Source organism: Phascolarctos cinereus, unplaced genomic scaffold (assembly GCF_003287225.1).
Source record: "Phascolarctos cinereus isolate Bilbo 61053 unplaced genomic scaffold, phaCin_HiC Scaffold_726;HRSCAF=1367, whole genome shotgun sequence".
Classification (NCBI taxonomy): Eukaryota; Metazoa; Chordata; class Mammalia; order Diprotodontia; family Phascolarctidae; genus Phascolarctos; species Phascolarctos cinereus.
In genome coordinates, this window is record NW_027556098.1 from 241,481,401 (window position 1) to 241,553,489 (window position 72,089).

The window sequence follows — 72,089 nt, forward strand, 5'->3', positions numbered from 1 at the left end:
AATAAGATATTTTCATGATAAATTGTACATGATCTTAGAGCAAAGGCACTAGCAATAAGAATTTTTGGGAAAGGCTTATTTTCTTGAAGAAGTCGGAATTTTAGCTGGAACCTGAAGGAAACCAGAGAAGCCAGGAGGCACAGATGAGGAGGGTGGGGATTCTGGGAATGGGGACATCCAGTGAGTGGAACGTCATATAAAGAATCTGGCAATGGAATGTCTTATTTGAGGAACAGAAAAGAATTCATTAGATTTCAGAAGAACAAAAAAGAATCCTGGAAAGGGAGAAATTGGGCTAGATGAAAATAGCCAGAATATAGATAGATTCAGAGTGAAATTTTATTCTTTTTAAATGAATCTCAGTGAAAACCAGATGCAAGAAAACTTGGGTATTATTCCTGCTCTAATACATGTCCTGTCTCCTCTATCCTTCCAGAAAATTCATGGAACTTTTCCCAACATTTCTTGGACTACAGTGGCTTCTTTGTGTTCATTGTTATATTACTCTGTTTTTCTGCCAAAAAAGCAGAGCTTGATTCCAATTCTAAATGGGACCTGATATATTATTTTTACTATATTATTTTCTTTCAGATGTCCTTTTTGTGTCCATTTACCTTGTTATTTCTTTGTGGTAGCATGTTTCCAAAAGAAATTCGCAAACATCTTAAGTAGTACAAAGACCATTATGATACTGAAGAGTTACAACTTTTGTTTTTTCCAAAGAAGTGAAGTAAATTCATACTGACTCATGAAAAATGATTAATTCAAAACTATGGGTGGAAAACTGTAGCTTTCTACCCTTTCCTGTCTTCCCCATAGCTGATATGTTCAAACAAAAAGTAATCTCTCTCAGACTGTTTTATTAGACTAAGACTTCTTAGTAAGTGAGAAAAGCTGTATCCCTTGGACTCATGCCAAATAACATGTTGTGAATCAGTATTACATCGAGTTCTGGAGATGATGGTCTAATAGGGCTTTTCCATCTCAAGTGAATAATTCAGTTTACATCTAGGGGACAAATTTATTCATGACGAGAGAACTGTCTAGGTCAAAGTAATTCATATATTTTAATATTCTCTTTTTACTCTATGATAGACATGAATCATGCTTCTAATCTAGATGCTTACCAAATCGAAAATTAGTGGCAAGTGGGACCTAATAGGTCATCTAGTCTACCTTGGCAGCAATGGAAGTTTTCTTGATCTACATCATAATTACTTGAGTTTTTTTTTTTATTGTAATGGTACAATGTTAGAGCAGGCAGGATCTTGGAATTATGCTAGTTCTACCCTCATATTTTATAGTTTAGGAAATGAAGACACAGAAATTTTAAGTGATTTACCCAATGTCACACAGGGAGTCAGAGGCAGAGTTGGTAATAAAATCCAAGTCTGGCCTGGTAGATTTTTCCAATATGTCCTACTAGTGAACAATAATTGAGCCGACAATAACTGAACTAAACTTGAGCCCTCATTCAGAAATATGGAATGCAAAAATGAAGACTGGATATTTCCTCCTCTGCAGATTCCCAAGCAATTAACAATCATTTCCTAAACATTCATGATGTTTGGGGGCACTGTGGAAGTGCTGTGGATACAAGTACAAACAAAAAGAAAGGCAGCTCTCATCTTCAAGGAGCTTCCATTCTAATCAGTGACAGTACACGAAAGGGATCTGAAAATTGTATGTGGAAGGTGAAGGTACTCAAGCATGGGTATGATGCTGAAGTGTAGAAAGTTAAAAGCAGAGCCAAAAGGGGAATGAAATTCGACTGGCTTACTCACCTCCCCAAAATGGAGGCCTCAGGGAGGAGCTCACCAATAGGAGAGGAGAATTGGCATGGCAAAGGGATGCTGTAGGATCAGAAGGCTAGAAGAAGATGGATGTTCTGGAAAGAATGTAGGATAGAGTAATGGAGGATCACAAAAGCCACTCTAGACCATTTATGTGCTGTAATTTCTTTCTTTCTTTTTTTTTTTTGGCTAGGCAATGGGGTTAAGTGATTTGCCCAAAGTCATACAGCTAGTATGTGTTAAGTGTCTGAGGTTGGATTTGAACTCAGGTCTTCCTGACTCCAGGGCCTAGCTTCCCCATGTGCTATAATTTCAAGAGCATCAAAACAACCACTTGATTCAATTTTCTCTTTTGTTTTCCTCTTGCAGTGATTGAAATGTCTACAGTTAAAATTGTTTCTTTGGGTTAAGGTACCATCTCTAAAAAGCTCTTGTTAATGGGCAAATTGCTACCAAGAAGGGATAAAATTCAATATACAGATATTTGTTAAATAATTGCTACATATTAGATATTGTGCTATGTGTTCTAAAAGTAGATTTTCTGGCTGAAAATCAGAATAAATGTTCCCTGCCCTTGAGGAGTTAACAAGTTGGAGAGAAAACATATGCTACATTACAAGAGGGAGGATGGTTCAATGGAAAGAACAATGGACTTGGTGTCAAGAAAGACCTACATAGGCATCCTGTCTCTGATACTATATGACCAAGGACTAGTTATTTAACTACTTACAGATACTTAACTCTTACAGTTTCTTCATCTGTAAAATGCATATAACAATATGAAACCTGGAGAACCTGCCTCACAAAGATTGCTGTGAGAATCAAATAAGATAAAAAATGTAAAGAAATATATGTTAGATATTATTAATTACATTATTATTATTATATACAAGAATATAATCCATATTAGGTCAAGTAAATGGTTTAAACAAAACAGGAGTTCAGGGATACAGAAGTTCAGAAGAGGTAAAAATCATTGTGGAATTGGGATTTAGAAGTTTCATGTGGAAGTGGGATTTAACCTACTTCTTAAAAAAAAGTATTGTTGGTATAGACAGAGGGAGGTCACTGTAAAGGTATTTTGTAGCTATAAGTTCTAGGCCGAATGGACATTGGAAAAACTATGGCCTCAAGTCTCTTCCCACTTCAGCCCATGAACATGACACTGTATACCAGAATGTGAAACTTATTTCATTTTGGTTTCAAAGATACGTCGTTGGGAGAAAATAAGAAGCTTAACCATTTAAATGGTGTATTGGAGTTCTTGAAACCAAGGCCATGTATGGAAACCAGTAACGTCATGTTCCTTGACCTTCAGGGCTTATAATTTTAGAGACTGCTGAAAGTGGACCTTCCCTGGATGAGATCATTCTTTCTCTCCTGGTTTGAACTGAGATTTTATCTTGCACCTAGTGGAAGAGTTCATTTACTCTTGTGTATTCTTTGGTATATTCTAATCTGTAGTACATCTCCATTTTCTGTTGTTATTTTACCTGAAAAAAAAACCAGGTTTATTCCCTATTTGTGATGGTCTTGTGTAATCAGCATTTGTCAGGAAGAGGCTAAGCCAGTGAATATAGGCTAAGACCTACCCTTACTTTTCAAGAATAATCAGGTCAGCAACTTTTGTTTTGAACTTGGACTTATTCACAGACTAGAGATATTTGAGGGTAGAAGATAAATATAATTTTATCTTGATTTTCCCTTGGAGATAGAGGAAATATCATGCAGCTTTAACACTCCAAGATCCTACATGTCTTCCCCCCAGCAAGGCTGTTAGTGGTGAAGACATATTCTTCTTACCTTTTGAAAAGGTCTCCAGTCCTTGGATCATATATGACCAAATCACAGGTAGACATCTTTTATACATTAGATAGCCACCTTCCCTCCACCCCGTATTTTATAAAGATCTAACCCTAAATACTCTACTTAATCTACTCAGGTGGCCTTCCTATTGCCTCTAGAATAAAATGGAAATTCTCCTGTTAAAGCCCTACACAATCTAGTTCCAACCACAACCTATCTCTTCAGCCTCAGATATTACTCCTCATTTTGAACACTGTGATCTAGACAAACTAGCCTTCTCTCTGTTCCTCATGTGATACTCCTATCCATCTCTATATATTTGAATTGGCTGTCCCCCCAAACTGGAATATATACCCTCCTTATCCTCAACTTACGGAGGGCAAGGTCATTACCTTCCCTCACTCTTGCCATGCTTGTTTTCCACAGTCTCACCTTTCATGTGGGACAGCCAAGCCCATTCAGGCTGTAATGTCACCCTTTACTACAGGACAAAAAAAAAATTATGCCTATATTTAATATTTCTATCTTTGGAAAAGGAAAAGAGGGTTTCTTCCAAATCTCTGAAATGCACTCTTTCTATCATTTCTACTACTTACTTGCCTCTTTGCCCCCTAAGAGATTTTGACCAGTCCTTTTGATTTTCCCCTTTTCCATTTGCCTCACCTTACGTGATGATGATGATGATTATAGGCAGCATTTAGGTAGCATTTTAAGATGTGCGAAGTCTTTCATCTCATTTGATCTGTAAGGTAGATATTAGTATTATTATCCAATTTTACAGTTGTGGAAACTGAGGTTGAGAAACCTTAAATGACTTGAACAGAGTCACACAGCTAATAAGAGAATGAGGCAAAATTTGAAACAGTGGGCGAAGAAACAGTGGTGTTTTATCCCTAGACATGGAAAAGTCCAGGAGGCTTCTTTGAAAAGAGGATTACTATTGTCCTCTCCTAGATAGCCTTCTCTACAACTTCTCTGTTCATCACAGATATTAGGCTGGGAGACTGATTAAGTTGATTTAGTTAGGGGAGAGAGGGCCAGCAAAGAGAGGAGTTAATTATCATGGGCAGCCTATCATGTTGGCTTTAGGATACTAATTAATTCTCCACCTCAGTATTATGATCTGTTGAAACACACTGGAATAGAAGACTAGGGTCAAACTTCAGTTCTGCCACTAACTAGCCATGTGAACTCGGAGGGGATCACTTGACTCTCCCCCCCCCCCCCCGTTTACTGAACCATAAAAAATGGAGATCATAGTAGCTATATTACTTAACCTCACAGGAATGTTTGTAAGTAGTAAGGCACTAAATAAATTTGGGCATTGACTATATAAAAGAGGCAGCTAGATGGTGCAGTACTTAGATCACTGGGCTGGGAGTCAGGAAGACTCTGGTCTCAGTCACTTACTAGCTGTGTAATCCAGGGCAAATCACTTAACCTCTATCTGCCTCAGTTTCCTCATCTGTAAAATGAGGATAATAGCACCTAACTTACAGGGCTACTGTGAAGATCAAATAAGATATTATTTCTTTGTTTTATGAGCATTTATTAAGAGCCCCCTATACTTATCATTTATAAATTTAGTATAAAAAACAAAACAAAACAAAAATGAAACAGTCTTGCCCTCAAAGAACTTATATTAAATGAGATAATATTTGTAAATAGCACAGTGCCTAGCATATTTTGTTGTTATTGTTCAGTTGTGTCTAATTCTTCATGACCCTGTGTGGGACAGAGCAAAATCAAAACAAAGACTTAGACACCTTGAAAGCAGAAAAGAGTTTATTGCTTTCTCATGAGAAAGGGTACCGCCCCTTATCACACTAATGGCACTGGCAGGGAGTATGAATTGGTTACAGAAAGCATGGCTTGTTTATACTCTAATTCGAGCTCCCCCTCCCTAACCCCCTTCCCCTTATCCCATTGGCTGGGCTTCAGGGGGCACAATCTATTCACAGAAATCTTCCCCAGCAACAGAGACAAGAAAAGGAGGGAAGTTTTGAAATGAGTCAGCAGTTTAGGTTGGGGGTAGGGCTATTCTGTCTGCTACATGCTTAAAAACAGGGTGTGAGCAGGGGAGGGTTTTGAAAGCATGCTTTTACAAGGTCAACAATACAAGAACTATTGACCTTTTGAAGAGGCTTCACTTTTGAAAGATCATCTCTCACACAGAGAACAAAGATTATATACAGTTTTGAGACCCCAAACCTCTTCCCTTACCTACACTCCCCCTACTCCTGATTGGCCGGTAGGTAGGGTGCATAATCTATTCTAAAGAATCTGTCTAGGACAGAGTTTTACAACATTCTTTTAACAGCTGTTTACAAAGTCAGGGTGCATGCAAAAGGGGAAAAAGGTCAAGCAGAGCAGGATATGCTGGGGCGCCACCCAGGGTGAACTTGCATTTCAAGTTGTTTGTTCCCCCCATTCCTTAACCCTTGAGTAGACTTCACTCATCCCTCACAACCCCATTTTGAGTTTTCTTGGCAAAGATACTGAAGTGGTTTGCCATTTTCTTCTCAGCTCATTCTACAGATGAGGAAACTGAGGCAAATAGAGTGAAGTGACTTGCCCAGGGCCACACAACTAATAAATGTCCGAGGTCAGATTTGAACTCAGGAAGATGCACCTTCCTGATTACAGGGCCAACATGCTATCCGCTGAGCCACCTAGTATGCGTGGCACATAGTAAGTGCTTAATAAATGTTTGTTCTCCCTCCCCCTGCAATATAAAATCCTCCAGTAGTAAGTTCACTGAGGGCAGGGCTGATGTTTCATTTTTCTCTTTGTACCCCAAGTGCCTAACCTAGTGCCTTTTATATAGTAGGTGCTGATAAATTCAAACATCCTGTTGCCCTTTGAAACATTTCTATTCTTTGACAATGGTAGAACATATGGGTAGTGATGCTGACAGAAATTATGGGCACCACTGAGATATTCTGCCAAAGGGAACTCTATATTGCTGTGTATTTTTAGAATTACTAGAAGGAATCAACAATGAAAACCGCCCATTTTTGAAAGCAAAAAATCAACAGTATCCTTTTGCCTGAATTTTTGCTTTTGTAATATTCAGGCTTTTTCTCATACACAGTTCCTCCAGGCTTTGATTTGATGGTGTCCCTGGAATGCCATTCATGTTAAAGGAGCATTGAGAAACAACTTTTTTTTACTTCTCTGAAGCACAACTTGCTTCCCCTTAGCCCCCAGAACCCCCATATGGTTGTGAAATAAAGAAAAACAACCACAACAACACTTTCTAAAGTCTCTTAGCTTTTGTACACACCCTTTCTTATCTGAGGTGATTGGAAAGCTCTCTGTGATTTCTTTAGAAATCTTCCATTTCTTTCATTTAAAATATATCATATATGAGTGGTTGTACTATCCAAATATAAAGACGACTTGGCTCTTGTGTGACATGGATACGTATCTGATCTGGGATCTGGCCTACCTCTGCAAGGAAGACTGCAGTTTTTGCCTTTGTGGGGAGCAAGAGGACTGAGTGTTTACTCCCAATAAGGATAATAACATGCTTTAACATAGTGTTTTAATATTTGCAGAATGCTTCACAAATAGTAATTCTTATTGTATCCTATAACAACCTGGGGAGATAGGTGCTATTACTATACCCATTTTACAGGTGAGGAAACTGGAACAGATAAGAGTTAAGAGACTTGCCCAGGGTAGCATAGATAGTAAGTATTTAAGGACAGATTTGAGTTCAGGTCTTCCTGACTCCAGATATAATATTCTATCCACTGTTCCACATAGCTGCTTATAAGCAGCTTGTTCCTTCCACTAACTACCTTGAAAAGGGGTATTGACTAGAATTATAGATATGTAACACTTCTCAAATATTGGTAGGGAATATAACCTTTGGGGCCCAAGATTGATGCCAGTTTCACTGATCATGACCAAGGGGGAGAATAATACTTAGCTTACTATTACCAGCTTAGCTGTGAATAGATTTTTGTGGTTGTTTAGTCATTTTCAGTCATGTCTGACTCTTCATGACTCCTTTTGGGGTATTCTTGGCAAAGATACTGGAGTGGTTTGTCATTTCCTTCTCCAGCTCATTTTACAGATGAGGAAACTGAGACAAACAGGGTTAAGTGACATGCCCAGTGTCACACAGCTAGTGTCTGAGGCTGCATTTGCATTCAGGTTTTCCTGACTCTAAGCCTTGAGGCTGTTATCCCCTGTGCCACCTAGATGTCCCTATTGTGAAAAACCAGTTTACATTTTTAGCAAAATGAACAGGAAACAAAAGTTAGGGAAGTCATGCAGATCGGAATAAATCAAAGAATACACAACAGGAAAAGGAGTTCTTGGCTGGGAGCAGGATAAAGTCTCAGCTCAAGAACGAGAGATCTCACTGAGGGAAGTCTGCTCTTAGCAGTCTCTAGGGTTGCAAATGCTGAAAGCCAAGGGACTTGTTTGGGGCTGGCTCTCTGCATTGCTGTGGCTCCAGGGAGATCTTTTTTCACTGCCACTCAAAGCCCTAGGCCTGACTCTCTTAAAGTCCTCAAAGCACCTTAAGAATTCCTTTCTACCCCATGCAGCACTGCAGTCCAGCATTTTCTCAATCAGTTAATATTGGGGTTAGAAACAGAAAATAATTCAAAGTTTCACTGAAATCAAGAATTCCCTCTTGTGTTGACTCTTGCCTGGGCCAATGAGTCAGTGAACATTTATAGCAATCACCAAACCCTGTCTTAGGGAGCATAACTAGTATTTGCCAGCCAGGTCGTCCTCTGTGTATGCAGGAAAATTGCCCAACTTAGTGGACAGAGGTGTTATGTAACAATTTTTTTTATTATGAACTTAAATATCAACAAATGTGAACATTTTAATATACAAAGAACACAACAGTAAACTGTATATAAAACTGTGAGCTATTATATGTAGTTCTGGGTTTTTTGTTTTTTCAGTGGGTTTTTTTTTGGTGGGTATGAAATTTAACTTGATAACATCAAACCTTATCTGTGTCCTCTTGTGAATTCTTTTCTTTCCTCTTCTGTGTCTTTAAAATTTTTTTTTTCTGTTCTATTGTTGCCATCCACCCACTCTCCCCTCCAACTCTTTTGTTGTTCAGTCATTTCAGTTACATCTGGCTCTTCCTGACCCTTTTTGGGGTTTTCATGGCAAAGATATTGGAGTGGTTGGCCATGTCCTTCTCCAGCTCATTTTACAGACAAGGAAACTGAGGCAAACAAGGTTAAGTGACTTGACCAGGGTCCCATAGCTAGTACGTGCCTGAGGCTGGATTTGAATTCAGGGCTTTCTAACTCTAGGCATAGAGCTCTATCCACTGAACCATAAAAGCCCTCTTTGTAACGAATAACTGTAGTTAAGCAAATGAATTTGTGTTGCATTGATGATATCTGAAAACATTTATATGATTCTGTACTTCTATTCCATTATCTGTTTGCCAAGAGATGGGATTCATGCTTCATCATCAGTCTACTGGACTTACCCATTTATCTATTTTTTTATTATATGGTCTGAACCTAATTAAAAAACAAAACAAATCCTATTTTACAACCTACAAAGATTCAAACAAAGAAGCCAGAGCACACAAACATCTATATATTCAAAATATCCCAATACAACCCACTATGGTTGATTTTTGGAGCCCTATTAGGTTTGTTTTTGATCAGTAACAGGAGCTAATGCTCATTTTCGTGACTGTCATAAAATGTAACTTTCAAGAACCTTAATTTCAGTATTTTAAAATGCTGTTATTTCATTATCATTAGGCAATCCATTCAATGACCCTTTTTTAATAGCTTGGTCTAAAGTACTTGCTTTGCTCCTTGGTACAGGATTTGTTGACTATTATACACGTTATTTTACATATATATATATATATATATGTGTATATATATATATACACATATATATACACACATACATATATACATACATATATATTATATATACATATATAATATATATGTATGTATATAGTCATTGGCTCAGACAAGAGTCAACACAAGAGAAAACTCTTCATTCCAATGAGACTTTTATTGGAATTATTTTCTGTTTCTAGATCTGTACAATATTTCCTAACCCCAATTGTAACTTGTTTTTTTTAACTCATACACTCACATCGTATTCTAATAATTGTTCACATTGCTACAGTGCTTTATAATTTACAAAGCCCTTTATCTGTCATTTCATTGACCCTCATAACAATCCTGTGAAGGAGATGGTGATTAAGCTTGTGTTTACAATTTACAAAGTGTTTGATTAAACTTGGAGTCAGAGAACCTGGCTTTAAATTCTGGCTCTGAACTTACTACCATAATATACTACTTAATATGACCTGGGGAAATTACTTAGCTTGTCTTAAGCCCTAGCTTTCTCATATACAAAATGACAGGGTTGGATTAGATAACTTTTACCAACTCTAAATTTGTGATCCTATGAATTCTATGATAGTATATTATTATTCCCATTTTACAGAAGAGAAAACTGAGGCTGTCATTAAGCTAAGTGACTTGCTTAGAGTCACTAGACGTGTGTGTGTGTGTGTGTGTGTGTGTGTGTGTGTTTTCTGTTGAGCATGGAGGAGTCCAAGCCAACATGGATGCCAACCATGTTCCTTCTCTTTTTCCTACTGTCTGACCAGCTGCTCCCTCTGCAAAAATCTTTTCAAGGTCAAAAGCCACAGGAAGTTGGGGAACTTTTGAGTAATGTGCAGTCCTCTGCATACAGACACTTCCAGCCCACCAAGTTTCCAAGGTAATTCTCTAGAGGACAGGCAATTTGCTTTCAGAACAAGAACTACATTTAACACCAACCACAACAATAGTAATAAGAATTAATTGTTGTTCAGTTGTGTTCAGCCCCAAAGATACTGGAATAGTTTGCCATTTGCTTCTCTAGTAGATTAAGGCAAACAGAAGTTAAGTGATTTATCTAGGGTGTCTGAAGCAGATTTTGAACTCAGGTCTTCTTGATTCCAAGCCCAGGGCTCTATTAGCAATAATTAGTGCTTTGCAAAGTGCTTACCTCACAACAACCCTGGAAAGTAAATGCTACTATTATCCTGATTTTACAGATGAAGAAACTGAGGCAAAATGGCTTGCTCAAGATTACGTATCTGAGGTTGGATTCCTAACACCAGGTTCAGATCTCTATCTACTTTGCCACCTAGTAGCCAGTAATAAGAGGTATGGTCCCCAATTTTAAAGAGTTTGTAATCTAGCTAGGGAGAATAAACATGCCCATTAAGTGAGAAGAGCATAGTTACAAAGAACATAGCAAAAATTAAGATGATAGCGTAATATAGATTGAATATAGCAGTGCCAAAAGTAAAAAGAGTGTTCAGATTGTGAATTCTCTGGGGACTAGAACCACATCTTTTTATACTTTTGTATCCCAGAGCACTGAGATATATGGTACTGAGTTTGCAATAAGTACTACCTCTGGGATAAAATACAAAATCCTCCCTCTGGAATTTAAAGCCCTTCTCAGTACTGTTTTCATCTACACTTCTTGTCTTATTTCATAGTACTACCCTTTAGGCACATTTTGTTGCAGTCAGATTGACCTATTGGGTACTTTCCGTGCATGACATTTGGTCTCTGGATTCTGTGTCTTTGTGCAGAGGTCCCTTATGTCTGGAATTAATTTCCTCTTCAATCCTAGTTCTTAGTACCCCTAGATTCCTTCAGAGCATAGCTCATGGAGCACCTCCTTTTCCTGATACCTCCAGTTGTTACTATTGCACCTCTCTTGGAATGACTTTAAGCAGCAGAATGTGGGTAGGGGGAGGGGAGGGAAGCTGGTATCTTTAGCAGAGTTTTTCAGTCACTTCTATTTGCTTTAAAGTCTATTCTCTACTTTCCCTTCCAAATCCCCCCTCCCTCCAACCCTCTACTGACTCTGACTCATTGAGTATTTGGGGTTTACAAACTCTTCCCTGGAAAGTTGGACCAAAAAGATGTATCATATTCATTCTCTCCCTCTCTCTCCTTCTCTTCTCTTCCCCGCCCCCCTTTTTTTTTTGTCTCTCTTGAATTCTGAGCCCCAACCAAGAGAGTTTCCTTCAGCAAATAACCTCAATGTTAGAACTCCTCTTATCTTTGAGGATGCTTCTCCCTGAATTGTCCCCTCCCAATTGCATTTTCAGTAAGTCCAAATGCCTGTGGCAAATATAGTTTATAAAGAAAAAGTCAATATTTAAAACAAGGAAAGGTAAAGAATTTACCTGTGGCCTAAGGGAAAGGCTTCAAGTTTCCATAAAAGAGTTCTAGGGGGAAGAAGGAAATATAAAATCACTGCCTTGAGGTATGTAGTTGGAGGGGTGGGGTTGAGAAAGGGTTTCAGCATTTAGGAACAGTGATGATCTAGGTTTCTCAAGACCAATCACCACACAGCCTCACTCCCGTGATGAGGATGGGATCTAGACCCCAGAAAGAAAAAACCCTGGGCTTTCCCACATCTCCAAATCTTTGGCATGAAATAGTCCCATCAACTGGCTTTTCACTGTAGCTACACCCAATCTCCCTTCCTTTGTTTTACCTCCCTATGGCCCCGGGCCACTTCCCACCCTTAATCCTGTCTAGGCTCCATTCTCCTTTGGCCACCCCTGGAGTTCTACTACCTCATAGACTACTTGGCCACTCCTAGATCCCTCCCATAGTCTTTCTGTATATAAGGTCCATCTTGTCTCCATTAAGATGCTGGGATTCTTATAATCTAGCCACTGGTCAGATTTTCACAATCTAGCCAAAAGCTCACAGCCACTTAGATTCCTTAAGACTTTAGCTAACATGGCTAATCTTCAATAAAACTTGTCTTTGGCTGAAAGAAGGCTTGGGTCAAATTCTTTTGGGCAGGACCTGAGTGTCGTGATTTTGGGATTCCGGGACCCCTAACCTCTAGACCTCATCACCTTGATCTCTGGTTCTATTCTTTGTGACAGTTCCTTCTGTCCTAGCTCCTACTCTTCCAGTTCCATGCAGCTTCTTGTAGCCTCTTCTTCTCTAGTTACATGTGACTTCTCTGCATTTTCCTTTTCCTCTTGGATTTACTCAGCTGAGTCACCTGGGGTCTTGGCCAATCATTGTTCATCCTATAGTATTCCTCCCTTTCTAATTCACTCAAGGGACCTGTTTACACCTCTTAGGGCAGGGTTGGGGAACCTTTGGCCTTGAGGCCACATATGGCCCTCTAGGTCCTCAAGTGTAGCCCTTTGATTGAATCCAAACTTCACAGAACAAAGCCCCTTAAAAATCATTTGTTCTATAAAATTCAGACTCAGTCAAAAGGCCACACTCAAGGGCCTAGAAGGCCACATGTGAGGCCAAAGGTTCTCTATCCCTGTCATAGGGGATGGCTGGCTACATAGGTGGCCACATTTTAAAGACCAATTCCCTTTCACGCACACATACACACACACACACACACACACACACACACACACACACAAAATATGCTTGATGCAAATGAAGAACAGATTTACCATTTTGTATGCTTACTAAGGCTGATGGTATGCTAATAACACTTAGTCTCATCAATGCATACAAAGTTTATTGATTATTCAACAATATGAGTTAGGAACAAACCACCAACCTGATTCCTAAAGGTCCTAGAAATGTCCTTTTTCTCTTCCAGCTGTAGGCCATTTGTCCCCCTCCAAGGTGGTGATAAAATGGTAAGACTCCTTCCATCAGCATTGCTCTCTGTCAAACAAAAAATCCTAGAATTTTCCTTTGTGCAGGGAACAGGGGATTCTGTCCTAGTCTGATATCTGGGGCATCTCATGGACTTTTATAGTTTTGGCTTAGGTTATTACAAGTTACATCTAAGTTGTAATTGGTGATAGATTACCTAAGGTTAATGATGAAAAAACAAAACAAAACGATCAATCTAAGCTTTAGCTTCTTAATGGAGACAAGATGGACCTTATATACAGAAAGACTATGGGAGGGATCTAGGAGTGGCCAAGTAGTCTATGAGGTAGTAGAACTCTAGGGGTGGCCAAAGGAGAATGGAGCCTAGACAGGATTAAGGGTGGGAAGTCGCCCAGGGCCATAGGGAGGTAAGACAAAGGAAGGGAGATTGGGTGTAGCCACAGTGAAAGGCCAGTTGATGGGATTATTTCATGCCAAAGATTTGGCCATGTGGTTAGCTAATGTTATTAGCAAGTGTTTATCAGTTGTTTACCAGATTTGAGAAATACACACATCATTAGCAGGTGCTTATCAGTTTTGGAACACACACACCTTACTAGTAGCTGTTTACCCTGTCTTCCCCTCTCAGATTTGTTTTGGGGGATAGGGGGTAGGTAAAAGAGGCCATTTGCCCCCTCATTTCTTACCTAGCCTTAATCACTGAATGGATGTTGCCTCAGTCAAACTAAGACCTGGGAAAGACCTTAGATTTAAAAGGCGAAGGTCTCCCACTGCATCCAGGACCATCTCCAGTGATCCTGATCTATATCTTGCTACTGGACCCAGATGGCTCTGGAAGAGAGTGGGGTCCTCCCTCACTTAAATCCAACTCATTTGCAAGTGATGACATCACCTTCCTGATGTCATTGGTTCTCTTCAAGAACAATGGACAAAGAATTACAACAACAAGCTCTTTACAGGATTGGGGGACACACAGTGTCACTGCCAAACCATACCACTCCGGCTTATCTTATTACAGAAAACCAGCTTATATAACTACTACTTAGTCGCAAAATGGAGACTTAAAACAAAATGGAGTTGCTCATACTAAACTCAACCTAAAGAATGTTGCTAGGCAAGTAAGAAAGACAATGATCTTGCTCCCTGGGTTTTGCTTTGTATTTGTGCCTTCCTTACTTCTCCCTCTAACTCCACTCATTTCATCTTCAAAAGAGATCATAAGGGGTTTGGGATTGAAAAAGCAGGGTAATGCCAGTATATTTTGGCATTGCTGGCAATTAATTCTTATGTAGATAATGACTAAATATATTCTAGCTTGCAGATGTTAATGTTATGAAGCACAGGTGTGGTAGAAACAATATCCTAGTTCTTCCCCTCATGGAAGTTAAGCAAGATTTTTTTTTATTTTCTCAAAAATTGATTGGCTCAGAGAACTAATGGCTCACACAGTTGATACTAAGTCCTGGATGCAAAGCAGTCACAAGGAGCACCGGGGCTGGTAGATCAACACTGGTAACTTGGGGAAGGGAGTTTTGCTCCACTTAATTAGCTCAAGATGTCTCAATGCCTATCCTTGCTAAATATCCTTTTTTTTTTGATATGGCTAAGTGAATTTTTTTTTGGTTAACTGTTAAATGGCATACCAGTGAACCTAAACTTGCCTGAATTAGGCACAGCCCAGAACAAGAAGGAATAGCTATCAAAAGTTAGAACAAGACAGAGAGAGAAATGGTGAAATACCGAGATAGAGAGGACAGAAAGAGACAAAGAGAGGAGACAGAGACAGAGAGACAAAGAGAAAGACACAAGAGACGAAGAGACAGAGACACAAAGAGGGACAGAGATATATAGAGAAGAAACAGAGAGACAGAGAGATACAGAGACAGGAACAGAGTTGGATACAAATAGAAAAACAGAGATAGAGACACATAAAGAGTGGCAGAAACAGGGAGAAACAGAAACAGAACTAGAGAGAGGCAGAGAGATAGAGAGAAACAGAGAAAGAGAGAGACAAAGACAGAGACCTAGGCCCCTAGACCAGGAAATTGAGTCCAAAGAAAAGATCAAGTCTAAAAGGGCATTTCCTATCAAGAGACACCCTTCTGTAACCCAATGAGTTTGACCCTTGGGGAAAAGAAAAATCTTCTATTGGGGAAAAGGCCTTTTAAGGAAGATTCTAGAAAGGAACAGAAATACCATTCCACAAAGGAAAAAAACTAAGAAGGATTGTTTTTACCTAAAGGGGGCTATTGGTTTCAAGACTGGATGAGTAAGGGCAGCTGTTCTTCTGGATGACCTATACACAAGCCTTTGATTTTCCAAGTAAAAGAGAATGGTAGAGCCCATTCCTCCAGAAGCAGAGGGAAGCTCTACAGCCACATGCCTAGTGGGGCTGTGCCCGCAGCAGGCAACAGACTGCATATGGAGCAGTTTCCATCAGAGAAACTGGTCCAGCAGAGACTTTGCATCTACTGTCCAAAAGAGCAGTGACTAATGGAGAATATGTGTAGAGTGCAGTCTGTGGGGTAGTTAGCAGGACCAGAATGAGAAACTTGCAATGAATATGGCAAAGACTTTTAGTTTTTTTAACATCATAGAATTCCTATGGTAGAAAACCTCTTCAAATGTAGTAAGGTAAAACCTCTAGCTAGAGTACACACCCTTAATGGTTCCCTATTAGGTTACAGAGTCAAGGATTAAGCTGGAGAGGATCTTAGAGGCCATCAAGACCAATCCCTTCATTTTACAGATGAGGAAACTGAGGCTAAGAGAGGTTAAATGACTTGTCCAGGGACCCTCAGCTAGTAAGTGGTAGAACTGGCATTTGACTTCTAAGTCTTTCTGACTCTAGGCTCAGCATTCTATCTGCTGCACCACTTAGGTGAATTACTTTGCCAAGTTTACACAGGTAATAAGCATAAAAAGCAAGATTTGAATCAACTGTCCTGCCTCAAATCCAAAGCTGGTGCTCCTTCCATCATGTCTCACTACTTCCTTAACCTAATTTGATGTGAGGTAATTCATACTGGAGAGAAATCTTCCATATGTAATGAATATGATAAAACTCTGAGTCAAAACACCAGGGAAAACATCAGATAATCCATATTGGTGAGAAACACTTTGAATGTAATGAAATATGGGAAAAACCTTTATTCATAGCTCTAAAGTGATTCACTGTTAGAAAATCCACATTATAGGGAAGAATGAAATCACTATTGGAAAGCCTTCAGTCAAAGCTCAAGTTTGTGGGAACATTAGATAATTGAGACTGGAGAAAAATTTTATGAAAGTAATCAATAATTGTCACACAAATCTTATTTGACACCAAATAATTTGCAATACAGTACATTAATGAGTATAGTGAATGTGAGAAGTCTTGCCCAGAGTATGCACCATTTTTGAATGTCTGAAAATTTATCCTGAATGTATTGAATGTAACAAATGTAGAAAATCTTTAGAGGAAACTCCAATCTTATTACAAAGTTTGTACTAGAGAGAAGCCCTATGAATGCAATCAATGTGGGAAAACCATTGTTCACAGTTCAAGTTTTAGAAAATATTAAGTGATTCACACCAGATAATTACCTAGTCATTGTCATGAATATAGGAGAAGTTCAAGTCAGATTTGTAGCTTAGGTTATAACTGGATAGTTCATGTAAGGGGTATGACTACTTCAGAGACTCAAAGGGTGTAGCCAGTATCTCACTTACTGGCACTATTAGCCAGTTGCATGTACAAGAAGCAGCTGCAGATTGTGGGGAAAGCACAAGAACTGGAATCAGAGGAAGTGGGGTTGAATCCCAGAATCTTGTGTGACCATAGCAAAGTACTTCATCTCTCCACACCCAATTTTCTTATCTGTAAAATGAGAGAGTTGGAGTAGATAGGACTTAGGGTTAGGTACTAGGGGTCCTTCCAGCCCTAAATCCTATGATGTGCTTAGACTTGAGTGTGAATGTTAAGTAGGCTCAACAGGACAAAACCTTACCTTAGCACTCATGCCTTTTTACCTCCAGAGAATTTGAGCTCACTGAACCTCTTCAGGTCTCAGCTTTCTTATTGATAAATTTAGGAGGAATATCAATTGGACAGCAGGAAGACTAACCAACAGGCTATTGCAATAGTTTAGGTGCAGAGTGATGAGGGCCTTCACTAGGGTGGTGGCAGTGTCAGCAGAAAAGGGGGCATACAGGAAAATTGTTAGGAAAGTAAAAGCCACAGGACTTGGCAACAGATTGGATGTGGCGAGTGAGCCTGAGAAATCAAATATGACACTTAGCTCTTGTGTCTGGATGACTTGGAAGTACCTTTAACATTAATCAGGGAGTTTGGAAGAAGGGAGGATTTGGGAGAAAAGACAATGAGGTCTGTTTTGGACATGTTGAGTTTAAGATGTCTATGGGACATCCAGTTTGAGATATCCAATAGGCAGTTGGAGATGTGAGACTGGAAGTCAGGAGAGAGGTTTGAGCTTGATAACAGTTGATAATCATCAGCATAGAGATTGACCACTGAATCTCAGCATTGATGAAATCACTTGGTGACACAGTATACAAGGAGAAGAGAGGGTGGCCCAAGACACCCAAGTGTTGGTAGGTATGCAAGATCCATCCTGGCAGACTAAGGAGTGGTCATATAGGAAGAACAAGAGAAGGAGGATGATCAATTGTGTCAGAGGCTTCAAAAAGGTTAGGAAAATTAAGGATTGAAAAAAGGGCATTAAATTTGGGAATTAAGAGATCATTGATAACTTTGGAGAAAGCATTTTTGGTTGAATGATGAGGTCAGAAGACAGACTCTAGAGGGTTAAGAGGAAAGTGAGGTGAAAGGAAATAGAAGCTTCTACACTGGAGAATAACCTTGGGGAAATTTCCATAATAAAGTTTTGGTGTGGCTCATGTTTAGACTCTCCCTGAAAGGAAATAAAACGGTCTCTTCTAGAAAGATACCCAAAATACAAAGTAGATATCAGGTGTAAGACAGCTATTTATTTCTTCTACCATAAAAGAATTGCTTAAGATACAAAAAACTCATAAGTGCATATTAAAAAATACTTAAAACATGAAACAATAACCCCTTCACCTATTATTCTCCACCCCCCCCGAAAAACGATTTTGTACAAATGCTAAACAGATATTTTACTTTCATCTCAGATATACCTGCATGAGCAACTCTACATCTCTTGGCCAGAGAGGACAACACTTCAGTTTTGTTAGTCCTTTTAGTATCGTCTTCCTGGAATCATCTTATGCTCTGAAAAGTGTTGTATGTGTAGGAATCACCTGTTCTAGAGAAGCTGGCACTGACTCAGGAACCCAGGGACTCTAAAATTCATGAGGTAGTGGCTGCAGCTGGAAACATTTATCTCCCAGTTTTGCTGTTTGGTCACTGGTGCTCAGGAAAAGGAAAACAAAAGAGTAGAGTCAACAGAGACTTGAAGCCCAGTCTTATGATCATGTAGGCAAACTCATTCTTGCTGCTATATGTGCTTGTATTTGTCATGGCTGATGGGGGACAGGAGGAGAGAAAAATTCTCTCCCTCTACCCCCTTCTGGAAATCCAAGTGATAATTGATACTGTGTCTGTACCAATGAGAATTGTGCAACAGAGGGAGAATCTTGTTTCTTCTCTCCCTTATGCAGCTTCTAGAGAGGACAGGTCTTCCTAGTTCAGGTGACAATTATTTTTGACACAGTCACTCAGTCAAGGGGATATATAGACACAAATAGGGAGTTTCTGCTTCATCTTAGGAAAATGAAATGCCTGTCGCTCACCAAGAGGCCAGCCAATATACATGTCCATCCCTGCAGACTCAGAGTAAATCTCCATGGCCCAATGCTGCTCTCTTAGAACAATTCAATCTAAAATACTTGTTACCTTAAAGCACACAAACACAATCTTGCCCCTCCATACTCAGATTTTACAATATAAACTCCTAGAAAACAACCACCATTTTTGTGTCTACTCTTTGTCTACCCATCTATCCCCTGCCTCGGAACTTATAGGGTGCAGGTTGGGTCTCCAAGGGTGACTGATTCCTGGGGTTCAGAATCCTCTGTCAATCTGAATGGTTAAAACTATGGTTCATTTAAGTCCCTACTTCTGTGCTTACCTTTAATAGTAAACATAGTTATTGTCAAAGCAAAGGCATTTACTAAGATAGCAGAGTAAAACAGCAGCTACAAAACATTTGTCCCCATGAACCTGGAGAGCACTCTCCCACAAATACACAAAATCCCCACGGGAAGCGTGATCACAAACTGAGGGTACACGGTAATGAGGTACACAGGAAGGGAACATGCATGTTGAAGGCACCTTGTGCTTCCTTCTGGTCCCTGCTGTCCTTTCTATTCTCATGGTACCCTCACAATTCTTCTTGCTGGTCACAATTTCTCTGTTGAGCAGGTCACTCAAGTGGACCTAGGTCTGCTCCTTTCTGAAGTTCTGCTCCCAACTGCAGGGCTAATCCTTCCTTCAATCCCTGCTTGGATCTCCAGTTGCCAGGGGTCATGGTCTTTTCAGCTGTTGCCCCCAGTGTCTATCTGTCTTTCTATTTATCTTAGCTGCTTCGGGCTGGATGTGATACATATTATTGAATGAGTACCTCTGCTACAAGATGTGGGGAGAGTGGGAAGAGAAATCCTTCTGTTGCCCTCTAGTAGGGTCTTAGGGGTCTCATTCAATAAAACTGTTTCCTCCCTTAACTGTGCCTTTGATCATCTGCAGGATTAGCACTCTTAGCTTTTAAAAGTCATCAGATATGTAGCCAATCTTTGGCCATCCATTGGCAAGTTGTCCTTCCAATTCCATCAAAGAAACTCCTTCACACTTCCTAAAGGGATAACAGGGCATTGATGCATGTCAGGTTTTAATGCCCCCTTACTTTATGAGATTATATCAACTGGATTGGAATTGGTTTCCCCTTCCTCCCTACTTTCTTTACTGCCTGCCCCCTCTCCACCTCCCCCACCCTCATTTGCCACTCTACCGCACAAAATTTAAGTTTTGTCTGTTCAGTTTCTTCTATATAGAAACTCAATCAGTATAAGAGCCCTGGCCTGGGTAGCAAATCACCAGGGGTTATAATTCCAGTTCTCCCCCTAGCTAGCCAATGACTTAGGCAAATCAGTTCACCTTTTTTGAGGCCTGAGGTTGCTTATCCGTAAAATAAGGAGATTAGAATTGAACTAATGCTTCCCAACCCTATTTGGCAAGAGAATTTTTCTGGGACTTGAAATTGATAAAATTAATATATAATAGAAGGAAAGTAAGGAAAATTTCAGCACAGTATGGAGATAATGAAACCTATTTTATATATAGAAATTGTTGTGTCTACTAAATACTTTTGGGATGTGCATAATTTCATATTTAATAAATTAAAGGGGAAAATATTGCCAGTATTGACATTTTCCTCACAGAATGCTAATTCATAGCACATGGAATATACCAGCATTCCATTGTTGGAGGGACTCATTACTACATATGGGCCAAAGTTGCTTCCAGCTGGAAAACTGATTCTCTGTCCTGCCACAAGTATAGTTTGAATGAGAAGTACTATCAAAAGTTTTTAACTGTGGTAGTGAGATTGTAGAGAGAGAATTCCTCATAGATGTGAATTTTATCCTTAAAAATATGAGAAATAAAATGAGAAGTGAATCAGTTTCCCCAAATCTTATAAATAACATTCTACCTCCACTGACTTATTATTCTCTCAAGTACTACAAAATGGAGTTTGTGCTTTTAAAGTCTTAATGACAATTCCCCCTCAGTGTAGCTGTTGAACAATCACTTTTGCAACTTGGTTTTATTGAGTATTATTAAGGGAAGTGGGAGTTCTTGAAATAGACCAGCTGTTTTTATAAGCAGTAAATGTTCACACCTAGTGAAGTATTTATTTACTTTCTTCACAACAAAACAAAATTAGTTTAACAAGAAGAGCTTATGCTGTTGTGGGACTTTGTACATAGAAACAAACAAAACATTACAGCTTTCTCATCTCTACAATTCCTTAGGGAAATTGCAAAAGACATACAATAAAGTTAGCTGTTTTGCTTCCAAATTTCTCCCTCCCCCTTGATGGATGAGGATTATCCAATCACAGAGATTTTCCAAAATCTCTAATGTTGAGATTCTTTCTTATTTGGAGTTTCCACTCTACCATTGTTTGACAGACAATCTGCTCTCTCCAGACACACTTAAAAAAAAATACACAAGGTGGATTAGAATCCCATGGCCGTTTTCAATTGGCACACATCTCAATCCTGCTCCAAAATATTATAAAACATTTTCACTTTTAAAAATTATAGGAATTTGGTTTTCTTGCATTGTTTTAGGGAGGGTGGCAGATTTCCTGACATTGTGTTAGCTGGAACAAAAGATATAATAGAATTTCCTAGGCTTGGAAGATTCTGGGCTAGTCTGAAAGATTTTGAATGAATGAGTGGATGAGTCAATATATAAATATCCTAGGCTTATCTCCTCCTCAGCTTTATTTTTTTTAAGGCAGTTGGGCTTCAGTGACTTGCCCAGAGTCACACAGCTAGTAAATGTCAAGTGTTTGGTCTCAGGCCGGATTTGAACTCAGGTCCTCCTGACTTCAGGGCCGGTGCCCTACCCACTGCACCACCTAGCTGCCCAACTTTTGCCTTTGTATGAGGGGACTTTACTGTTCATGTGGATGGTCCCTCAAATACCTTAAACTTCAATTCTTTAATCTCCTCAAATCTCATGACCTACTTCTCCAGTCTACCTCAGTCAGACGCAGGAATAGTCCCATGCTGGATCTTACCATTACCAATAAGTGTTCTACTTCCATGAGCAAAAATTCTGACATGGAGCTCAAGATGCTGCCCAGGGTAACCTACTCTGCAAATCTGAGCTTTAGCCATATGTGACAAAAGATAGAAGTTCAATAATAAAGAATTAACTACATATGAAGAAAAGATGGACATTCAATAATAAAAGTTTGAAACATTTTTAGAAAGAAAACCAGAACTGGGGCAGCTAGGTGGTGCAGTGGATAGAGCACCAGCCCTGGATTCAGGAGGATCTGAGTTCAAATTTGGCCTCAGATGCGTAACACTTACTGTGTGGTTCTGGGCAAGTCACTTAATCCCATTGCCTATCCAAAACTCTCCCCCCAAAAAACAACCTCCAACCCCCCCAAAAAACAAAGAAAACCAGAACTGAAAAGATTGTTTGCCTCTCAAACACTCCAAACAACAGAAATGCAAGAGGAATGAATTAAATGAATCTGGCAAAGACAGTAACTTTAACAGAGTGACAACAAAAAGCAGTAAGAGACTTCTTTCTGAATGTACAGGACACAGGAATGAAGGTAGAAAACTGGCAGAGCTAACAGTGAAGAAGTTATTGCTGTTGCTGTTCAATTATGTCCAACTCTTTGTGACCCCCTTTGGGATTTTCTTGGCAAAGACACTGGAGTGATCGGCCATTTCCTTCTCCAGATCATTTGACAGATGAGGAAACTGAGGCAAACAGAGTGAAGTGACTTGCCCAGGGTCACTCAGCTAGTAAGTGTTTCAAGTCAGATTTGAACTGAAGAAAATGAGAATTCCCAACTTCAGCACATCACTTTATCCACTGTGCCACCCTACCAGCCCAGCAGTGAAGAGGAAAACTGAGGAATTATGGATAGAACCAAATAACACTCTTCAGGTGAATCTTTTTTTTTTGGTGGGACTATGTTACTACATGAAATAGGAGGAGGGGAGCAGGGGATAGAGAGGAGTGTGTGATAAGCCAGTGTCAAATCAAGGGCTAGCAATGAAGGCAAAGTGACCTCTATGATCTCAGAAAGAGAAGAGCCTACAAGGGAGTGGGTAAGAGGCCTTACTCTTGAGGTAAGAGGAAGTTCTACTAAGGAATGCTTCTATGAGTGAACAGAGATGGTCTATGAAGGGAGATGAGGACCTTATCCTGGGGGATTTAGTACTTGAAAAGTACTTCCAAAATGGGGGTGGGGGTCAGGGAGGAGATTGGAACTCCTGGGGCCAACCACCACCTCGGGGAGTAGGAGGACATGGATGTAGGGATGAGACTTTGAGGCAAAAATGGGGAAAAAAAAGGTAACCAAGGGAGGTTATAAATTAGGGATGGTGGTGGAGGTGCCCTCCCATGTTCTCTCTGACACCTGAATAATTGCCATTATTCTGGGAGTGTGGAACAGTGGAAAAGAGAAATCTATGGGGCAAGCCCTACAAGGCAGTGATAGAGAGTGTGTAGAGGGGACAGCCTAAAATTGATACCTTGGAAGCCCTGATTGCTGAGGAATCCAGAGAAAAGAGAGAAACCAGATAACTATAGGGGTCATGGATCAGAGAATGGGAGTCTAGAGTAGTGAGAAAGAGAGGATGAATAATGATAAAAGTGAGAGAAATTCTTTTTTGGAAATGTACAAAAAAAATGAAATTTAAAAAAAAACCCTAGTGAATGGGATTAGCTGAAGGGGAGGAGAGGAAGGGGGTATCGACTAACTGGGAGGAAAAAAATGAGGAAGGAATATAACCATAAAAACACAAGAGAGAAAAAAGAACTAATAAAATCCCAATGGGAAAGAGGTAACAAATGAGAAAAGGGGGCTAAGGGAAAGGGGAAAGGGGGAGAGAAGCAGTAGGAACAGGATCACCTTTGAAAAAAAAAGATTACAGTAGCTGAAGGAATATAATATCTTTCATTATAACAAAAGACCAAAAAAAAAAAACCCATACCAATGTTTCTATCCTTGTATAAATTGCTTACCTGGTTCTACTCTCTTTACTCTGTCAATTTATACTGCTTAGGAGTCTCTTTGGTCATTTTTTTTAACCCCACAATAACATTCTATTTCATTCATACGGCATCATTTTTAAAGGATTCCTCAACTGTCTAAGAGGCAATTTGACAACCTCATTATAGATTACTTCCCATCTTGCACTTTACAGTCCAGTCAAATTGCCCTTTTCTCCATTCCATGTACTCAGCACTCCATTTGCAATCTTCCTGCCTTGGCAGCAGGCATCATCTGTGCATGCAGTCCTCATTCTTCCTCATTTCTACTTCATAAAATCCTTTATTTTCTTCAAAATTCAGCGTAAGCATCATTTTGTTTTGGAAGCCTTTCCTGATTCCCCCCCAATTGTCAGTGCCCCCCCCAATGTGCACATACACACACAGTATGCATATATGATATACACATATGCAGACATGTATGTATTTAATATATATTATATACACATACAATATTGTTTCTGCTAATAGAATAGAAGTTCCTTGAGAGCAACGCATATTTCATTTTTTATTTTTATACACAGTGTCATTCACCAAGTAGGTGCTTAATAAATGCATGTTGACTGATTATTCTTTTTATAATTTCTTTTGCTCTCTATAATTTTTTATTTTTATTGGTATCTTTTGTTTCTATATTATCTTTATTTCTGAATATATTCTTTCCCTATCCCTTATATAGGGAGTCATTCCTTCTCAACAAGATGAAAAAAAAGAAGAGAAAAAAAGACATTTTAGCACAACCAAACAGCATATCAGTGCTGTCTGTCTATACATCAGTGGTTCTTAAAGAGTGTGTGTGGGGATGGGAGAACACACTAATGTGCCACTAATTTTGGCTAAGTTTGTCACAAACTGTATGGAATTTACATTTGCAATCAGATGCATATGCTTGATTCCTCCCAGCAAAGAATAATGCTACTGTCTTGTATCATGAGGAATAAAATTTTGAGAAACACTGGTTTGTGTTTTTAAATAAACCAAAGTTTAATCAGAAATATATTGGCAGTGCTGATGGAGCTGCAATCTGGTTCAACCATTCAGGAAAAGTCTATAATTGCACAAGAAATGTTACTAAACTTTTCGTCTCTTTTGACCTAGCAATCCTACCATTATAACCCCACAGTGGTTACTAACAGCAAGAAAAGATCCACATGTGTGAGAATACCCACAGAAGTAACACTATTTATCATATGAAAAAATGGAAAGAATTTTTCCAGTGACAAGGGAATGGCTAAATAAATTGTGGCATGTGAATGTAATGGAATATTATTGCAAAGTAAAGAGAAGCAAATATGAACAATTCAAAGAAACATGGGTAGACTTCCCTGAAGTGACACCAAGTGAAGAAAGAGCCAAAGAAACATTGTATACACTGGCTATAACTATTTAAATAAAGACACATTAGATGGCAGCAAAACTCTAGTCAAATAAAATGTATAATAATGGTACCAAATTATTAAAGTAGGAGCATCCTTCCTGTTCACAAACAGTAAACTGCTATGGTGACTTATACCATCTGCTGCAATAATGCTACAGAACATTTTACTTAGCAGTTGTTTGGGAATGTAATTCAGTTATCCCTATTCTCTCACTAATCTTTAATTGCTTCCTGTTAACTGGCATTTTCCAGTTGGCATATGCCAACAAATATGCCCATATCTCCCTTATTCTCAAAACCCCTCACTTGATCTGTCCATCTCTGATAGCTATTGTCCTATATAGCTCTCTTCCCTTTCATGGCTAAACTTCTTGAGATAGTCATCTACATTCAGTGCCTCCACTTCCTTTTCTCTAACTCTTCCAAACTCTCTACACTTTGACTTCCCATCTCATCATTCAACCAAAAAGGCTCTCTTCCAAGTTACCAATAACCTATTAATTGTCAAATCCAATGGTCTTTGTCTTTCTTGACTGTTCTGCAGCCTTTGACACTGTCGATCACTCCTCTTTGATGCTCTCTTCTTTCCACATTTTCTCAATACTGCTCTCTCCTGGTTCTCCTCCTACCTGTAGGCCTGCTCATTCTTCTTTTCTTTTGCTGAATCTTCATTCAGTTGATGCCTGAAAATAATGGATGTCCCCCAAGGCTTTTTCCTGGGTTCTTTTTTCTTTTTGCTCTATGCTATTTTGCTTGGTGATCCATCAGTTCCCATGGATTTAATTATCATATCTGTACAGAGGATTCTCAGATTTATCTTGCCCTAATCTCTTCTGAACAATATTTTAGTATCTCCAACTGCCTATTTGCTGTCTCAAACTGGATGTCCCATAGACATCCTACTTACTGATCTTCATATCTAGTTCCCTGACTTCCTTCAAGTTATCAGCTAAAAATCTCACCTTCAGCAAGTTTTTCCTGATCCACCATTATATATGTGCTGTCTTCTCTATTAGAATGTGAATTCCCTGAAGGCAGGAACTGTTTTTGCCTTTCCATCCCTAGTGTTTAGTACAGTGTCTAGCACACAGTATATGTTTAATAAATGCTTGTTGACTGAATGCTTTGGGATTCGGAAAGATCACTGTCTTGAGGACCTAGCTGCAAATCCTGACTGTAATGCTTACTGCCTATTTGACCTTGGGCACATCATTTAACCACCATGGGTCTTGGTTTCCTCATCAGTAAAATGAAAGTTGAATGAATGAATGAGCCATCACTCTTCTGGGTGCAGGGGTGGATAGCTGGATGGGATGTAAAGCATGGTCTGGTTTGGTGGCCTGGGATCAATTAACTATAGTGAGAACTGGACTAGATGACCTTTAGGGTTTCTTCCAGCTCTAAATCTATGGTTCCACTTTGAGGTTTCTTTCTATGTTTGCTGACATAAAAGGTATCTTTTCTTTTTTTAAAGGAAATACTTGGGTAGCATATAGTCTATCCTAAGAACTTTGATAAACTACCATTCCAGAAGACTAATGATGAATAATGCTGTTCACATCTGACAAAGAGGTGATGGATTCAATGTACAGCAGGAGAGGCACATATCTGACATGGCTAAATGGGGAATTTATTTTGGTTGACTATGTATCTTTGTTACAAAAATTTTTTTTTCTTTTTCAATGGGAAGGGGAAGAGAAAAAATAAATACTAATTGAAAAATATTTAATTTAAAAAAAAGATGAAGTTCAGTCATTAAAGTAACAATGGCCTCAGGCCAACATTCCGTACACTAATTAAAACAAACTAACAAAAAACCAAAACCAAACCTGTTTTGAAACAAAGTCATGCTTTTTGTAAAGTGGAAGCCCAATAATAGTCTTAGGTGCAATTCGAATGCAAAAAAAAAAACCCAAACAAACAAAAAACCCCAAACCTTGATTACTCCCCTTCCCTCTCACCACTTGCTTCTCAACCTGGGCACTTTCTTTAGGGAAATGAGAAACCCCATAGGGGAGTTACGGAACTACAAACTTTTTGGGAAGTTGGGAAACTCCATTTCCACATAACGGCCCTTTGGGAAGGAGCTGGCTCAGACGGGACACAGAAGACTACCAACTACTGGGTGTTTCTCTTCTTTTCCCTCCCACCGATCTTCACGTGATTTCCAGGAAAAGGAGAGAGCCTGTTTGGTGCCAACGGCCCCGCCTGGGCTTCGAGGTAAGTCCCACCTCCTCAGTGTGATCGCTTCTAGTCTAGAGGGACTATTTGTGTGGTCGGAGCTGTTGCTGCTGCTGTTGTCGCCCTGCCTTTGCCGGTCCATTCTCGAGGTACAGGAGCTCAGATTAGGAGGTATGAGGCAGGCAGGAGGTATGAGGCAGGCAGGTAATGGGGGAGTCTTTTGGGAACCACCTAGAAGCCTGAGGTTTCTGAGCTGCCAGAAGTGGAGGGGAAATCCTTTGCTCACTGCAAGGACTGCCGAGCGAAGGTACAGCTTTGGCACAATTAACTGCCGGGTAGTGGCGCTCTGGCAGGTGTGAGATGTCCAGCCCCTTGCAGCTGGGCACTAAATGACAGTAGGGATACGGAGAACAAATCTGCCTGAGAGTCACTTTATTAAATGCTCTCTTTGCTGAACTGCCCTTTGTCAAAGCACCCCCTCCCCCATCATGGCTCTGAGACTGCTTAAACATCCTGTTTTGTTTCACTTCTGAAAGTGAAACCAAAAAAAATCCCCTCCATAATTCTTCTGTCTCTCAAAATTTGTTATCTTGGTAGAGAATTACATAAATCTTTTTATTGGTGAAGTCCTAGTAGAAACCTAGAACAAGTGGTCATTTCTTCTTAACAGGCTGAACATTTGCTGGCCTGTTAAAATCACAAGAACTAGTTTCAAAGGCAGCTTGTGACACATACTGGTGTGTGACCCTGGCCAAGTCACTTAACCTTTCAAGCCCCAAGGAAACTTTCTAAGGTCAAAATTCTTAACCTTTTAAAAATGCCATATGACCCCCTTTCACAGTTTGGTGAAGTGCATGGGCCTCTTCTTAGAAAAAGATTTTTGAATGCATAAAACAAAATATACAGGATTGCAAAGGAAATGAAATAGTGAAATGTAGTCATCAAAATATTTTTTAAAAAGTTCATGTATCCCAGATTAAGAATTCCCTATCTAAGACCATAAACTTCAAAGAAGATGCCAATCTATATGAGTAAAGAAATTCCTCAATGGAAACTTTCTAGATCAATGAAATGAAATTACAGTTTCCATCAAAAAAAGTGGAAGGGGAGGATGCTAATAACAGATACTATGGGGCCTTAATTTCACTGACTGGATTGGGGCAATTCCATTAAGTGGGATGGGGGGGCTCCTGATCAATAACTCAGCCATGATATATCTGTACAACTCATTGGACCTCTTAAAATATATTTTTTAAAATTGCATTTCTTAAAGATGGGAACAGCCAAAGTAGGCCCTGTTTAATTCTTGGATCTTTTTATTTTATTACATTTACAATAACTATTTATTGCACAGGTATTTGAAAAGAAAAGTTTATAAAAATAAACTGGCCTTTCTCCAATACATTTTTTAATCAAAATGCCTTTTTAATTGTTCAGTTAGCATTAGGGTCAATTTGAATCTCAGTAATTGGTGATACAGTTGTGTAGTTATTATTGAAGGATAAAATAGGATTTGGAGATTGGAAGGGACCTTAGAAATTATTTTTATAGATAGGAAACTGAGATCCACAGAGGAAAAGTGACATGCAAAATCATAAGGTAGTAGGAACACAGGGTTTTGTGAGGAAGTACTTTAATTTTGTAAATTAAAAAATTTTAATTTAACAAACATCAAATAGGATGGCCATTTGCATTATATATAGTAGAAAAGAAAAAGAAGATTGTATGTGAAATGCTTTATTATATCCAGCTTGCTTTTACCTTTTAAGTATATAGTAGTTCAATTTGTAGCTTTCAAAGCTGTCATATAAATTCTCCATACTTCTCTCTGGTCTTCCTTCAATTCCTTTCTTGCCATTAAAAAATACCTTAATAATCTTGCTTCCCCCCCATCCTGTCCTTTTCCCCCATCTTCACTTCCACCACTGAAAAGAAAAAAGAAAAAAACATCAAAGCCCTTATAACAAATAAATAAAGCCAGGTAAAACAAGTTCCCGCATTGGTTGTGTCCAAAAAAATGCAGGCCTTATTAGCATCTTGAATCTGTCACCTTTCTGTCAAGAGGTAAGTAGCAAGTTTCATCTTTAGTTTTCTGGAATTATTGTTGGCCCATTGTATCACTCAGTTCTCAAGTCTTTCAAAGTTGTTTTCTTTATAATGTTGTTACTGTATACATTGTTCTCTTTGCTCTTCTCAGTTCATAGAAGTCTTCCTAGGTTTCTCTAAAACCAACCCTTTAATCATTTCTTATGATACAATATTGTTCCATTATAGTCATATGCCCGAAGAAGAATAATCTTCCCAAAGTGCCATTTTCATCATGTCAGTCCCAAGTTCAAAAACCTGTAATGGATTTCTCTTGCCTACGGAAAAACCTCTACTCTTGACCTTAGAGGCTCTATGACCTGCCTATTCATCCTTATTTCCTGTCATTCTAAGAAGGACACCCTTCTAGCCTGATTGACTGACTTACGCTTTGCACAATCTTGTGTCTCTAGCTTCTCTCATGTATTTCATAAGTACTACTTATTGTAGGACCATAAATTTAGAGTTGGTAGGAGTATTAGAAGCCATCTTGTCCAAAACTGTCATTTTATATACAGATGAGGAAACTGGGGGTTTTGAGAGGTTGCCCAAGGTTACAAAAGTAGTGTGTGACAGAGCCAGGATTGGTACTGAGGCCCTCTGAGTACAAATTGATCAGCCTCTAATTATTTATTAAGTACCTGCTTACTTAATACCAGGCCTTGTTAAGTACTGGAGTTCAAGTACAAAGAATGAAACAATCCTGTTTATAATGAATGAGACGAGTCCATATATAAAAATATACGGCATAAATATAAGGTGAATAAGTATAAGTATAGGTTAAAGTAGTGGGAGAAGGATCATGAAAGACAGCACATATAATGTGGTATTTGAGCTGCCACTTGGAAAAGAGGGACTCTATGAGGTGAGGTATGGAGGGAATGCATCCCAGGTGTGAGGGACAGTCCGGTACTGTGAACTCTGTCTTGGAAGCTCTTAAGTAGAAAATTATTGCTATAATCATGGAATTTAGAGCTAGACTGGACTTTAGCAATAACCTGGTCTAGTGGCTCTTAACCTTTTTTGTGTCATGGATCCTTTTGGCAATCTGATGAAGCCTATGGAACCCTTGTCAGAAGACTGGTTTTTAATCCATGAATAAAATACATAGCATTACCAAGAAAATAGTGAAATACAGTTATCAAAATATTTAAAAAACAATTTCATTGACCTCAGGTTAACTCCTAATCTATTCATTCTATTGTTGTTTAGTAGTTTTTAGTCACGTCCAACTCTTTGTGGCCCCATTGAGTTTTCTTGGCAAAGAGACTGGAGGGGTTTGCCATTTCCTTGTCTAACTCATTTTACAAATTAGGAAACTGAGGCAAACAGGGTTAAGTGACTTACCCAGGGTCATACAGCTAGTAAGTGTCTGAGGCCAGCTTTGAACTCAGAAAGAGGAGTCTAATTGACTCCAGGGGCTGGTGTTCTATCCACTAAGCCACCTAGCTGCCCCTTCATTCTATAAATGAGGAAACTGAAGTCCAGAGAGATTGTGACTCTGCTGCCCAAGTAATCTTCCTAATTTACCATTTACCATGCAACCTTCTCCTAAAGAATTTTCAGTGGCTCCCTACTACCTTTAGGATGAAATACAAACCTTCTTGTGGCATCATTGTCATTATAAAACAGCTAACATTTATATAGTGATTTAAAATTTTCAAAGTACTTTACATATATTACCTAGGTTGAGTCTGACAACACCCCAGTGAAGTAGATGTTATTATCTTCATTTTATAAATGAAAAAAGGGGTAGCTAGGTGGCTGAGTAGATAGAGCACTGGCCCTGGAGTCAGGAGGACCTGAGTTCAAATCCAGCCTTAGACCAGGTACTTGGCACTAGCTGTGTGACCCTGGTCGAGTTAATTAACCCCAATTGCCTAAAAAAAAAAGGGGGGGGGAAAGGGTTTAAAGGGGAAGCTAGGTGGTGCAGTGGACAGAGCTCCAGCCTTGGAGTCAGGAGGACCTGAGTTTAAATCCAGCCTCAGCCACTTGACACTGCTGTGTGACCCTGGGCAATCCACTTAACCCCACTGCCTGAAAAAACAGAAGAAATAAACAAATAAATGAAAAAAAATGAGTCTGAGAGTAGTTAGTATCTGAATCAAGAATCAAACTCAAGTCTTCGTGACTCCAAGTCTATCATTCTACCAACTTAGAATATAAAGTCCTTCACACTATGGCTCCAACCTATCTTTCCAGACATACTTAACATTATTCCTTTTTACATATTTTTTTATTCTGGCCAAACTGGCCTGCAGACTGTTCCCAGAACTCAGCATTCCATCTCCTATCTTTCCAGGCTTCTTCAAATTGTCCCTAATGCCTTCAAAATTCACCTCAGGCATCACTTCCTTCCTTTGGCTTCCTGATTCTCCTACTTGTTATTGGTCTTTCCTTCCCTTACATTATTTTGTATTTATTTGTCTAATTAACTGTTGTTACCTCCCCTCAGTAGAATGTCAAGTCCTCGAAAACAAGGACTAAAAACTAGTCTTCGTTTTGTCTGAATTCTCAGCACTTATCACAATATCTTACATACAGTAGGAGTTTACTAAATGCTTCTTGAAAGGATGAATAGATGAAATTTTAATTTCCTCCTTGACCAATTAGTACATGAATCTTTCTCCTTATGATCTTCCTGTCTTTGTGCAGCCTCCAAAATAATAAATGTGTGCTGAATCAAATTATCTAACCTTTACTCTGCCCAATCTAGACATTAAACAGTCATGTGACATTGGGTAAATGACTTTATTTCTCTGGTCCTCAGTTTCTTCATCTGCAAAATAGGAAGGAATGGACTAGATGATCTTTAAGGTTACTTCCAACTCTAAATATATGTTGCTGGGATCATTCCCTCCCTCTTCTAACTTTGTGCTCTAAACTATACTCATTCTTAATCTGCATTTGAGATATATCTTAATATTCATGTCTTGATTTAATGCCTTTATTCTTCTAATGGAATACCTTATACAGGTGCCATCATCTTAACAGATTGTAAATTCCCAGTAGGAATTCTCTGCTGAGGCCTAGAGCAGAGTGGGATAGTAGAAATCTGGTTTATAGTCCTGGCTCAGAGCTGTGTTTGGGTTAATTCAGGGGAAATGGTTCTGGACTTAGAATAAGAAACCTTAGATTTGAATCCTAGCTCTCCTGTTGACTACCTTTGTTTATCCCTTTTCTCTTCTGTTTTTTTTTTTTTGCACTCCAGTTCCAACTTTCTACTTCATCTCTAACCCTTGAATCCCCTCCCTTGACAGGGAGCCCAATGGAGGTGTCCTAAAGCCATCTCTGACCCATACCTGCAAGTTCTCTCTCCTTCATATTTCTCACGGTACTCAACCTAGATAATGTATGTAAAGTGCTTTGAGAATTTTAAATCACTGTATAAATGTTAGCTGTTTTATAATGATGATGATTTCACAAGAAGGTTTGTATTTCATCCTAAAGTAGGGAGCCACTGAAAATTCTTTAGAAGAGTTGCATGTTCTGACCACATCACATTTATAGTTTAGGAAAGTTATTTTGGCAGCTGTCTGGAGGGTAGATTTGAGAGAGGAGAGACTAGAAGTGGGGAGTCCAGTTAAATTAGGAGGCTCTGGTAATAAATAGTCCAGTCAGATAGTGATAAAGCCCTGGACCAGTAGAGTGGCCATATGAAGACGGAGAAGGCGATGGATGCAAGATATTTTGTGAAATTGAATTGACATAACTGTTCCTATATTGCTAATAAATACAAATAAATATGAAAGGAAAGCCTGTGACTGTCTGGTCCAACTCCCCTCATTTTTGCCAGTCTCAGAGAGATGGTATGACTTTTCCATTGCCACACAGCCACTGAATGGTAATGTTGAGACTAATAATGACTACTCCTATTTGTTTAGTTCTTTAGGGTCAGAAAGCTTTTATCAAACTGGTACCTAGTTGACTGTTCTTTCCAAAACATGAGCAGGAGTGGTTAAACCACATGTATCTATAGTACCAAATAGCTGGTTTTTAGCATTCACTTTTTGCTTTGGCTTTTGTTGTAGCTTTTAAAAAAAGTTGATAGTAAATAATGAAACAATCACAGCATCATAGATCTAGATCTTCAAAGAACCTTAGAGAGACCTGGTCCTCAGTCACATCTGGTCTAATCTCTTTGTTTTGTAGATAAGGGAGCTGAGGACAAACTTTAGTCCCTGAAACATCCTAGTCACTTGCCTCTGGATGTTCTCTAGTTTATTCTTTTCTTTATTTTGGAAGGCAATTGGGGTTAAATGACTTGCCTAGGGTCACACAGCTAGTAAGTGTCAAGTGGTGGGTCTGAGACCGGGTTTGAACTCAGGTCCTCCTGACTTCAGGGCCAGTGCTCTATCCACTGAGCCACCTAGCTGCCCCCTACATAATGCTTTTCTTAATGCAGTCTAAGATTGCGTTAACTTCCAGTAGAATGGAAGCTCTTTAAGACTGGACTTACTTTTCATCTTGTCTGTGTTTCCTTGGTGCCTAGTACAGTACTTTGCACATGCTTAACAAATAATTATTGAGGGGCAACTAGGTGGCATAGTAGACAGAGCACCGGCCCTGGAGTCAGGAGGACTTGAGTTCAAATCTGGCCTCAGACATTTGACACTTACTAGTTGTGTGACCCTGGGCAAGTCACTTAACCCCACTGCTTAGTTTAAAAAAAAAGAGAAAAATTTGTTGAACTGAATTAATTTGGCTTCTATATACCGCTGTTGATTTACACTGAATCCACAAAAGACACTCAGTTTGGATTTCCATCAAGTTGTTCTTGTGGTTAATTCTACCTCTTTATTTTTTTCTTAATGCCCTTGAGATTATAAGAATCCATATAAAATCTTAGTTGGACCAGATGACATATCCCATGGACATTTACGTGCAAGACATAACTCTTTATCTTTTCCTCCCTCCAAACCTCCACCCTGCCCAACTTCTCTTTATGTTAAGAACACAGTCAGAGTTATCTTCAACTGTTCCCTATCCCTCTTGTACAAACAGTTGCTGAGGTTTGTATCTTGCAGTATTTATCCACAATATGTCTTGCACTTGACTGATTCACTCCATTCATATGGCCACCAGCTTAGTTCAGGATGTTATCACCTCTTACCTGGCCTATTGCAATAGACTCCTAATTGGTCTTTCCTTATCTAGATTAATTGTTCTCAAATCCATCCTCTATACAAAACTGCCAAATTGATACTCACAATGTCTGACTATACATTGACTGCTCTGCTCAAGAAAGTCAGGTGGTTCTTGCCTCTAGTCTTAAGATGCCAACTCTTTTTTTTTTTAAATCCTTAGCCATCTGATACTAGCCTACCTTTCCAGGCTTCCTCCCGATGTCTTTACCTTCTGTCTACTCTATATGTATCTTGTAAAACCTATTTATATGTTTGTCTTAATAGAAGGTATTTTTTGAGGGCAGGGATTGTTTTTGCCTTTCTTTGTTTCCCCAGTGCTTGACAAAATGCTGGCATATGGTAAGTACTTAATAAATTCATTTTAATTGAGTGATTGATGTATTGGTCATCATTTTCCTTTACACACTTTATAATCCAGCAAAAGTAGCCCATTTTTGCCATTCCCTGTACAGGACATTCCATCTCCTGGCCAGTCTCTGAGTCTTTGCAAAAGATATCCTTCCATTCCTGGAATACACTCCTTCCCCCACCCCTGAAAATTAAAACATTTTTATTTTTTCAATCAGCAAAAATTTGCCTTCTGATTCTCCATCCCACAATATGAATGAAATAAAAGCAAAATCCCTGCTGCAAGCATGTATAGTCAAGGAAAATAAATGTCCACATTGACTGTGTCGAAAAAACAATATGTCTTATTCTGTACTCCCAGTCCTTCACCAAACTCTACCATTTGGGTAGCATGTTTCATCATTTGTTCTCCGGAATTGTGGTTGATTATTGCACTGAGCAGAGTCCCTAATTCTTTTGGTGGTGTTTTCTTTACTACGTTATTGTCATTGTATAAATTGTTCTCATAGTTCTGTTTGCTTCACTCTGCATCAGTTCATTTAAGTTTTTTGAGGCTTTCTTTGAAACTATCCCCTTCATAATTTCTTACCCATAACTTTTTCAGCCATTCCCCAATTTACCACTCTTTGCCACATCAAAAAGAGTTATAAATATTTTTGTAGATTCATAAAGTTTATTTTTGCTTAGGACTAATCCTTAATCTTCTCTCCCTCTAACTCCCCCTTCTTCCTTTTATTTCTGTACCTAAGTCTCTCTGTGTATGTATTTTTCCTCCTTGATCAGTTTAGATGAGAGTGAGGTTCAAGTGTCAGAAACCCCACTTGAACACCTCTTCCTTGTCTGTATAAATGTCTACTTGCATACCCTTATGTGAGATAATTTTCCCTAATATACCTTTCCTTTCCCCCATCCCCACTGCTTCTCCTTCCCTTTCTTTTCATTCTTCTCTTAAGATAATAAAAAAAAATAACAGAATCACTCCCAAGCTTTGTCTAACTAGATTTCCTCTATGATCCTTGATGATGACAGAGTTTAGAAGGCATATGTATATCATCTCTCCATACTTGAATGTAAGCAGTTTATCATTATTTAATCCTTTATCATTGTTCATTTATATTGATCATTTAATGTTTCTTCCAAGTTCTCCAACCTTTTATGGTGGTGACTGCCAAATTGTATGTAATCCTATTTGTGATTTCTCAATACTTTCTTTCTGGCTGCTTGTGGTATTTTTATGATAAAATTCTGGAAGCTCTGGATTTTGGCTATGATGTTCTTGAGAGCTTTCATTTGGTGGTTTTCTTCAGAAAATCTTTTTCTTTCCACTTTGACCTCTGGTTCTAAGAAATCTGGGCAGTTTTTGTTTAAGATAAGATGTCTTGAAATATGATGTCTAGGCTATTTTTTGGTCATTGCATTCAGAGAGCCCAATAATTCTTAATTTTTTTTCCCTCCTCAATCTTTTGCAGGTTGTTTTTTTTCTCTATGGGATACCTTACATTTTCTTCTATTTTGTTTGTGTGTATTTCTTTTTTTAGCCTTTTGACTTAGTTTTAATATTTCTTTTTGTCTCATGAAGTCATTGGCTTCTATTTGGTCTATTCCAATTTATTTAGACAAGGTTTTATACTTGTACTAAGCTGTTAATTTCCTTTTTAATTCTTTCTTCCATAGCTCTCATTTCTTTTTAATTACTTTTTTTACTCCAGCACTCTTTTCATTGATAAAACCATTTTTTAACCCATTAATGAACCTCTTGCTTCATCTTTTCTAGGAATTCTAATTAGAATTTTTTTTTTAGGCAATTGGGGTTAAGTGACTTGCCCAGGGTCACACAGCTAGTAAGTGTCAGATGTTTGGTCTGAGGCCAGATTTGAACTCAGGTCCTCCTGACTTCAGGGCCAGTGCTCTATTCACTGCACCACCTGGCTACCCCAAATTCTAGTTAAATTCTTGGCTAAGCTATGTTTTGTGGCATTGCTTGTCGATATTTGGGAGTCACGATCTTCTTCTGTGTTTGTGTCTTAGGTATCCCTATCATCATAATAGCTTTTTATGATGGTATTATCCTCATTTTAAGAAGAGAAAGTTGAGGTTGAGTGGTTAATTGCCCTCCATCACAAAGCGAGTAGTCAAAATTTGAACTCAGGTTTTCCTGATTTCAATACAACATTCTATCCCCGTTCCCACCTTTGCCTGACTTAATTTCATTGTCTGACACGTAATAGGTACTTAGTCAATCAACAAGCATCTATTATTTGCCAGAAATTTTGCTGAATCCAGGGAATGGAAACAAACACAAAACCAAAAATGTTTTTGAATTGAATTTTAATTTAATCAGTAAAATATATTGGTAGTTCCTTTTACTATTTGTGACACTAGCTGTGCATTTAGTCACTGGTAGAAATAATTGATTTTTCTAACCTTCAGTTTTATTGTCAAACATGGGCATTTGTGCCTCTCTACTCCTTGCTGCAGAAGAAAATTAAGAAAACTAGTCAAAGTCTCCAGACTTTGTCTTTGTTACTAAATATGCCTCGGTGAGCAAAAGAAAAAAAAAGATCTTCCTTTCCTTTATTATTTTCTTTGAGCAGGAAAGCAAATATCACATTCAGTTGCATTAAACAAGCTTTTGTCAAGTCTCCCTTGCTGGCTAGGCATTGTGCTAAGTAACTGGGGATAGGAAGACAAAAGACTATTCAGACCATCAGAAGGGAATATAAATGATGGGTGGAAAAGTCTCATTTATTCACATATTTAAGAAAATACTTGTTCTTGGACACAAAGGGAAATACTGAATGGAAGGTTAGCCTTAAAAAAAGAACAAATTCCTACCTAAATCACAAACTGTGAAGAGAATACTCTAAGGTTTGATGTCTTACATTTGGATAGTACTTTGCAGCCTCTCATTTGGACCTCCTCATAATCCTGTGCAATAGAGAGGGTAGCTATCCATTTCCCTCATCTTATAAATGGCTGTTGAAACTGGGATCTCAAGTGATTTTGCTCCAGTACACCCAGGAAAAGCTAGGTGCTGTATTTATTCTTTTCTTTGCTGCAATAATTTCATTATGTTAGGCATAGAATTCAAAGCATTTTGGAGTTAAGTATTATTTTAATCCTGGAAATAACTTGAGGAATTTACTTTGTTTTGTCTGTGATCTAGAAGAAGGAAATGCATGATTGATAAGGAAAAATCCCAGGGAAATAGAAGATTTAGGAAGGAAGCATTATCCCCTTAAAGCTATATTTGTCTTCCATAAAAAAATGTCAATTGTTATTTCATTTTCCTTAGCCTGGAACTTAAATAGTCCTAAGCTTAAGTCATTGTGAATATTCAAAAGATGATTATTTTCCAGAGGTAAAAATGGTAACAGCTCAGGAAGAAGACTTGCAGCTGCTTCTTGAAAAATTTCTTGAAGATAAAGAGAACAAGCAAATAGAAGAAGAATTGAAACAACTAATAGAAGACCCAAAAAATGACACACAAAAGGTACAAGTATTAATTTAGAAAACTTTTATAAGTTAATCAATTTGGCTTCATTGCCAGTTTTGTATCTATTTTCTGAGAACCTGTCCTTTCAGAAATGTGATAGTTTGTAACACTTTTAAAAAAGACATATATCCATTTAGTAAGATTCAACCAATATTTATTAACCAGATTTGTTGTGTAGAGGGTACTGGTTCTAGGTTATGGGAGAGATACAAAAATTAAGTAACAGATTCCTTGATCTTATGGAGTTTACAGTTAGCTATAATGCAAAATAGAGCATGATAAATTCATGAGAAGCACAAAGTGCTATGCAAGGCCCAAGGGAAGAAAGAGAATTTCTGATAGCAAATTCTCCAGGTTGGCACTATACTAAATACTTCATTATGGTAAGCATTTTGCTTAATTTAAAAAAAAATTGATTCTATTTGTTCTTTCCACCATTTTCCAGATCATTGATGAAATGATAAAAACAAATATTGAGCTAAAGATGAAGAGTAAAAAGCTTGAAACTGAGTTGCAACGTCCTTCATCTTATCTGGTAACTTTGTATTTAAATGTTTTATGTACCAATTTTTCAGTCAATACCTTTTTTTTTGAAAGAAAACTCTTTTAGGTTTGTTATACAAAAATCCACTTTAAAAACATGCTAATTATTATTTTAAGTCTCATTTCAATATATGCTAAATGATTTGTGGCTAAATGTTAACATTTCATGATAGCTGACATTTTTAATCCAGTTTGATGCAGTGAGTTCATTCATTGATGAAGTATAGCTTAAATTTAGTTCTATAAAAAACAATGAGCATATATTTAACTAGATTGAAACATGGATACAATTTTAATCTTTCCTATTTAAATTTTCTCAGCAGGACTTTCTACTAATAAGGGAAAAAACCCTTTATTTAAAGCATTAGTTTAATAATTAGAACTGTTTCATTTCTGTTTCCTGTGTGTTGGGGATATGGGCTATTATAGCAAGAGAAGTTCCTTCCTTCCTTCCTTCCTTCCTTCCTTCCTTCCTTCCTTCCTTCCTTCCTTCCTGCCTTCCTTCCTTCCTTCCTTCCTTCCTTCCTTCCTTCCTTCCTTCCTTCCTTCTTTCCTCCCTCCCTCCCTCCCTTCCTCCCTTCCTTCCTTCCTTCCTTCCTTCCTTCCTTCCTTCCTTCCTTCCTTCCTTCCTTCCTTCTTTCCTCCCTCCCTCCCTCCCTCCTCCCTCCCTCCCTCCCTCCTTCCTTCCTTCCTTCCTTCCTTCCTTCCTTCCTTCCTTCCTTCCTTCCTTCCTTCCTTCCTTCCTTCCTTCCTTCCTCTTTTCTTAATTCAGAACTTAAAAAAACCCCACCCAATAAAATATGCATTTCTAGGTACAAATTAGAACAGAAATAGAGGATTGACTATGAAACTGTGATTCTCTTTAACATATAGCTTCTTTTTCTTTTTAAGTAAATTTAACATGTAACTTTTAAAGCTGTCCTGCTCAAAATGTAACCTTAACTTTTGAAATTGTTCTGCTTGTTTCTGTTTCTTTCTGATTTTTCTTCTTTAAAAGAAGTTTCAATAATCCTCTTCCCCCCCCCTTTTTTAAAGCAACTCTATAATGTTTTGTAACCCTCAGATTCCCCAATGGGGAAAGAAAAAAAGAAAAGCAAAACTTTTATAACAAATATGCACATTCAAGCAAAACAAACTGTCAGATTTTCCATACCTTAATGTCTATCACCTTCCTGTCAGGAGGTGGGTATCATGCTTTCTCATTAGTCCTCTGAAATCATGGTTGTTCATTTAATTAATGAAAGTTCTTAAGTCTTTCAAAGTTGTTCTTCTTGGGGCAGGTAGGTGGCGCAGTGGATAGAGCATCAGCCCTGGAGTTGGGAGGACCTGAGTTCAAATGTGGCCTCAGACACTTGACACTTATTAGCTGTGTGACCCTGGGCAAGTCACTTAACCCCATTACCTAGCCCCCCCCCAAAAAAAAGTTGTTTTCTTTACATTATTGTTATCATTGTAGAAATTATTTTCTGGAAAAGAGGATCTTACAGTACCTTAAAGCTACATAGAAATCTAATTCAGGTGCTTGCTTTACAGATGAGAGATTACCTGATATTCCCAAGGTTAAAGATCTAGTTATTGGCAAATTGGCAAATTAGAATTCTGGGACCCAGCTCCCTGACTTGTAGTGTAGCTCTCTTCCTACCATTCTGAAACTTCAGAAATTTCCGTGCTGCTAATTCATGAATTCATTTTTTTCACTCACTCATTCACCCCAGGATCATAGGGACCTTAAAAGTAATTTCATTTTATAGAGGAGAATCTGAGCCCCACACAGATTAAGTAACTTGCTCTAAGTCACATGGGTAGTTAAGTTGCAGAGCCAAGAATGGAACCCACATTCTCTGACTCCAAATCCATCACTCTTTCTTCTGTCCCACAATGCCTTACTTTAAAAACACTTTGCTTCTTCTGAAGCACTTGAGGCTATTTTTGCAAAGCCAATCTCATAATTCATAGAAGTCCCACTTGAGCTTAATGGGAACCTTTATCACAAATTTGCATTTGAGAATAGGTCCAAATTATTTACTTGATGAATAATAGATAATTATATTCACCATTAAGTAGTAAAATTATGTTTTACTATTTAGTTAGTAAAATTATATTTACCATTAAATGGTATATCTTTGGGATATTAGCATGCAGAGTAAAAATGGGAAATAGATATGCAAACATTTTAATGATTTTGTCATTATATCAACATTTCCTATTGATGATCATCTAGTGGCATGATTCCTAATAGTGATGATTGGAGGCTGTTAGGTCAGTGATGAGAAGGTGTTTCATCAACCATTCATTCAATCACTTCACTGAGACTGAAGAGTGATCTGGTAGACAGAAATTGGCAATGCCATGGTACATTCTTACGAGCTCTGAAGTGGTAATCCCATTCAACATAACAGAATCTGGGCCTGATGTTCTTTCACTGTGAAGTATGCTCTGTGCTCTCCTAACATCAGCTGTGCTAGTCTCCCTCGAGGACCGTTGGGGAAATACCAGCTAGTCAGCTGAAATCATTTTTTAATGTGGTTATTGGTCAATCTCCAAGGCCTTTCTGTCTTGGTCTGTGTCCCTGTTATGACTCCGTATTAGGCCTATCTCTGGCATGCGCGACCATCCCTTGGCCAGTGGGGAATATCAGACCTCTTCTTCATTCTGTTCTGGGCAGTTAGATGAGTACATAAACCAATACATTTTGGTATACTAATTAACAGGATGTACGATGAGTTTAGGAAAGAGAAGCAGTGTGTAGCACATCATTTATCATCCCAAACAAGCAACACCCAGGCTTCAGTGCCAGAATGAGTAAGTGATTTGTCTTCCCTGAGATGGCTTGGACAGAGTGTCTTTGGAGTAGAGGTAAGGAATAACGGTGTGCAGGGGCCTTATCTCTATGACAAAGTGTGCATAGTAGTTTGAGGAAGCTGGTTGCTGAGAAGCAGAGACTTAAGCTGAAAGCAAGGTTCAAGGCATGAGTATTCCACTATCACACAGATAGTCAGTGGAGTCAGTGACATGTGTTCTCCACCACAGTACTAAAAAATCCAATAAGGCAATATTATGTATGCTCAATATACTTTTAAGTTTAATCTGTATTAATAATATTTTCTCCATCACTTTCTTAAGTCTAGGCAAACCTCCAAACAACAAATCAAACCTTGATTTGTAATATTTGCTGATTTACAAGGTGTAAGTGGGTAGCTAGGTGGTGTGGTAGATAGAGCTCCAGGCCTAGAGTCAGGAAGACCTGAGTTCAAATCTGGCCTCAGACACTTATTAGCTATGTAACCTCGGGCAAGTCACTTAACCCTGTCTGCCTCATTTTCCTCATCTGTAAAAAAAGATGGAGAAGGAAATGGCAAATGACTCCAGTATCTTTGCCAAGCAAACCCCAAATGGGGTCACAAAGTCAGACAAGACTGAAATGACTGAACAACAAATAACAAAGACATAAATGCTCACAGTGAAAATTTAACAGTTGTCTCTGTTGAGCCATCTAAGCTGGCTCTGGCACACCTCTCATAGGGACTCATGGTATAGCAGAGGGAGAATCAATTTGATTGTCTAATAACTGAACACACAGTGGGGTAGTGTGAAGGAAGCTAGTCTTATCTGGAAAATCCAGTTTTTAATCTGGCTTCTGACACATACTAGCTTTGTGACCCTGGACAAATCACTTAACCTCTCAGTGCTACTAGGCAATAAGTTGCTGATGAATTGCTCATCTGCACCAGTGGAGAGTTTTCATACTTGGAGCTCTTTGATGATTGTTTTTGAAAACCACTATTAGAACTGGAAAAACCTATGAATTACTTTGTCTTGTCCTTAATAAAACATTTCTGTTTAAATTAGATTAAAAAGAATGTTCCTAAAAAGAAAATGAAGTTCACATCGGTGGAGAGCCCAAAGGATGACAGCCAATATTTAAATATCTCCTGTTCATTTCAAGTAACTACACAATTTGAATATGAATTGCAGCAAGGACAAGCACTTATCACCTTTGAAGATGAACAAGGTATCATTAATGTTTTTAAAGAAAAATGTGAAAGTTAGTCAGTTAAAAATATTTTTAAGCAGTATGTGCCAACTGGGAATACAAAGGAGGGTAAAAACACAATCCCATCACTTAAGGTATGTAAATTCTAATGGAGACTCAACATGCAAAAAACTACATACATACAAGATGCTTGCAGAGTAGATGGGAGGTCACTTCCACGGGAAGGCACTGGAAGGGAGAATAAGGGGACACACAGAAGGTGGGATTTGAAAACTAAAGGCATTCTAGTAAAACCAGCATGTGTGTAATCAAGATACATACTATTGTTCCTTTAGCCCAGCTCTGAAGGCTTTGTAAAAGAAGAAAGTACCACTAGTGGTGGCCAAGGCAGTGGCAACTGAGATATAACAGTAACTGGGAAAAGAGAGTAGAGAGTAATAAAGATCTGACCAAGTCAAACAGGTTGTGTAGTGGGTAGAGCATTGGCTTGGAGTCACTAAGACCTGAGTTGAAATTCTATCTCAGACACTAGCTGGGTGACTCTAAATAGATCACATCTTAGTCAGCCTCAATTTCCTCATCTGTAAAGTGGGGATAATCATAACTTCTGTCCAATAAGGTTATTATAAGGATCACACATGCAAAGCAATTTGAAAACCTTAAAGCTATACATAAATGCTAGTAATAATAATAATAATAACAACAATAATTATTTTTAGCCATTAGAGATCTGGAAAGTGTAAGGGTTGTCTGGGAGCTGGGTCAGGTGTTTGTGCAACAGCCAGCAGTGGCTACTATGCTACCCCACCCTAACGTCCCACTCATCTGGGACTACTCTAAGTTCAAACATAACCAAACAGGAGTTGGCTCTGGCCAGTCAGTAGTGACATAAAATGAAGAAAAATGATCTCTGCCCAAGTGCAATGAAATACCAGATGTTTTATGAGAACATGGTATTACAAGAGTCTGACTTTACTATATTTTCCCTTTTGTTGTTCTTCCCTAGAGAAAAACAAATTAAAAATCCAAGTTATATTGACCAGGACATTAAGATAGAGGTGTTTCCTTTCCTCTTGATCCTTTCCCTCCCCTGCAGCTGCAGTAGGGATATCTAGTCATTAGACTGCTGTGAATTCTCCCTCCATTATTTATACCACAAAGAGTTAATTTGCTTCCTTGAATTCTGAATATAAATTTGGCCCCCAGACCTAAAACATAGGGTGGCTTAGGCATGAACTAATAGTGTGAACAATTGGGCATTCTTTCAGATTCAAGCTGCTACCTAGCTATTGTTTTTAGATGCTAATTCATCAATTAAAATTGATTAATTTTGGTAAGTTTATTGAATTAATCATGATTAATTTTTTTTTTTAGGTTAGGCAATGGAGTTAAGTGACTTGCCCAGGGTCTGACAGCTAGTAAGTGTTACATATCTGAGGCCAGATTTGAACTCAGGTCCTCCTGAATCCAGGGCCGCTTCTCCATCCACTGCGCCACCTAGCTGCCATAATCATGATTAATTTTTGATACATCCATTAAAAGCCTATTTGTTCATTTAAAAACTGCCAAATCGCTAGCTTCATTATTCAGATGATTTATTTTTCTCAGAGGCAGCAGGTTGGAGCAGTGGCTAGAACGCTGGACCTGGGAGCTTAGCTTCACTCCCAGACACTTCCTCCCTGTGTGCCCTTGGGCAAGTCATTTAAGATCTGTCAGAGTTTCCTCATCTATAAAGTGGGGATGATAACAGCATCTACTACACAGAGTTTTTGTGAGAATCAAATGAGATATTTGTGAGGCCCTTAGCACATTATCTAGTATGTAGTAGGTGTTTAATAAATGCTTGTTCCATTTCCTCTCTTTTTCCCTTCAAACTATTTGAAGAGAAAATCCAGGGTTGGTGGGCTAGAATGAAGAGGGAAAGCTGGTAGGTCAGTATGTCCCTAATTTATCTATGTTTAAAAATACACTTAAATTAAACTAAGTAGAGTTGCATCTACTGTTAAGTAGCCTTCGTGAAGCTTGGTGGGGTTGGGAGGAGATGTCCAGAATTTCTTTCTATAAGCATCACTGATTCTGTAGTATTCACAGAAGACTTATTGGAAGAATAGTTGTGGCCATCTACAGGAAATCTTGCTTTCAAGCTGAAAGTCAGACATTCTGTCTTATCTTTTATTTACTTTTTCTCTTAATGGTGTTTGGAGGCCAGTTAGAGGCATTTTAAAACAAAGAACTTAACTACATCCTCCAACCCAGAGAAAGTTAATATTTCAAGGACCTGTAATTTTGTCACAGATAGTCTCAGACAGGTAAAGCAATTTGCTGATGAGAACTAATGGTTGGGGCAGCTAGGTGGCGCAGTGGATAGAGCACCGGCCCTGGATTCGGGAGGACCTGAGTTCAAATCTTGCCTCAGACACATAACACTTACTAGCTGTGTGACCTTGGGCAAGTCACTTAACCCCATTGCCTAGCCAGAAAAAGAAAAAAAAAAGAGCAGTAATGGTGCGCACACCTGAGTTCATCCACCAGTCTTCTCCACACTCCCTGATGCAATGTGGCCTGGGCACATGCTTAGTCAGGACCCTGAGAGGCCTTTTATCTGTGGAGGAAACCTATGATGGGCTGGTTCTCTTAACAAACCCAAGGATGATACACAGTCAGTGACTTTGGGAGTACAGGTTATCTCAGGGAGAGTAGTTTTCTCAACTTAGGTACTAGTTACTGTCCTGAGAATGACCTTGACAAAAAGTACTGATAATCTAGAAATGTGTGTTTGTCTTTGGGGGAAGCTTTTTGCAAAAGCTATAGTTAAAAACAAACCACAACTTGTTCAATGTTTGGAATACAAATTTATGAGGCTTTGGAGCAGCTATACATCAAAGAAACCTATTAACCCTTAATATGCAAGCAAAAAAGGATTACAAGCAGTTCTCCTTAATTATAGAAGTTTCTTCTCTTTAGTAAAAGAGCCTCTCAAAATGAGGTTGCACTTGCAGGAACAGTATGTAATAATGTATAATCATGTAGCACTGCATTAACCATCATCACATTAGCAATGACATCAATAATGCCAGCTTAATCCAAAACTTACATTTCACTTTTATTACAGGTAGAAATACGTATATTTTTAGTAGCAACCGAAACTATGAAGTGGATTACAGCAGTCAAAATAAGGCACTGGCTAATGAAAAAAGGTCCCCTGCCCATGGTCACACACACAGCTAATATGTGTCAGAGATAGGACTTAAAACCCTGGTTTTTAATATTCCAAGTACAGGGCTGTAACCATTACACCACACTGTCTACCCCCTAAAAGTTAGGAACCACAAGTAGAACAGCTCGTGTCAGTTGGTGCCTAGAGATGGAGATGGTCTGTTACATCTATCTGAGAATGGCTCTGAGGAAGAAAATAGATTTAGGGAACTGTTCAACTTTTTGGCTCCTCTTGAATCAGTGGGAGAGTAGAAAGCATCGGCCTGGAAATCAGGAGATAGGGATTCTTTTCCTGGCTCTGCCACTTGTCCTGGGTAAGTCACCTCATTTTTCTAGGCCTCAGTTTTGTCTTCTGCAAAACAAAATGGTTTGTGTACACAATTTGCGTACATGATTTTTACACAATCCATCCCTAATATTTTATGGTGTTCAATGTAGCATTAGTATATCCAAATGTTGTGATGTCCTGGAAGACCAGATATATCCTTAATTCAAAGTAAAAAGGCATACCTCAAAGCTGAATACAATTAATACAATGGATACCTATGTCATTGTGTTCTTCCATTTGTGTGGATAATTAAGAGTTGAATACTTGTTATTTTATTATTTTTTTATAGAATTCAGATCTTTATCAGATTTCAGTTTCTTTTTTGCATTGGCAGAGTTAATTAATAAGTTTATTGGAGGAAATAGACTGACCATATGATTCCTTCTAGCCCCCCCACCCCCTCCATAAAATTAATTGCCTTTCTGTTGCCTCCAGAATCAGATATAATTTTCTGTTGTCCAAAGCCCTCCATAACCTGGACCCTTCCTCTATTTCCAGGCTCCTCATATCTTAGTTCCTCTCAGTATATTCTATTATCATAACTCCTTAGACAAGATCCTACATTTCCTGACTTCCTGCATTTTCACTTGCTATCCCCTAAGCCTGGAACTCTCTTCCTCTTCATCTCCCCTTCATGACTTTCCTGGTTTCCTTCAAGTCTCATCTAAAATCCCACCTTATGCAAGAAGTCTTTCCCAGTCCTTAATCTTAGTGCTTTCCCTCTGGGGTTATCTTCATTTTTTCCTGTATGTATCTTGTTTGTACATAGTTGTTTGCATGTTTTCTCTTCCCAATATATTATGAACTGCTTGAGGACAGAGGCTGTTTTCCCCTTTCTTTGTATTCCTCTTGTTTGGTGTAGTGCATGGCACATAGTTAGGTGCTTAATAAACGTTTGTTGACTTGACAATCGTTAACTAAACACCAAAGAAGGAATAGAGAGATAACAAAAGATAAAAGACAATTTCAATTTTACATGAAATTGAAAAGGTTTTGCATGAAGAAAATCAATACAACTTGGATAAAAAAAAAGAAATGGATGATTTTCATCACATATCTTTGATAAAGGCTTGATATCCCAGGTAGCAGTGGGGCCACTGTCCTCTTACCTGGGAACCCCAGTATAGCTATCTTAATTTTGAGGCATTCTGTGGATCTGCATCCACTCTGAACCACAGCTCACTATTCTTCTACAAATGTCTTTAACTTTTCTTCAACTACCTAGATGGCACAATTAGTTCTAAACAACATTTAATCAAATCAAATAGCATAGCAAGAAGATTTGCAATATAATATTTTTCTCATAAACCTAAGGTACACTTGCCAAAAGGCACATACCATCAATGGAGAGGGTGAGCAAGTGTAAGGATAACATTTCAAGGACATATAGGGAATGCCTATTTTCAGGGCTTGTGTATGGAAAGGCGGGGCACATGCATGGAGCAGCAAGGAATACTAATACTGCAAGGCCATGGATCTCTCTCACTGGGCATGCTTCCCACATGGTGTAGCCTCTTTTGGGTGTATTCTTTAACTAGGCTTATGGTGATTGCTGGGCAGATAATCTCTGTCCATCCCTGCTTGTTTTGTAGTAACTTCTGTAACATAGTCTCCACAGGTGATTGCTCTTTGCTGCTGGCTTCTGGGTTAATCTTTCCTTCAGGCCATCCAAGACTTGCCAGCTTCAGTCTGTTGAGACTAGTCCTTGGAAACCTTCCCTGAGAAGGACAGGATGACAACTCTTTAGTTATAGCCAACGCACCCAGGCAGACCTTCCCTAATCTAAGGAAGTCTTTTCAACCTCTCTAGGCTGAAATTAAGTCCCTCCATTCTAAGTAACTCTAATTTAGGGCTTCCCAAGATCCTTTCTGGTGTAGCATGCAAATGAAATTTGAACCAGAACCAAAAATAATGAAAGAAGCAAGGCCATTTTTCTCCTAGTCTACTTCTTGTTTTTATTGTACATATCTGTCAGCATCAAAGATTGATTTTTGGTGTTGTATTTTAGATAGCAAAAATTCTCAATCTTTCTACACCAAAATATATAGGGAATTAACACAAATATATATAAGATTGAGCCATATCTCAATAGGAATGAAGTCAAAGAATAGGAATAGTTCTTAAAAGGTTTGCTGCTTGGGGGAAGGATCATAGGGTAATAGATTTAGAGCTGGAAAGGACCCTAGAGGTCCTAGAATCCAGTCCCCCCAATTTATGAATGAGATAACTGAGCCTCATAAGAGTTGTGATATGCCAGGGTCATGAACTGGTAATTATATATGAGACAGAATTTGTACTTGGGCCTTCCCTTCTTCACTTTAATTCCAATACTCTATCCACTACACCATGGTTGGGGAGAGGGTGGGAAGGAAAGGGAGGTAGAGGCAAACTAAAAAATTAATATGATATATAAAAAAAGGCATCAAGAAAACAAAAGAATTCTGAATATAAACTTACTCATGTCACATCCTTAGTACTTCTGGACTTTGATTATGACTACCAATGTGGGTACTCCTTTCAATAGTTTGGATCAAAATCTATGCTTTATATATAATCCCTATGTGTGTAAACCCTATGTTTCATAAGAAAGAGTCATACATTGAGTGTAGTTTGTGAATTATGCCTAAATTATAAATACAATAATTTAAGAGAATCATCAGTTTCTTTAGATCTTTCAGCAAGAAAGAATTTCTACTTTGCCCAATTAGTGGAAATAATGTTGCATTGTTGGAAACAATAAAGAGTATGTGACAGCTTAGTAATGAACAGATGGGGTTTTTGAAGTTCTTCCAAACTTCTTAGTAAAAATAAATAAATAAATAATTTCAAACGGGACTAGAATTTTCTAAATGTAATCATTGCAAAAATATTTTAAAGGGAAATGAGTCCTAATCTAGTGTTAAAGTTTTTAAAGTTAAGAAATTATGATTTCACTGGGGAGAAGGCAAACTATTAGCAATCATATAAAAGAGTGTTCCAAATCACTAATAAGAGAAATGGAAATCAAAACAACCTTGAAGATTCATTTCACATGCAGCAAATCAGCAAAAATGATGAAAGATGAGAATAGTGACTTTTGGAGGAAGTATGGGAAGGCAGACAGGCACACTAATATATTGTCAGTGGAGTTGTGAATTAGTATATCCATTCTGGAAAGCGTTTGAAATTAGGCAAATAAAGTGACTAAAATGTCCATACCCAGTCTCCCAGATATTTCACTACTAGTATGTACCCCAAGTAGCTAACTGACAAAAGGAAAGGCTCTACATAAATAAAAATATTTATAACAACACTGCTTGTGATAACAAAGAATTGTAAAGAAGAAGGAAATTTAGGTGATGTAAAAACAAAAATGTCAATAAAATCCATTTCAAAACAAAACAAAAAAATTACAACATCTCAGAATGATCCATTAAGAATTGGAAGATTCTCAGAAGCCATCTTGTGCAACCGCCTTGTTTTACAGGTGAAGAAAGTGAGGTGAATTGACTTGTCGCAGGTTACACAGGTAAGTAAGTGGCAGAGATAACATGTGAACGTGGGTTCTCTGGCTCTGGATCCAGATACAAGATAGGTTCTTGTATCAAAATTATACCCCAAAACATTGAAAGATAGGAGTTTAATGTTTTTCAAATTTCTTTTCAGTTGCACAGAATGTGATAAAAAGAGGGAAACATCTTGTAGAGCTTGAGAATGAGAAGGTGAAATTGACAGCCAAAGCTGTCCCACTAAAAACAGGTCTAAGTCTTCAGGTAAATGAATTAGTGTTTCTAAGAAATCTGTGAATCCCAGGAATATTTCTTGTCTTCCATGTGTATAGATTAAAATGCAAAGGTGGGAGGTTGAATGGATGAGGAGGCTGAACTCTGAGATTCCATGAATTTCTAAGATTCTCCAAAGTATGACCATCATTCACTTTATCAAGAAGCTTCAGTAGTTCCCAAGAGTCTATAGGGAAAAATACAAATTCCTCTGTTTGACATTTAAAGTATTTCACAATCTGGATCCAGTCTATACTTTCAGGTTAATAACACTTTACTCACTAACTAATAAATACATAAGCAAGCAAGTAAATGAACAAATACATCCTTTCCTTCAATCAGTACTTTTGAACATCAGTACTTTCCTCCAATCAGAACACCTCCTAGCAGCACTCATCCATCTTCCTTCATTCAGCTATTCTTGGCTGCTCAGCTGGAAGCAGATTCTCTTCTCTTTTTCTTCTGCTCTGCTTCAAGCTATACTGCTTATGTTTCTTCTCTCTCCTCTCTTGGCTTCTGTCTTCTTTGTTTCTTTGGTCTCTGACTGGGCTACTAATTGACTCCTTCATCAAAATAGTGATTCTTTGTGTTAAATAATTACTTTAGGTTGACAAACCAAAATGAACATTTCTGTTATATACCCCACAGATAGGTAACGTACAATTGTTTCATGCTTCCAGAAAAATTCTAGTTTTCTGAGTTTCCTAGCTGTCAATCCTAAAGTTCATGCAATAATCTTATACATATAAAGGAACTGCTGAGAAAGAAGACACTTTGTTTTTGCCATCAGTAAGTCCTTTTTCTGAGGGGTTGCTTTCTCCTAGGTCCTTTCAGAGCTGTCTTTGTTTCTGTCTAAATACTGAGGCACTGCTTTTGTCAGTATTTTTAGACAAATTTTCTTTTTCCCCCCCTTCCCTTTTCAATAAATAAAAATAACCAAAAGAAGAAAGGGGCACCGTTTTCCACATGCATTCTAAATTCTAGCCAAATCGAGCCATTTTCTCTTGCTTGTACATGGAATTAAATTTTCCTCTTTTTCTTTACACAAACTGTCATGAATAACTGGATTACCATCTCACCTCTACCTCTCAGAACCCTTCTTTTCTTTCAAGGCTACACTAAGATGCTACCTCCTCCTGGAGGCCTTTCTTGATTACCCTAGCTTTTATTCTCTTCTTCCTTACCACGTTGCACCCCCCCCCCCGAAATTGCTTTGTATTTATTTTGAATATATCCTTCATTTACTTATTTTGGTACATATCGTATCCTTCTGGTAGAATATAAATTGCTCCTTGAGGGAAAGGGCTGTCTCCTTTTTATTTCTGTGTCACCAGTACTTGGAACATAGCAGACACCTAATGAATGCTTATTAGTTGATTGAAAGAAACAATTTCCACCTCCAGGTTAACACAAAGATTTCTAAGAAAAAGATTGACGTTGCTGAAATACCTGATGTGTTATCTGAAGAACAGATGAGAGACAAATTGGCACTGTGTTTCAGTAAATCCCATTATGGAGGTGGAGAAGTAGAACATGTGGAATATCATAAAAATTCCCGAACAGCTGTTATTACATTCCTTAAGAATGGAGGTATGTATAGTTAGAGTCATTTGGATAGTTCAAAATGATTGTTTCTTTTTCAGGATGCCTCCGTCTCTGAAAAAAAATTTCCTCGTATCCCTTTAATTTAGGATTTATTAATCTAAACATCGGAGCCAGCTTGGTATCATGGAGAGAGGATTTGCCTTGCAATCAGAAAGATCTAGGCCTCTAACACAGACTAGCTGTGTGGGTATGTGATTACAGGAGTTACTAAACAATTCAGTGCCCTCGGATAGCTTTCAAAGGGAGTAGTTTATGAGAGCTTGCCAATCTGTATGTGTGTAGAGTTTACCAACAAGCTTGAAAGTATAAGTAGGCCAAAGAAAAAATGTCTTTTGAATTTGTCTTCCTTAGCATAATAATAGAGCTTTAAAATAATCACTCCAGGAGAAGCAGGATGGTACAATGGAAATTGTAATTGGATTTCTAGGATCCAGATTGAAATCCTGGGTCTGCCACTTACTTGCTGTATGACCTTTCAAAAACTGTTTTGCTCTTCATTTTTAGAATGAGCGAATTGGACTATTTGACTTTTAAGAGTCTCTTCTAGTCCTAGACATGTGATCAGAGGTAATGAGACAAAGATTAAAAGTTTTTAATGGTGCTGTATGTCCAATATGCAGATCTGTTACCCAATCTGGACTACTTTTACTTTAACAGTTTGGATGATAGAAATTCTTTATCCAAAATCTATCCATGTGTGTAGTTAGACTAAATTTTTTGTGTTACTATAGATCTCATTTAGGATGCCCATCAGTGTTCTTAGGGTCTGATATAATCAGCACAATGGCATCCACAAATAGGAGGATCCAGAAGATTTCACTAGAATTCCTTTTCGATTTGGAATCCAAGCTCAACTTCCCCCATGACAGTGGCAAATGTATTTGTTGAACATGTCTTCCTGTTTTATGCCTCAATTGATAGTCAGGAGGTCCCTGAACAAAATGATCTCTTTTGTTACGCCTTTAAAGAAATCTCATATGTGCATGGAAGACATGTTGGGGAAGAATCTTCAAGGTAGCATTTTGCTCTACCAGTAGTCTGTGGATAGTAAACACAGTTGGATCTTTTATTCTCCATACCTTTTCATTAGTGTGACTTGGTGTTACAGACTGAATTTGGAATTTCTTTTGTGTAAACTGGCTTATTCCTTTCTCATATCTTATTTCAAGGATGTACTTAATATGTTTGTTATTGTCATTGTTATATTATTATTATCATTAATTATAATAATGTAATATTATAATCGTAAGATTAATCTCGTGAGGACTTTGTAGATGGAAAAGAAGAAATGTGGGTCTATAGTTATTGATATTTTTGACTGCTATTTTTGTTTTTTTCTTTAAGAATTTAGTATGTTTTGAATCAATTATAAGATCGTTTAGATAATTTAGTTTTAGAGGTAGAAGACAACTTAGAGATCATCAAGTCTAACCCCCTCATTTTACAGATAAGGAAACTGAGTGAGGCCCAGAGAGATTAAATTATTTACTCAGGGTCACACAGCTAGTAAGTCTGGAGTGGGTCTTCCTGACTCTTAAGTTCAAAGCTTTGCCCACTACATTATAGTGACTCATGATTGTTTCAAAACTGGGTTGTTTTAGCGTGGATTTCCTCTTGGTCTAGTCTGGTTGCTTTTGTCGTTTTTGTTTTCTTTTATGCCATCTCTACTTATTCATGTAGCATATCAGTGCCTATGATATTAGGTCTAATTGTCATAGTATCACTGTCATTGATGGAGAAAAGAGTTTTTTATAGAAATCATAATAGATCTTTTCCATTTTATATTAACTTGTTATCTTTCCAGTTTCATTCTTCAATGTTCAGGGTTTGGGGAGGGTGGGGAAGTGATCTGTTGTAACTGAGGCTCTTGCCAAGCTGCCTCCGGACTTGATTCTTCTTGCTGCTCTACCACCTTCCTCAATGAGGCATTTCAAATGAGTTGATTTCTAAATTAATATTGTCTTATCTTTTCACGTGGCAAAGAGATATGTGTTTGCCAGCTAACACTCTTTTGTTCACCTCAGTGAAAACTTTCTTAGCAGATATTGGTGTGTTGAATGCTCTTACTTTATACATTTTCCGTTTTTTGGCTTCAAAAATTTGTTTAAATGGCATATCATATTTAATTCTCATTTTTCTTCTTCTAATTTATTGTTGATTTTAATCCTTGCTTTAACCAGCCAATGGTCTGACTGTATAGAGGAGGATGATTTAGAAATTACTTCTACAGAGATAGCCAGTTATTTCCTGCTTGTGAGGGCAATAAATTTCTTTTTTTGGGGGTGATGTTGCTTAGTGTTCCTGATTACTGTCTTAAAGAAAATATTCAAGATATATGAGATTTCTGTACAATCTATAAGATTTTGGTTTTTCCAATTTCTTCCTCCAGAACCATATCTTAAAATGCATTTTTCTCACTTTTGTCTTTTCTTAAATTTTGAATATCAAACTATATTCTAATTTAATTTGGGGGTCTTGTTGAGTTTTTTGTTGCATTTCTCCTGAGTCCTCTTCTGTAGGAAGTATTGGCCCATAGACTACAATTATCTTGTGGTGGTCTTTTTAAAAATGTTTTTTTATGAGCACTGAAATGTGATCTGACTAAGTGTCTCATGAAATCGCATGAGTTTATCATTAGCGGGCACAAGATAAAGCCACTCATCCTTCTCTTCCAAGAAACGCCTGTGAGCTGTCCTTTCATTTATGCTGAGAATGTCAGGAATGATACGATTGAATTCTTTCAGCAGTGTGTCAGATTGTTGGTTGGCTACTTGGGAGGGTTCAAACATTTAGTTAATGTAGTGTTTATAGATAGTCTCAGAGCTTTTGTAAAGCATGCTCTCTTTTCCTTTTTGGCCATTCTGAGATTGTCCCTGCAAAAGCAAAAGGCAGGGAAGGGAGGAGACCCACAAGATGGAAAATCATTTCTTATTTTTCTTTGTTTCCCCTATGTTGCTATGGCCAAGAATTCTTCAAGAACCCAGGGTCACCTCTTAGGCCTATTTAGGTGAGACATTGTTGAAGACCTTACACATAGTAGGTTCTTGATTAATGCTTGTCGAATTGAATTGAGTTACTTATTCTTTGAAATTTCCATGATATTATCTTTTCTCTTCCTTCTCATTTACCTCCAGTGAAATAGGTACTTTATTAATTTTTGAAATATATTTCATTTCCTTATGAACTTGACAAACCAATAAACGTGAAATTTCTTATTTAAAGAACAGAAAAAGAGAATTACATGTGTTACTATCAATATGTATTCCATCTTATTTTTTAAAGTAAATATTAAACTTAACATGATGGGAAGCATGCTACTTACCGCCTGACATAATGTTGATGGACTCAGGGTGCAAACTGAGACATGTAGTTTTTGGACATGGCCAATGAAGGTGTTTGTTTGGCTTGGCTATGCTTTTTTGTTTTCTTTCTTTTTTCCCTAATGGAAATTAATATGGTAGTTCCAATACTGCTCTGCTTGTGTTTGCTTCTCAGCTTCTTTCTCCTGTCATCTGTGTTTTCTTAATGTTTCATTGATGCTCTTTCCTTTCTTTTTTTCCCCTTGTTTTTATATCACTTAATTACTCTCCATCTGTTCCTCCTCCCCCCTCCGAATAAATAAAAGCCCTCCCTTGTAACAAATAAGTATAGTCAAGCAAAATAAATTCATGAATTGGCCGTGCCTGGAAATGTATGTCTCCTTCTGAACCTCCCTGCCAAGACATTGTCAGGTACTTCAAAATGATAACAAACTTCTAAAACTTAAACTATTTTGAATAATTTTTTTAGAATAAGTTTAATATTTTTGTGTAAATAACTTTTGCATCTGATCAAGAAAAACCTTTTAAAATTATTTTCTAGTTGCTGATAATATTCTCAAGCACAAGGAATATCCTCTTTATACAAGTACTAACTCCTATCAAATTGTTCATGTTTCCCCACATGTGGAAAAACAAATAGAAAAGCTGCAGGTAAGAAAATCTTAAAAAACCACCACCAGCAAATAAACAATACCACATTTTGAATAACCAGGTAGTAGCACTCTAAATCTTATCAATGGTACATAGCTCTATCTGGTCAAGGTTTTGACATTTCTTTAAGACTTTAAGTCCTTTAAAACGAATTTAAGTTTTAAAATCCTTTATCATATTGATCATCATATTAGGAAATAAATTAAGGCTTATTTTTCTTTCTTGAATTATTCAGGAAATTTTACCAGTATTCACTTCACTAAATGGGACATGGGTTACATTTTTTAGCTTTACTTAGTGTTGTGGACTTAGACAAATCACCTAAATTCAATATTAATTTTCTCATCTTTAAAATGGGGGGATTATAATACTTGCCCCACCCACCTCACAGCATTGTGAGGCTCAAATGTGATAATGGACATGAAATACCTCATAACCATAAAGTGCTATGTTAAGTTGTGATTGTTATAATGATGATGATAATAATACTTTTTCTTACATATTATACTACAGATAGGGCTCAGAAATCATCTTTCTACTAGCTATTGATCAGGATTTATTTTTAAAGCACGACTTTTACTAGAGTGATAGTAAACTTCTTTGAAGGTCAGAAACCAAATCATATATGTCATCTTCTATATAAATGAGATGTGACATATTAAGAGGGATAGTGACTAAGCCTGTAGTTCCATCATTATGGGGAACTCTTGGTTGAGGGAACTCCTACTGATGCAGGTTGGCATCTTCTCTGCAACATAGATCCCCACAGAATTTCACAGAGCCTTGAGAGGTTGTGATTTGCCAAAGGTCACATAGCTAGGCTGTGTTGAAGGCAGAATTTGAACCCAGGCCTTCCTGGCTGCAGACTATCTCTCTTCACTCTGACATGCTGCCTCTTTATGTTGCTATTTGGGAAAAATTACCTCTGTACTAGGTATTAGAAATTATAATTAAGATCTTTTCTGAACATACTTTTCAATGCATAGTGGCTACTCTTTAAAGACCTATCAAAAGGCCATTTGATGCAAAACTAATAGCAGTCAGTGGAAAGGGCAAAAATGGGCAAAAATTTCATTACCATTTTGTTCCCAGGTAATTATTTCATTTCCTACTTAATAACATACGTGTGCTTTTATATGATTGTATCATTAAGTCATAAAAATTAAGAGAAAAAGAGAGTTATCTTATTAGGAAATGGCCTTATTTACTGAGACCATGTAGTCAATGTCTTCTTAAAAGAATTTGATCACAGACATGAAAAATCTGCTCTCCTAGTAAAAGAAAGTGAGCCATCATTTTTATAGAGTGCATGATTCAGAGTGAATTGTGGTAGGAAAATTGGAAATCAAATGCAAGTTAATCATAGAAGTATGTTTTTCCTTGAAAACCTGTATGGACTATAAAAGGATCATATAGTAGTATCTCAAAGGTGTTTTGCTTTTTTTCCTAGGTATTTTCAGGAATTTCTAAGAGGACTGTCCTTCTGATGGGACTTAAAAATATTCAAGAAGATGAAGAAAGTATAGAAGATGAAATTCATATTCATTTTCAGAAAGGGTCAAATGGGGGAGGGGATGTAGAAGTTGTTAAATGCGCCCTCAAAAAACCTGAAATAGTATATTTTGAGGCTGATCTAGATCAAGGGTGTTTAACCTGGGGATCATAAGCTTGTTCAAATTTTTTTTGATAACTATATTTCAATATAATTGATTTCTTTTGCAATCCTATGCACTTTGTGCATTTAATAACATTATTCTGAAGAGTCCATAGACTTTACCAGACTGCCAAAGGGGTCTTGTAATCCCCACACACAAAAAAGGTTAAGAATTCTTGATTCCTGAGTGAGCCATATAAGAAATTACAGGAGCTGGACACAAACTTTGTGCTATAAATGCTTACATTGCTTTGAAGTTCTTTTCTTAAAAACAACAAAAAATAACTTTTTACTTTTTAGTTTCCACTTGCTCTTATAATAAAAAATGTATTCCTTTTGTTTTTTTATTCTAACTTGGTTCCAAAGATGTTGAATACTTCAGAGCTCTGATCAGTACAATGCTAAACCACAATTCCAGATCATGGAAGATGAAGCATAGTATTTACCACCTATCAGAGAGGTGATGGGCTCAAAATCCAGAATGATACATACATTTCTGGACATGGCCAATTTGGGAATTTGTTTTGCTTTATTGTAATGCTTGTTTGCATATTTGCTATGAACTTTTTTTTCCTTTCTCTTTTTTTCCCCTCAAATAGGGAAGAGGCAGTTTGGAGGGAGGGAAAATAAATGCTTGTTAATTGAAAAAGATTAAATTAGATTTTCTGAAAGATGTTGAATAAAAGGTCCTCATTAAATATCACTCAAATTAAATGACTGAATAATGCTTGGCATGTGGGAATATTCCTGATAATGGATAATCTGGGATGGGGAGGGCCCATTGAGTCCTTGAGGGGAATGGTTTAGAAAGGAATGGGATGGTGACTTTGTTACTCAACTATTCTAGAATGTTAATTCAAAGCTTTATTTTCACTTATTGTGATTTTATTCTTCTAGATTCCTCTAAATGTTACCTTAAATCATCTTGAGAGAGACATATCAGAGCACATAGGAGTTTGGTCTTTTCTCCAAGCTAGAAATACTTGATGTTAATATTAAGTTAAAATTATTTCTAGCAGACTCATGCCTAAAATGCAGAATATAGTATTAACTTTGTTCTTAAATGGTTAAATGATATTATGATTCAGATTCTGATGACTAATAGGAAACCAGCACAGGCTTCTATTCAAAAGACTGCCATAGCTAACTAAACAGAGGTGAGGGAGCTTTTAAATCCTTAGAGATAGTTTTTATTTTTTGGAGCAGAGCTGCATTATCATTGATTTCTGAATAAGCTCATGGAGTCTGCCTGAGAAAAAGGCCACATTTGTCAGATATGGCTATTTGTGCATGTCTGTATTGGTAGCCACCTTCTGTATCATATATGGTAAGCTTTTGTTAACTTTGTCTTAGCATTGGCTGGCCAGCCTATTTATTACCTGAGATTAGTGGCCTGGTTCATGAACAAAAGTTTTATTGTGCCAGCCACACTGGGAATTCCAGAATCCTGTGGCTCACTTTCCAGGGACTCCCAATTAGGTAAAAGTGGTAAGTTTGGTATTTTTTTCAATGGTGGCTTCTTGTAGTGTCTATCAATGTATACTGTAGTTAGAGATATAAAGGCCTAAGGACTAATTAATCTTGAAATCATAAGATTCCCCCCCCCCCAAATGGGTATGTAACCACAAAATCACTGAGATCCCTCTGAAAGTATTTGATCTCTCTTGCTTAAGGGATTCTGTTTGTCATTTTGGAGTGCTTGACCAAAACTGGTCTGCGAACTTATGTGGCTGGTATGAAGATTAGCAGATTCTCAGCAATGAGGCTGGAGATGCTTCTGTGCTCAGAAAAACAGACTGGGCTCCTTGTTAAAGGGGTGGGGTAGACTCAGGCTTCTGTTGAGTAGTGAGCTTTGAGAACGAGGCAACTAAGAGGAGTTAAGATGGTTGAGTAAGAGGAAGCAGTACAGGCCAGCTCCCCATTAAAACTCCTCCACAAAGATCTAGAAAACACACCAGACTGCATTGTGATTAGGAGGGTTAAAAAAAGTCACAGTAAGTCATTTTCAAAGCTTAGAGCAGCTTAGAGGACACAGAGAGGTTTATGGACAGTGGAGACAGGGTCTGGCAAGAAGCACACAAGCAGAGCATTCCAGGGCTCAGGGCCTGAAAGAAGGCTGATCCTGGGCACTAGAGGATCAAGCATAAGGGTAGAAGGAGATTCTAAGGGATCCCTGAACTAGCAGGAATATGTACATCTAGCAGTTCAGTTGCCCATTCATTATTTAGTCCCAGGTCACAGATCCATGGCAGACAGGGACAGTCATGAGTGTGAATCCTCAGTGTGTACTGAGCAAAGAACAAGCCCCAAAACAAGGGGGCCATGAATTTCAGTCCCTGAACCTGCAGCGCCTCCCAGCAGGCTGATAGTGGCTGAGTCCAGCATCCTCCTCCTGAAATTCCCAACCAGAGATAAGCTGAAGGACCCAAACCTGGGTCAGGACCTTGTAGAGCTTAGCACAGGAAGGCTATGCTGAACCTCACCATCTTTCACATCTCATCACTTTGGGAGTGCTCAAAGCTTGCATGCCCCCAGCCTAAGCTGTGAAAACATTAGTAGATTGTAAGAGGGCAGAAGCCCTGGTCAGACACCCCTCCTTCCTCAAAATAACACAAAGTTCAAAGTCAAGAAGTAGGCTGGAAGAATGAGCAAGCAAAAAAAGGATCCCATCATAAAGAGCTATTATAGTGACAGAGAAGCTCAAGACAAACCCAGAGAAAGAACATTACTCAAAAACATCTATAAACAAAGTCTCTGTGAAAAATGCAGTATGGACACAAGTCAAATAAGAATTTCTACAAGAGTTAAAGTAAGTTTAAGAAAAAAGGTTAAAAATGGTTTTAAAAACCAAATGAGAGTGGTAGAGAAAAAATGGGGAAATAAATGAAAGCAAGGGAGAGAAATACATTAAAAGATAATTAACAGCTTAAAACAAGAGGTACAAAAGCTTACCAAAGAAAATAACTTTTTGAAAATCAGAATTGACCAAATATAAACTAATGACTCCACAAGACATCAAAAAGGAACAATACAAAGTGAAAAAAAATAAAAGAAAATGTACCTTTATAGGAAAAACAACTGATTTGGAAACGGATCTGAGGTGGTATCATTTAAGAGTCATTGGACTCCCTGAAAGCCATGAACAAAAAAGACCCTAGATATCATCTTTTAAGAAATCATAAAAGAAAGCTGTCCAGATATCTTAGAAGCAGAGGGCAAATGGAAAGAATCCAATGGCCACTTTCTGAAAGACACCTGAAAGCAAAAACTTCTTGGAATGTTATAGCCCAAATCCAAAGCTCTAGGTCAAGAATAAATACTGCAACAGCCAAAAAGAAATAATTCAAGTAATAAGGAGCCACAGTTAGGATCACACATGATTCAACTTTACATTCTTATATGGAAAGATGATACATATAGTTCCCTCAGAACTCTATCATCATCCGAGATCATAGACAGATTACACTATGCATTTGCAAGTTCCTAAGAAAGAAAGCAAATTTGAAGCGCTTTGTAGGATAAAATGTGAAACCATCTGTAAACCTGAAAGTAAAGCCCTGATCACCTAAATCAAAGTTTTGCAATGAATTTAACATATATTGTGCTAATTTTCAAAAGGCAGGTTTGATAAGAGGAAAAAAACTGGATCTGAACATTGGAAAGAGATGAAACATGACTTGAAAGTAGAGAGGTACAAGGTTAAGAAATTAAGGGTTTTAGAAATACACACAAAGTCAAACATTGACTCAGTATAAAGACAAATGCAATCTGTAATTTGCAATGATCAGTTTGGTATTATTGGTCAGTAGCTAAAATCTTAAAAAAAAAGAAATTTAGATAATTTGCATGGACACAGTGTAAACATGAAGTTCAATTAAAAAGCAGTGAGAAGTAATATGAAAGTGCTCTTAAAAATAAAAAAAATCTATAATGAAACTACATGAGTGGGTTCAATTTTTGGCTCCCCAGCATCAGGAAAATAGAGCTAATGACTCTTCACTTAAACAGGGACCATACACTTCCTCTTTGCCGGTGTCGAGGATTTCCAGCATGGGCCAACTTAGAAAAAAAGGCAGAAAAAAAGAAAATCCTAGTGTTGTAGAAAAGTTTTAGGAAGTTTTAGATGTCATTGAGAGAAGAGGTGAAGAACAAAATGGAGACATTGACATGCTTCCTAAACTATGAACTCCACCTGAGGAAATGCTTGTTTCCTCCTCAGGGAGTTAGAGCTAGTTTTAATGTTTCTTATTGTTTCCAAACTTAATTTCACAAATTCTAATATTCTGATGAATGTGGAAAAGTAGCCAGAATTTTATAGCAATTAAAAATTGGATTTACATTGGGCTTGATAAGTTAATTGAGAAAAATTGTACTTCACAGCATAGTTGATCAGTATTCCGAATGGTGGCCGCCTTGTAGTTGACAACTACAAAAGTGCTAATTACTGGTTTCTGAACAAGTATAGAATGTGAGAACTGGTAGATGAATGGAATGGATCTTCTATGTTGCTGACTTGGAGATACATTCTACTAGGTTAATGTTCTCTGGTAATAAGTTTTGTTTTATATATTGTGTTTGAAGTGTATGAGATCCATGAGATTGTTTTATGTTAGTACTGTGTTTATAAGTTTGCACTGTCATTTTGGAAATCATTTTATGAAAGTTCTGTTGAATTTGGAATGATGTATCTAGTATCTGTTTTTTGTTTTGCTTAGGAAACAAGAGACACATAAAAACACTCATGTAAGTGAAGCAAAACAAATTCTCACATTGGCCATATCTAAAAAATGTTTGTCTCAGTCTTCACCTTGAGTCTATTACCTCCCTCTCAGGAGGTGGATCCCACGTTTGGACTCTTCACCATAGTTCTTTTGGAATTGTTGATCACTGAGTTGATCAGAGTTCTGAAGTCTTTTAAAGTTGTTTGTCTTTACAGCGTTGCTGTTATTGTATAAATTGTTCTCCTGGTTGTATTCATTCCGCCTTACATCAGTTCAATCTTCCCAGGTTTCTTGTCTTTAAAAATTTTTTAAGTTAAATTATTTTTGAAGACTGGATCTGTCTCTCCCTAACTGGAAGGCTATTCAGGTGTCCTATAGTAAGCACTCTGATTGGAGGTGGGGGGACTTGGACCCACTTCATTTCTTAACCGGGCTGACATCCAGAGGGGCTGGGGGGTAGCAGGTATGATCACATTAAGTCCAAACTTCTTTCAGATACCCCATCAGCTTAGCTCGCAGCAGCTCAGAAGTAAGCTCAAGATCTCTTAGCTTTGCCTTTGTAGGAGCTGAGAACAGGGGTTGGCAAACTACAGCCTGTCGCCTGCTGCCTGCTTTTGGTTTTGTTCTTAATGGCTTGTGAACTAAGAATGATATTTACATTTTAAAATAAAGTTTAATGGGAACACAGCCACGTTCATTCATTTACATCTTGTCTCTATTTTCAAGCCATAAAAGCAAAGTTGAGTAGTTACATCAGGCACCCTTACTTTGGCACTACTGGCTTACTGCACTTCAAATGACTGTGATGCAGTTTTAACTCAATAGCGTTTGGGGTGACAATACAGACTGCTTTACTGTGAATTTTTTTTTATTACTAGTGCATACCCATAATGACAAAACAAGTTTTATTATGATTTTTTGAGAACAAGGTGAGATTGAAATGTTTCTGAATGGGAACTACCCTCAACCATTAACCACTATTATTGACACTGAATGACTTTTGAAATTAGTTTGCTTTGGACTTGACAATGTTTCTTAATGAATCCAACCTAAAATTACAAGACAAAACAGAGCTTAAATGCAAAGCTTAAATTGTGGTAAAACAACTAACATCGTTTGAATCATGAGTAATATCAGGCTGCCTTATGGCATCCTATGCTGTCAAAAGTTAAAACAAAAAATGAGATGGCCATTCCCACGCAAATTTACATTTAAGATAGATTTACATTAGATTTTCCAAGCTCAAACTAGAGTTCCAGCAGTGTTTTCTTCACCTCTATGCAAGTGCAAAAGAAATTTCCATATTTCAAAATGCATTTAACTGTGCAGTTGAGGAGCTTCCATCTAACCTTCAAATGAAAGTGAGGAATCTGCAATGTAATAATTTGCTAAAAAGCAAACATCAACAGAAGAATCTAATAGAATTCTATATATGCCTTCCAAGTGATGCTCAATTAAATATAGGCTCATGTATTGGTATTGGTATTTGACAGTACCTATATGTGTGAAGACATTTTCGAAGCTAAATTACATGAAATTTCATCATAGATTAGCATTAACCCATGAACATTTGCATTCAATTTTGTTTATAAGGAACATTAACTTTGAATCCTAATAAAATGAAATGTTATTCCCCTCTCGCCCAAATAATTCCATTCTTCTTAATAGTAGGCCTGTATTACAAAGTTGTAGTCCATTATTATATTTTGAGTTTTGTCAATAAGAATTCTTTCTTGTTTTGACAAATGCCTACATGATATACAAGTTTTTATCTCTCGTCTCACAAAGCTAATATTAGCTAACATTTCTATAACACTTACTATGTGCCAGGCACTGTGCTAAGTGCTTTACATTTATTACCTCATTTGCTCATCACAACAACCCTGAGAGGTAGGTGTTATTATTATCCCTGTTTTACAGATATAGAAACTGAGGCAAACTTAGGTTGTGACTTGTTAAGGATCACATAGCTAGTAAGTGTCTGAGGAGGGATTTGAATTCAGATCTTCCTGACTCCAGGCCCAGTACTGCTGTGCCCCCTAGAAATAAGTTTGCCAACCTCTGCCTAACTACAGGTATGTGTCATCATGTCTAGCTCCAGTTTTCTCTTCAAAAGTTCTTTTTTAAAAATTAAAACATTACTATTATTGTTTTTAATCAAGAAGCTTCTTCCCTCTTATAAATTTTCCAGGGAAAAACTTATCGATCACAAGAGTTTACTAAAGTAGGACACACTCAGCTAAATGAAAAATCAAACAAAACAACATAAAATATAAAATCAACATTCTTTTAACATCTGGTATCATGTGTAGTACTTCAAGGTTTGCAAAGTTCTGTATGTTAACTCATTTGATCCCCATGGTAGCCTTGTGAAAGTTGTATTATTAAACCCATTTTACAGGTGAAGAAGCTGAGCCTGATTTAAACTCAGATATTCCTGACTCTAGGCCAAGTGCGCTGCTGTGCCGTTGAGCTATGTAATTAGGAATAATTTCGTCTTCATGAGAGTCATTTGTCATCCTTTCATCCTAAATTTTTTAAAATCAATTTTTATTAATATGTTAATTTCTCAAGTCTGGGTTATATATAATAAATTTCATAATTTTTTTGAGTGCCTGTTTATTCTTTGTACTGCTATTTCCTTGAGTCAGGTAGATATTAATCATTTGTACAAATAAAAAGAAAATGGCATACATATAAAAAAAACCATTTAAAACCATGTTGTATTATGGATTTTTGTGGTTTATAGGTGGAAGAAATTGTTTCCAAGATTTTCTGAGAGGGTAGACAATGTTCCTGGACCTTCAGCTGAAGCTACAACTTAAATTGTTACTTTTCTGTGGCCTTTTATTATTCCTCTCCCTTCCATCCATTTGGGATTTGGCTAAATCTCAAATAGCATCAAATATTAAATTAAGCAGACAATAGTTCTTAGAGTTTTTAAAGGTATCTACTGGGAAAGGTCCTTAAAAGTTTGAAAGTGAACAAAGGCATCTGTACTATCAGTTTACATATACAAGTTAGCATGACAACTTACATATACCAAGAACAGAGAAAAGGTTTTTGATAAGGATTAATTTTGTGTCAAATCATGTCTTTTTAGCAAATACATAAAAGACATGGTACAGCATCTAATACAGAATACAGTGAAGTCATCCTTCCAGTAGTCACTTTTCTACTAATGTGTGTAATTGTATCTCCCTCTTGTGGCCTTTTGGTGAATTGTAAAAGCTGGAATTTCCAAAATTAAAATCAAAATGTAATTATTTGATAAACTGAAAAATGATGATTACGAACCGAAGGAATGGATTACCCAGCTTAATCAGCCTTCTGCCTTAGGGAACACCATTTTTAATCAGTTTAGAAGTCTTCCAGAGTATATTCTCTAGGTTGGTGAAATAATTATCAGTAGGTGAAACATAGATAAAGACTAATGTTTAATTGTTATCACTTCTCCAAGAAAAAGACTGTGAAGATTATAGGCCATTTGGCTTAACGTAACAAAATTTACATAGAATTTAACAGAAATGTATTTCTCTGTATACTTGTATTTCCTCAAGTCCTTAGATCTCTTCTACCATCTAGGGTCACCAAACTTCTTGGGTAATGCTGAAACTACCATGATTTTGAATTTAGTGCAAATTTAGTGACACATGCTAGCTGTATGATCCTGGACAAATCACATAACCTCTTCTCAGTGCTGTAGGAAACTCTCTGAGATCACATAAATTGTTCAAATGACAAGTGGTCAAAGGATATGAACAGGTGGTTTTCAAAGAAAGAAATCCAACCCATCAATAACTATAGGAAAAAATATTACAAATCACTAATTCAAGAAATGAAAATTGAAACAATTTTGAAGTTCCTTATATCCATAGGATTAGAAAAGTTGACTAAAAAAGGAAAATGATTAATATTGGAGGGGTTCTGGAAAAATTGGCACGTTATTGCACTATTGGTAGAGTTGCTAATTGGTATAGTCATTCTGGAAAGCAATTTAGAGCTCCATGTCCCTAAAGTTACTAAACAAGGCATATTTTCTGACCCAGAGAAACCACTACTAGTCTTATCTCTGTACCTCAAAAAGATTTTTTTAAAAAAGAGGAAAAAAACTTACATATACAAAAATACTTATAGTAACTCTTCCTAATGGCAAAGAACTGGAAATTTAGAGTGTCCATCAGTTGAGGAATGGCTGAACAAATCTACTGTGTCCTAAGAGAGAAAACAGAAGGGATGGGTGCAGAGAAACTTTAGAAGACTTGTATAAATTGATGCAGAATGAAATGAGCAGAACAATCTACACAATAACAACGTTGTAAAGATCAACATCTTTGAAAGACTTAATGTCTCTGATCAATGCAATGAACAACCATAATACAAGGGAACAATAGCGAAGCATGTTCCCCACCTCCTGACAAAGAGGTGATAGACTTAAGATGCAGAATGAGACTCATATTTTTGAACATGACAATTATGGGTTTTTTGTTTCAAAGGTTTTATTTTTTTGATAGGGTAGAGGAAGGAGGCAAGAGGAAGAGAAGATAAATATTTATTAATTGGTAATAAAATAGATAAATAATAACAACTTTAAAAAAGTCTATTAAGTTGCAAAGAAATTGCTGATCTATGTTGGTAGAGAGAATTTCCTCATTCTCATAGTACTTAAGTACAGCTCGAATTCTTGTCCCTATAAGAACATAGTCCTAGATTAGTTTACACTTTTTCCTCCCAAACATAGATTGCTTTAAAATCTGAGTGTGCATTGCAATTATTTTTCAGTCCATATATGTATATTATATATATATATATATATATGATATGTAGAGATTTATAACATCTATCTATAGATAGCTCTACATCCATCAGTCTCTATCTAGCTCCTTTAGGTGTCTGGCTTATGTGGAGTAGCCTATATTTAGTTGGATTTATTAATTATTAAATAGGCACAGAAGTTCCAACAACAAAGTTGACAGGGCCAAACTTAATTTGCTGTTGTATTAGACCAATACGGATTCACAATCTTAAATGAATTTCTTTTTCTTTAATGCTAGTAAGAAGATGTTACAATGAAGTGTCATCAGAGCATGAAAATATAAGTCTAGCAAGAGAAATCAGTCTTCTGGAGAAACATAAAGCATCTTATCTACGGCCATTTAGCCCTTTCATCCTAGATGGAGGCACTGAAATCCAGAGAGAAGAGAGTTTCCCAGGTTCAGGAGGTTAGATAATAGTCAAAGCTGGAGGATGGTAGGATCCTGACTCCTAGTCTGGGCTTTCCAGTGTGTTCCTACTTAGGAAAAGTGAAAGTGTATGTATTCTTGGCTTCCATTACAGCTAAATACAAGAACTTTTATTACAGGCAAAAGCAAAAAAAAAAAAATTTGAGCTTTATAGAGCTCCTGAAGACCTATTGAGACAGCAGCTGCACTTCCTCTTCTGTAGCTGCTGGGAGACATGGTTTGTGTGCATTTTTGTCTCAAACCTTTCCAGTTTTCTCCAGGGTCCTTCATATTAATAATCACCCTTTCATCCAAGAAAACTCTGGCTTATAATATGTAAACAAATTACACAGAAACACAAACTAGTTCTATCATTGTTCCTGCCTTCCATTTAGAATGTCAGGTAAGAGAAGGCAGGTCAGACTTTATCTCTTTTTGTACCTATCTTTCTGTCTCGGTTGGTCTGTTCGTCTTTATCTCTCTCATTCCTTACCTCTCTGTCTTTGTCTGTCTCTTTTTCTAGGGATGTAAGAGAGTGTATGTGAGAGAACACAGAGAAGAGGGAAGAGAGAAAAATGAACAGATACAGAGAGACAAAGGTAAGGCAACAGAGAGAGGGACAAAGGCAAGGAGGTACAGAGAATTAGAAAGATTGCAAGATTGAGAGAGATTGAGATCGACAGATTAAAAGAGGGAGATCGACCCCTTTAGAATGCTTTAATTCAATTCAACCAACATTCATTAAGTATTTATTGTGCTCAAGGAACTTCGGATAAGCCAAAAACAAAAACAAAATATTTCCTAGCAGCTTACATTCAGTTTCTTAGAATACATGTTAAAAATATATAAAATCAAACATCAAAACTGGAATTTAGTCACACCTCTTTCCACCTCTTACACTGAAGACTTTATAAACTCTAAAAAAGAACGTTATTGCTATAACCCTAAGGGTATGAGGCCTAATGTATTGTTTTTCAAAATAGCAAGTTGGCTGGAATAAGTAGCAATTTGTGCCAGAACAAAAGATTGCTGGAAGATCAGTTTATTTTGGAAGGTGCTGAATGATTTTTGTTTTTGGGTAGTGTATTTCCCCAATCTGTCCTGATCATCACTGTCAAAATTAATTTTCCTAAAATGCGGCTCTAATCATGTCATTCCTCTGCTCAAAGACTTAAGCCAACTCCTCATTAATTATCCTCTTTAATCTGATATTTGAAGGCCTCCACAATCTGATTTTAATCTGATTTTAATCCAATTTTACCTGGGACTGTTTCCCTTCAAATATTTCACAATGGTCAGTTTTCCAACACTTCCTGCCCTTTCACTGCTTCTTATGTTTGGAGTTCCCCTCCTTTCCCTCCTAGCCATCACTGCACCACCTGCTGAAATTCTACTTATGCTTCAAGGCTAGGTTCAAATGCTTCCCCCAAACCTACATCAATCACTTTACCATTTTTATTTCTCCAGCCTGTTTTCATAGCACTTTGTATCCTCCTTACACTTCACTTTTGCATTTTATTGATTGGTATGCATTCCTCTTCTCCCTTACTAGATTAGAAATTTCTTTAGCGTTTCTTTCAGAACTTAGACCATTTATAGCAAATACCAGGTGCTTGAAAAATGCTGAGTATTGAATGAAAAGGCCTGTAAGGAGTCAGAAGAACTAAATTCAAAGCCAGCCCTAAGGGGCACTACTGGAGACATCGGGTCAGTCAATTGATCTCTATGAACCTTAACTTCCTCACTTGTAAAATGAGGAATTAGAACTAGATGATTTCAGGTTTCTTCCAGTTCTTGATCTAAGTCACTTAACCCTGGTTTCCTTATCTGTAAAATTAGAAGGCTGTTCTACGTTATGCAATGACTAATATTGTTAAACTGAACCCTTCTCAGCATTACAAGGAGCTAAGACATCTCCAGAGGCCTCGGGATGGAAAATACTGTCCACATCCAAAGAAAGAACTATGGAAGTCGAATCGCTCTCACTTATTTTTACCTTCTGTTGAGTTTTGTTTCATCTTTCTGATGGTTCCTCCTATTGGTTTTAATTTTTACTTACAACTTCACTAATGTGAAAATATGTTTCATGGGTATGTAAATGTAAAGCCTATATCAGATCGTGCGCCATCTTGGGGAGGGGGGGGGAGAAAGGGGGAGAAAAAATTTTCAACTCAAAGGCATATGGAAGTGATTGTTGATCAATCAAAATAAATTAATAAAATTTAGAAAAAATAGAAAAAAATTAGAAGGCTGTTCTAAATATTTCGTCTCTAAGATTCCTTTCAGTTCGAAATTCTAGGATCCTGTGAAGCTCAGGCACCAAAACAAATAAAGACAAAGGAAAAGTAGCTGACTTGGAGCTGAGTGACCTTGGGTAAGTCAGTCTCTCTGGGTCTGTTTCCTCAGTCGAAAAAGAGGTAGCCAAGGCACTAGAAGCTCTTTCCCACGTGATCTAGAAATCTATGATGTTATAATAGTGCCAGGCTCTATCAGGAAAGGAGGGAGGAGAGACAATCCAAGGAAGCTGCAGTCACACACTCTCTCCGGAGAGAAAATAAAGAAGAAAGGGGGAAAGAAAGATTTGAAGTCCTCTCTATCTTTAAAAATCTATGACAAGGGAAAACGCGACGCAGCGGGAACAAACGATGGTACGTTGGTGGGAGGTTGGGGAGTTCTAAGCAGAGAATGGGGAGAAAATAATTTTCTCCAAATTCAAACTCCGCCTTTCACCGAATCGAATTCCCCTAGCTAAGAGAGAATATCTATTCTCTGAAAGGCGCTTGTCGGTACCAGCTGCAGCGGCTCCTGAGGTTGGAACTTTGGGGCGGCCACGGGGACGTTAGAGCGCCGGATTCTGTGGCTGCTGGGGAGAAGTGGGCGGAGTTATTCGGGTCCCCAGCCCACTGCCTCACTCCGGCCAGATTGCGTCAGTGGAAGGAAAGCGAAATTAAAGCCCAGGCTGGTCTCGGCTCCGGAGAGGAAGGCTTCTTTAGTGGAACCCGTGGCGTTCAGGAACCAGCACGCTTCTCAAGCCATGGCAAGTTATTTTTCCTTTGGCTTTCTCCTTGCACACTGCTCCCTTCTTTTTCTCTCCCCTTTTCCCCTCCCCTCTCCACGCTTTCCCAATCCGGAGCATCTTTTCTTCCTGCCTGCTACGCTAACTCACTCCTTTAAAAGACGAGAGATCTGGGCAAAGCTCCTTGGCATAATTTGAGCGAAGCAGAAAGGGCAGGCTGTCAGATTGGATGAAGAAGGTCCAAGGGATGGAGACGAGGGAAGTGTCAGTAGCTTGGCTTTGAACACTGGGCCTGCATGAATGGCAGGCTAAGCCAGGATACATTTCCTGACCCCCAGTTAATAAAAGAGCTCTGGGAACCCCCTGCTAGTGATCTGGAAGCGATCTTGCTGTTGTGTTTAGCATTCTGCAGAGGTCTTTGTTTGAGTGCTGTAGTTAATTCAATTCGTGTTCGGATCACAAACAAACGTTCTCCAAAATAGAGTTCTCTGGTTGCTAAGATGATGTGCACACAACAAAAATGGCAACTCCTGGAAGAATTTAGGTCTTAGCTTATCCTCTAGGCCCGAGATTTGTCAGCAAAACAATGCTTCTGATTGGTCGACCGTGCATTTGCGGAGTTTAACCCCTTCTAGACCCCATCATTTTCAACATTAAGGTGTGATATCCAGGGCTGCTTTGCAACTGGAAAGAGCAGTATAAATTTTGGTTAAAAAAAATAAGCCTGGGGCGGGGGGGTCAGAACTTTGATGTAGTTGGTGCAGAATTGCGGTGAGAGAGTGTGTGTGTGAGATTTGCAAAAACATCAGGCAAACCCAATTTCTCATTACAGCACTCTTGAAAGTCCTTGCCCAAATGCAAAAAAAGTAATTAAATTCAACTAGCCCATAATATATTATTTCACCTCAGGTATTAGCTCCTTCTCATGTTTCTCAGATGTTAGCCTTCTTTGACTCATCTAAGGATTTTCTCCCTTCTTAATTTTCCTAGGACCCTTTGCCTGGATCTCTCCTTTACCTTAATCACACTTTCCTTTTATATTATGTCTACAGTTGAATATAAGTTATTTATCTCCTTGAGGACAAGCACTGTTCTGTTTTTTGTTGGTTTGTTTTTGAACTTCTATCTTCCACCAGGAGGCAGCCATGAAAATTCTTCCAGTGGCTGTTATAAGATAACAAATTATCTTAGCCATCCACTTTGGATTCCTCTTCTCTATCTCTGCTGGCTGGTCTATAATGCTCTCTCAAGGCTCTGTTCTGGGGCACTTTTTTATTCTTCAAGGGTTCTTAATCTGGGGTCTGTTTACTAAAAAAATTGATGACTCTTTATAAATAGATTCCTTTGTAATACTATGTATTTTATTAATCTAAAACATTCCGAGGAGT

General features: G+C 37.9%; 2 protein-coding genes across 5 annotated transcripts in view; both read left to right on the forward strand.

Moving 5' to 3' along the window:
* Nucleotides 1–27,466: 27,466 nt before the first annotated feature.
* Nucleotides 27,467–58,445, forward strand: NMI (N-myc and STAT interactor). 4 transcript variants are annotated; one of them, XM_020970337.2, is made up of 8 exons: nt 27,467–27,633; nt 38,534–38,667; nt 39,116–39,205; nt 43,063–43,225; nt 50,397–50,503; nt 51,916–52,102; nt 55,979–56,088; nt 57,539–58,445. In XM_020970337.2, exons 2-8 carry the CDS (start codon nt 38,542–38,544, stop codon nt 57,752–57,754), a joined length of 999 nt encoding a protein of 332 aa, XP_020825996.1. In that variant the 5' UTR covers nt 27,467–27,633; nt 38,534–38,541; the 3' UTR covers nt 57,755–58,445. The 4 variants fall into 4 exon arrangements, with proteins under 4 accessions (XP_020825996.1, XP_078003163.1, XP_020825993.1 ...); XM_078147037.1 differs by lacking the exon at nt 27,467–27,633 and adding an exon at nt 27,640–27,783; XM_020970334.2 differs by lacking the exon at nt 27,467–27,633 and adding an exon at nt 27,640–27,765.
* An 11,910-nt stretch (nt 58,446–70,355) lies between these two features.
* Nucleotides 70,356–72,089, forward strand: part of RBM43 (RNA binding motif protein 43) — a 9,016-nt gene continuing 7,282 nt past the window's right edge. The window contains 2 exon segments of the mRNA XM_020970357.2: nt 70,356–70,700; nt 70,702–70,722. Coding sequence (XP_020826016.2) covers nt 70,371–70,700; nt 70,702–70,722 — 351 coding nt within the window. The 5' untranslated portion in view covers nt 70,356–70,370.

Coding starts and splice junctions, on each gene's coding strand:
- NMI (XM_078147037.1), top strand. Junction 39,206..43,062: donor AACGTCCTTCATCTTATCTG/GTAACTTTGTAT, acceptor TGTTTAAATTAG/ATTAAAAAGAATGTTCCTAA. Junction 56,089..57,538: donor AACAAATAGAAAAGCTGCAG/GTAAGAAAATCT, acceptor TTTTTTTCCTAG/GTATTTTCAGGAATTTCTAA.